This window comes from Triticum aestivum, chromosome 2A, assembly GCF_018294505.1.
Source record: "Triticum aestivum cultivar Chinese Spring chromosome 2A, IWGSC CS RefSeq v2.1, whole genome shotgun sequence".
Lineage (NCBI taxonomy): Eukaryota > Viridiplantae > Streptophyta > Magnoliopsida > Poales > Poaceae > Triticum > Triticum aestivum.
In genome coordinates, this window is record NC_057797.1 from 663,334,497 (window position 1) to 663,406,585 (window position 72,089).

Here is a 72,089-nt window from a genome sequence, read left to right on the forward strand (position 1 = left end):
TTGTATTAACCGGAAACATAATACATGTGTGAATACATAGACAAACATAGTGTCATTAGTATGCCTCTACTTGACTAGCTCGTTGATCAAAGATGGTTATGTTTCCTAACCATAGACATGTGTTGTCATTTGATTAACGGGATCACATCATTAGGAGAATGATGTGATTGACATGACCCATTCCATTAGCTTAGCACCCGATCGTTTAGTATGTTGCTATTGCTTTCTTCATGACTTATACATGTTCCTATGACTATGAGATTATGCAACTCCCGTTTGCCAGAGGAACACTTTGTGTGCTACCAAATGTCACAACGTAACTGGGTGATTATAAAGGTGCTCTACAGGTGTCTCCAAAGGTACATGTTGGGTTGGCGTATTTCAATATTAGGATTTGTCACTCCGATTGTCGGAGAGGTATCTCTGGGCCCTCTCGGTAATGCACATCACCTAAGCCTTGCAAGCAATGCAACTAATGAGTTAGTTGCGAGATGATGTATTACGAAACGAGTAAAGAGACTTGCCGGTAACGAGATTGAACTAGGTATTGAGATACCGACGATCGAATCTCGGGCAAGTAACATACCGATGACAAAGGGAACAATGTATGTTGTTATGCGGTCTGACCGATAAAGATCTTCGTAGAATATGTGGGAGCCAATATGAGCATCCAGGTTCCGCTATTGGTTATTGACCGGAGACATGTCTCGGTCATGTCTACATTGTTCTCGAACCCGTAGGGTCCGCACGCTTAAGGTTTCGATGACAGTTATATTATGAGTTTATGAGTTTTGATGTACCGAAGGAGTTCGGAGTCCCGGATGAGATCGGGGACATGACGAGGAGTCTCAAAATGGTTGAGACGTAAAGATCGATATATTGGATGACTATATTCGGACATCGGAAAGGTTCCGACTGATTCGGGTATTTTCGGAGGTACCCGGGAGTTACGGGAATACGAGGAAGAAACAATGGGCCTTAATGGGCCTTAGTGAGAAGGACCAGGAGGTGGCTCGCGCCCCTCCCAAGCCCAGTCCGAATTGGACAAGGGGTTTGGGGCGCGGCCCCTCTCTCCCTTCCTTCCCCTCTTCCCTCCTTTCCCCCTTCTCCTAGTTTGACTAGGAAAGGAGGAAACCTACTCCAACTAGGAGTAGGAATCCTACTCCCTGGCGCGCCCCTCCTAGGGCCGGCCTCCTCCCCCTTGCTCCTTTATATACGGGGGTAGGGGGGCACCTCTAGACACACAAGTTGATCCTCGTGATCGTTTTCTTAGCCGTGTGCGGTGCCCCCTTCCACCATACTCCTCGATAATATTGTAGCGGTGCTTAGGCGAAGCCCTGCGATGGTAGAACATCAAGATCGTCACCACGCCATCGTGCTGACAGAACTCTTCCCTGACACTTTGCTGGATCGGAGTCCGGGGATCGTCATCGAGCTGAACGTGTGCTAAAACTCGGAGGTGCCGTAGTTTTGGTGCTTGATCGGTCGGGCCGTGAAGATGTACGACTACATCAACCGCGTTGTCATAACGCTTCCGCTATCGGTCTATGAGGGTACGTAGACAACACTCTCCCCTCTCGTTGCTATGCATCACCATGATCTTGCGTGTGCATAGGAAATTTTTGAAGTTACTACGTTCCCCAACATTCATATGTCTCACATCCCTGATAAACAAAATCATGCAATCCGACATTACCACAAAGCATATTAAAACCATTAGTAATACCTATCTTAGCGAGTGTTGACTCGCATGCCCACTTGGTTGCTTTAATCTTCCTTGTTCTAAGCTTCTGAAATTTCTTCCTTGCTTCACGGTTGGTGAAGACGATCTTCTGAGTGAAAACTTGCTGTCGTTGTGCAGTGGACAAACTTGAAGCACCATGTACGCGAGTGGATCTTGTAGACATCTAGAAAACATTTTTTCCAGTCCAATACAATTAAACAATATTGATCATACAGTAGTAACAACATCATACTCCTCTAAAAACATCAATCCAAGCCAAACTCAAATTTGGATAAATAATAAGAATTTCCTAGATATGGCAATGCTAGGCATGTAGAACATGGATTTGCGGAAAATAAATTGGGGATCGGATGAGAAACGTACCGTAGATCGATCACACAGAAGGATTTGAACTAAAATCGAACGAGTAGAGAGATTGGGCAAAGTTTTGGTAGGGTTTGGAGAGGTTTGGAGGAGGAAGAAGAAAAGAGCTAACCTTGGGTTATCGAACCCGCGGGAGGAAGGTTCCCTTGAAGTGATGGTCTCTAACAAGCTTTTGTCAAAGAAATAATTCCAGCTTTTGATCGGATAAATCAAGCTAATTGTGATGAAACACTTATAAAAAATAGGTACGGGTATGAGGTCTTTACAATCATGTATTTGTGTTGGGACCAAATATAATCTTAATTTGTGTGTTGGAAGTCACTCATCAAGATGTGCTTGTTATGAATCGAAGTGGGGGATGTGTCCAAATAACATCTTGACCAACGCGAGTCCTGCATCAAGAATCAGTTGTCCAACTGAAGGCCCTATCCGCCACGCGGGGTTGCCTAGATAATTAAGATTATAATAATCAGACAAGAGCTTTGGGTGTTTAATGACTACACCTCATGAATCCCCAAGGATTAGATCCCTGTTACCGTACTAAACCTTTCTTTCACTGGTGTTTAGAATAACACTTTACATTGTCCCTTCCCTTAGCCTCTCTGTGGCTCGTTCTCCATGATCCTGAATACCTACAGTTATAAAGAACATGGATGAGACATGAGACATCTAAAGAACAATTTTATTTCACACACAGGGGACATTAATTCAATGCACTTCCATTGATCCCCATAGCAAATACAGAGGGTTGCAAGGCCTATGCCTCAACCCATACCTTACTAAACTACTCACATGTGGAGATCAAATCGCGTGAAGAACACATCTTGAAGATCATTTGATTGATAATATGTCTTATAATGGATGCCTTGTGTGATGCAAAATTACAATTATGATCTAGAGAGGAAGCACTCCGGTGGTGATGGTGGCTATGGAGATGGAAATGGTGGCGGCTAGGGTTGATGAGAGGGGATGAAGATGGCTCTGTTCTGGCTTCGCTCGCAGATGTTCTGTTGACATTTCGACGTGGTCCCCTTTATAAAATTTGTTCAGGTGGACGAGGAGCCTCGGAATCCAAGCCATATGACTGTTCATACGAGCGCTCATGGTCATATGGAACACCGTCTTTTGTGTTGCCTTCTCTGATGCACCTCCTCCTGATTTCTTCTATCTCCTTTCCACTCCTTTTCCATGTTCACACGTGATTTCTTCCCCTTTTAGCCCATTTCATGTGGAAACACATCAAAGAGAGGATTTGTGGAATTCTTTGCATTCATTAGTCACTGGTAGCAATATCAGAGCAAATATCTTGGTTTAAACAAAGGATGAATGAGTGTAAAAATATCAATCATCGACATGTAGGCTTCCTCATGTCTATGAGAGTATACTGGGTCTTATCGTCCCATATCAATTTGGCTTCTTCTCAGAGTGGTAGGCGGCCACTAGTTCATTGTTGATTTGTGTGTGCATGGCTATTTCATTATTTGTTGTGTTAGCCCCCTCAGTGGATGAGAGCAGACTTTTTTTGGAATACACATAATTCATATATTAAAGGGGAAGAGGCCAAGACACTGATGTGGAGGTTCCCATAGACATTGATACGTCCATTTTGCATCATGTTTTCCTACTGTTATTTTATAGTTATTTTAATCAATATAACACTTTGTGGAGCAATTCTAATGCCTTTTCTCTCTTAATATGCAAGATTTACATGAAGAGGGAGATTGCCAGTAGCTGGAATTCTGGACCTGAAAAAGCTATGTCAGAGATACCTATTATGCACATCTCCAAATGAGCTAAAATTTCATGGAGATTTATTTTGGAATAAATAAAAAATTGGAGAAAAGAAGTACCAGAGGGGGCCACCCAGGTACCCACGAGGCACCAGGGCGTGCCTTGGTGGCTTGTGGGCCCCCTGGCCAGTCTCAGGTGCCCATCTTCTGGTATATAAGCTCATTTTCCCTAGAAAAATAGTGAGAGGACTTTTGAGACGAAACACTGCCATCTCGAGGTGGAACTTGGACAGGAGCACTTTTGCTCTCCGGTGGAGCGATTTCGCCGGGGATACTTCCCTCTGGGAGGGGTAAATCGAAGCCATCGCCATCATCAAAAACCCTCTCATCATGGGAGGATCAATCTTCATCAACATTTTCACCAACACCATCTCATGTCAAACCCTGGTTCATCTCTTGTATTCAATCTTTGTATCGAAACCTCAGATTGGTACGTGTGGGTTGCTAGTAGTGTTGATTACACCTTGTAGATGATGCTAGTTGGTTTCAACTAGTCCTTTGCTACAAAAAGGATTGGGCTACCTTACTGCATTTTTGTTACCGTTATTATTAAATATTAATTACTCGCTACAAATTATCTTGCTACCAAACTATCTGTTACCGATAGTTTCAGTGCTTGCAGAAAATACCTTCTGAAAACTGCTTGTCATGTCCTTCTGCTCCTCATTGGGTTCGGCACTCCTACTTATCGAAAGGAGCATGATTGATCCCCTATACTTGTGGGTCATCGGACATCACCATGAACTCTTCATCAACACCAGAAGCCCCAAGTGGACCGATGACAATAGCTCGCGCACATGCCATCAAAATTGAGGTGGCATCATTTTTTTCTTTTCATTCTCTATGTACACATGCGAGACGTGGTTACTACCTCATTCCAAGACCTTGTGCATGCTCAATGTATGAAGGCATTAAGCATGGATAAGCAAGGATGGATGGCAAAGGCTTGGAAGGGAAGTAGAGGAGGAAAGGCGGCTATTGATAGTTTGTCGGACTGTCCAGCAAATTGCTTGGCTACCCAAGCAATCCGGCCAATGCCCGACGGTTCATCTGGGGTCATTTTTTGGACACTCGAGAGCAAAAACCCCAAGACAGAGAAAGCCCTAGACGTTTGACACTTTGTCTGGCAACTTTGTTGGATTGTACGACCCTTAAATGACGTCCACAGACCCACTCCTGCACCAGCCCGAAGCCAAGCCAACATTAGCTGCTAGACTATTCGACCAGATTCGGCTGGATTGTCCGGCCAACTTCCTGCTTGGAGATTTGGCTATAAAGGTCGTGTATCTCTTTCCCTCACCGACCCTTTCATACCTAGACTATATAAATTGTACCTCTAGCACTTTTTAGGGTTAGCAAAGCATAAACTAAGAACTTGAGAGAGGTTTTATCAATCTATCTCCACCTAGAGGATCAAGATCTCATAATTAGAGAAGAATCCTCTTGGATTTCAAGGCCTCCGTCTCTCTTTGAGATTCGGGGAAGAATATCTCTCAATACCTCCATATCTCCTAGATATGGGGGGGGGCTACCATTGTTTCCTTCATTCTCCTTGTTGTTCTTGAATCTAAGATGGAACTCTTGCACCAACCTTGGATTTGAGAGTAATTGGTGTGAATTTTATCCTATTGAGTGTTTTCCTCTTATCCCCCCCTTGATTTGTACTTGTTCCTTGTTTTCTTCTCAATCCACCTTCAATTCATGAAGATTGGGCCACACTTGTGGTTTGCCCCATATCATTTGGTATAATGAGCCAGATTGGAACGAATTAAAGCCCCCATTTTCTAGCCTTGTTTTGATTATTTTTCTTACCTCATTTAGAAATCCTCATCAAAAATAGCCTCACCCAATCTCTTATAATTTGTTGAATTTCATGATATTTTGTTGGTTTTGCTCCATGGATTCGATGTGTTACTGGTAGATCTGGCCTCACTTTTCATTGCATTATCCCAATTTTGTCAAATTTCCCCCTTTTTTTTTCTTCCCGTAATTTTTTTAGTGTCAGATTTTTCCGGAGTAGGCGTTTGGCCTGCTAGAACTGCTCGGCACGAAATTTGTCAAACTGTTTCGCCAAGCCCTTTTTGAAGGAAATATGCCCTAGAGGCAATAATAAAGTTATTATTTATTTCCTTATATCATGATAAATGTTTATTATTCATGCTAGAATTGTATTAACCGGAAACAGAATACATGTGTGAATACATAGACAAATAGAGTGTCACTAGTATGCCCCTACTTGACTACCTCGTTGATCAAAGATGGTTAAGTTTCCTAACCATTGACATGGGTTGTCATTTGATTAACGGGATCACATCATTAGGAGAATGGTGTGATTGACTTGACCCATTCCGTTAGCTTAGCACTTGATCGTTTAGTTTGTTGCTATTGCTTTCTTCATGACTTATACATGTTCCTATGACTATGAGATTATGCAACTCACGTTTATCGGAGGAACACTTTGTGTGCTACCAAACGTCGCAACATAACTGGGTGATTATAAAGGTGCTCTACAGGTGTCTCCAAAGGTACTTGTTGGGTTGGCGTATTTCAAGATTAGGATTTGTCACCCCGATTGTCGGAGAGGTATCTCTGGGCCCTCTCGGTAATGCACATCACTTAAGCCTTGCAAGCATTGCAACTAATGAGTTAGTTGCGGGATGATGTATTACGGAACGAGTAAAGAGACTTGCCTGTAACGAGATTGAACTAGGTATTGAGATACCGACGATCGAATCTCGGGCAAGTAACATACCGATGACAAAGGGAACAACATATGTTGTTATGCGGTTTGACCGATAAAGATCTTCGTAGAATATGTAGGAGCCAATATGAGCATCCAGGTTCCGCTATTGGTTATTGACCGGAGATGTGTCTCGGTCATGTCTACATAGTTCTCAAACCCGTAGGGTCCGCACGCTTAACGTTACGATGACAGTTATATTATGTGTTTATATGTTTTGATGTACCGAAGGTTGTTCGGAGTCCCGAGTGTGATCAAGGACATGACGAGGAGTCTCGAAATGGTCGAGACATAAAGATTGATATATTGGAAGCCTATATTTGGAGGTCGGAAGTGTTCCGGGTGAAATCGGGATTTTACCGGAGTACCGGAAGGTTACCGGAACCCCCCGGGGGCTTAATGGGCCTACATGGGCCTTAGTGGAAATAGAGGGCAGCAAGGGAAGTGTGGGGTGCGCCCCCCAAGGCCCAAACTGAATTGGTTTAGGGCAAAGGGGGCCGGCCCCCTCTTTCCTTCTTCCCCTCTTTCTTTCCTTCTCCAGAATCCTATTCCGACTAGGAAAGGGGGGGGGGAGTCCTACTCCCGGTGGGAGTAGGACTCCTCCTGGCGCACCCTCTCCCTGGCCGGCCGTACCCCGCTTGCTCCTTTATATATAGGGGCAAGGGGGCACCCCATAGACACAACAATTGATCTCTTAGCCGTGTGCGGTGCCCCCCTCCACCATAGTCCACCTCGATAATACTGTAGCGGTGCTTAGGCGAAGCCCTGCATCGATAGAACATCAGCATCATCACCATGCTGTCGTGCTGATGAAACTTTCCCTCAACACTCGACTGGATCAGAGTTCGAGGGACGTCATCGGGCTGAATGTGTGCTGAACTCGGAGGTGCCGTACGTTCGGTACTTGATTGGTCGGATTGTGAAGACGTGCAACTACATCAACCGCGTTGTGCTAACGCTTCCGCTTTCGGTCTACGAGGGTACGTAGACAACACTCTCCCCTCTCGTTGCTATGCATCACCATGATCTTGTGTGTGCGTAGGATTTTTTTGAAATTAGTATGTTCCCCAACAGTGACATCCGAGCCAGGTTTTATGCGTAGATGTCATATGCATGAGTAGAACACAAGTGAGTTGTGGGCGATATAAGTCATACTGCTTACCAGCATGTCATACTTTGGTTCGGCGGTATTGTTGGATGAAGCGGCCTGGACCGACATTACGCGTATGCTTACGCGAGACTGGTTCTACTGACGTGCTTTGCACACAGGTGGCTGGTGGGTGTCAGTTTCTCCAACTTTAGTTGAACCAAGTGTGGCTACGCCCGGTCCTTGCGAAGGTTAAAATGGCACCAACTTGACAAACTATCATTGTGGTTTTGATGCGTAGGTAAAAATGGTTCTTGCTAAGCCCGTAGCAGCCACGTAAAACTTGCAACAACAAAGTAGAGGACGTCTAACTTGTTTTTGCAGGGCATGTTGTGATGTGATATGGTCAAGACATGATGCTAAATTTTATTGTATGAGATGATCATGTTTTGTAACTGAGTTATCAGCAACTGGCAGGAGCCATATGGTTGTCGCTTTATTGTATGCAATGCAATCGCCCTGTAATGCTTTACTTTATCACTAAGCAGTAGCGATAGTCGTAGAAGCATAAGTTGGCGAGATGACAACGATGCTACGATGGAGATCAAGGTGTCGCACCGGTGATGATGGTGATCATGATGGTGCTTCGGAGATGGAGATCACAAGCACAAGATGATGATGGCCATATCATATCACTTATATTGATTGCATGTGATGCTTATCTTTTATGCATCTTATCTTGCTTTGATTGACGATAGCATTATAAGATGATCTCTCACTAAATTATCAAGGTACAAGTGTTCTCCCTGAGTATGCACCCGTTGCGATAGTTCTTCGTGCTGAGACACCACGTGATGATCGGGTGTGATAGGCTCTACGTTCAAATACAACGGGTGCAAAACAGTTGCACACGCGGAATACTCAGGTTACACTTGACGAGCCTAGCATATAACAGATATGGCCTCGGAACACGGAGACCGAAAGGTCGAGCATGCATCATATAGTAGATATGATCAACATAGTGATGTTCACCATTGAAACTACTCCATCTCACGTGATGATCGGACATGGTTTAGTTGATTTGGATCATGTGATCACTTAGAGGATTAGAGGGATGTCTATCTAAGTGGGAGTTCTTAGGTAATATGATTAATTGAACTTAAATTTATCATGAACTTAGTACCTGATAGTATCTTGCTTGTCTATGTTGATTGTAGATAGATGGCCCGTGTTGTTGTTCCGTTGAATTTTAATGCATTCCTTGAGAAAGCAAAGTTGAAAGATGATGGTAGCAATTACACGGACTGGGTCCGTAACTTGAGGATTATCCTCATTGCTGCACAGAAGAATTATGTCCTGGAAGCACCGCTAAGTGCCAAGCCTGCTGCAGGAGCAACACTAGATGTTATGAACGTCTGGCAGAGCAAAGCTGATGACTACTCGATAGTTCAGTGTGCCATGCTTTACGGCTTAGAACCGGGTCTTCAACGACATTTTGAACGTCATGGAGCATATGAGATGTTCCAGAAGTTGAAGTTAATATTTCAAGCAAATGCCCGGATTGAGAGATATGAAGTCTCCAATAAGTTCTATAGTTGCAAGATGGAGGAGAATAGTTCTGTCAGTGAACATATACTCAAAATGTCTGGGTATCATATCACTTGACTCAACTGGGAGTTAATCTTCCTGTTGATAGTGTCATTGACAGAGTTCTTCAATCACTGCCACCAAGCTACAAAAGCTTTGTGATGAACTATAACATGCAAGGGATGAATAAGACTATTCCCGAGCTCTTCACGATGCTAAAGGCCGCGGAGGTAGAAATCAAGAAGGAGCATCAAGTGTTGATGGTCAATAAGACCACCAGTTTCAAGAAAAAGGGCAAAGGGAAGAAGAATGAGAACTTCAAGAAGAACAGCAAACAAGTTGCTGCTCAGGAGAAGAAACCCAAGTCTGGACCTAAGCATGAGACTGAGTGCTTCTATTGCAAGCAGACTGGTCACTGGAAGCGGAACTGCCCCAAGTATTTGGCGGATAAGAAGGATGGCAAAGTGAACAAAGGTATATGTGATATACATGTTATTGATGTGTACCTTACTAATGCTCGCAGTAGCACCTGGGTATTTGATACTGGTTATGTTGCTAACATTTGCAGCTCGAAACAGGGACTACGGATTAAGCGAAGATTGGCTAAGGACGAGGTGACGATGCGCGTAGGAAATGGTTCCAAAGTCGATGTGATCGCGGTCTTAGACCTAAATAATTGTTATTTGGTGCCGGCGTTGAGCATGAACATTATATCTGGATCTTGTTTGATGCGAGACGGTTATTCATTTAAATCGGAGAATAATGGTTGTTCTATTTATATGATTAATATCTTTTATGGTCATGCACCCTTGAAGAATGATCTATTTTTTGAATCTCGATAGTAGTGATACACATATTCATAATATTGAAACCAAAAGATGTAGAGTTGATAATGCTAGTGCAACTTATTTGTGGCACTGCCGTTTAGGTCATGTCGGTGTAAAGCGCATGAAGAAACTCCATACCGATGGACTTTTGAAACCACTTGATTATGAATCACTTGGTACTTGCGAACCGTGCCTCATAGGCAAGATGACTAAAACGCCGTTCTCCGGTACTACGGAGAGAGCAACAGATTTGTTGGAAATCATACATACAGATGTATGTGGTCCGATGAATATTGAGGCTCGTGGCGGATATCGTTATTTTCTCACCTTCACAGATGATTTAAGCAGATATGGGCATATCTACTTCATGAAACATAAGTCTGAAACATTTGAAAAGTTCAAAGAATTTCAGAGTGAAGTAGAAAATCATCGTAACAAGAAAATAAAGTTTCTATGATCAGATCGTGGAGGAGAATATTTGAGTTATGAGTTTGGTCTTCATTTGAAACAATGTGGAATAGTTTCGCAACTCATGCCACCCGGAACACCACAGTGTAATGGTGTGTCCGAACGTCGTAATCGTACTTTACTAGATATGTTGCAATCTATGATGTCTCTTACCGATTTACCGCTATCGTTTAGGGGTTATGCTTTAGAGACGGCCGCATTCACATTAAATAGGGCACCATCAAAATCCGTTGAGACGACGCCTTATGAACTGTGGTTTGGCAAGAAACCAAAGTTGTCGTTTCTTAAAGTTTGGGGTTGCGATGCTTATGTGAAAAAGCTTCAACCTGATAAGCTCAAACCCAAATTGGAGAAATGTGTCTTCATAGGGTACCCAAAGGAGACTATTGGGTACACCTTCTATCACAGATCCGAAGGCAAGACTTTTGTTGCTAAATTCGGAACATTTCTGGAGAAGGAGTTTCTCTCGAAAGAAGTGAGTGGGAGGAAAGTAGAACTTGATGAGGTAACCATACCTGCTCCCTTATTGGAAAGTAGTTCATCGCAGAAAATGGTTTCTACGACACCTACACCAATTAGTGAGGAAGATAATGATGATGATCATGAAACTTCAGACCAAGTTGTTACTGAACCTCGTAGATCAACTAGAGTAAGATCCACACCAGAGTGGTTCGGTAATCCTGTTCTGGAAGTCATGCTACTAGATCATGATGAACCTACAAACTATGAAGAAGCGATGGTGAGCCCAGATTCCGCAAAATGGCTTGAGGCCATGAAATCTGAGATGGGATCCATGTATGAGAACAAAGTATGGACTTTGGTTGACTTGCCCGATGATCGGCAAGCAATTGAGAATAAATGGATCTTCAAGAAGAAGACTGACGCTGACGGTAATGTTACTATCTACAAAGCTCGACTTGTTGCGAAAGGTTTTCGACAAGTTCAAGGGATTGACTATGATGAGACTTTGTCACCCGTAGCGATGCTTAAGTCTGTCCGAATCATGTTAGCAATTGCCGCATTTTATGATTATGAGATTTGGCAAATGGATGTCAAAACTGCATTCCTGAATGGATTTTCTGGAAGAAGTATTGTATATGATGCAACCGAAAGGTTTTGTCGATCCAAAGGGAGCTAACAAAGTGTGCAAGCTCCAGCGATTCATTTATGGACTGGTGCAAGCCTCTCGGAGTTGGAATAAACGCTTTGATAGTGTGATCAAAGCATTTGGTTTTATACAGACTTTTGGAGAAGCCTGTATTTACAAGAAAGTGAGTGGGAACTCTGTAGCATTTCTGATATTATATGTGGATGACATATTATTGATTGGAAATGATATAGAATTTCTGGATAGCATAAAGGGATACTTGAATAATAGTTTTTCAATGAAAGACCTCGGTGAAGCTGCTTACATATTGGGCATCAAGATCTATAGAGATAGATCAAGACACTTAATTGGACTTTCACAAAGCACATACCTTGACAAAGTTTTGAAGAAGTTCAAAATGGATCAAGCAAAGAAAGGGTTCTTGCCTGTGTTACAAGGTGTGAAGTTGAGTAAGACTCAATGCCCGACCACTGCAGAAGATAGAGAGAAAATGAAAGATATTCCCTATGCTTCAGCCATAGGCTCTATCATGTATGCAATGTTGTGTACCAGACCTGATGTGTGCCTTGCTATAAGTCTAGCAGGGAGGTACCAAAGTAATCCAGGAGTGGATCACTGGACAACGGTCAAGAACATCCTGAAATACCTGAAAAGGACTAAGGATATGTTTCTCGTTTATGGAGGTGACAAAGAACTCATCGTAAATGGTTACGTTGATGCAAGCTTTGACACTGATTCGGACTATTCTAAATCGCAAACCGGATACGTGTTTACATTGAACGGTGGAGCTGTCAGTTGGTGCAGTTCTAAACAAAACATTGTGGCGGGATCTACATGTGAAGCGGAGTACATAGCTACTTCGGAAGCAACAAATGAAGGAGTCTGGATGAAGGAGTTCATATCCGATCTAGGTGTCATACCTAGTGCATCGGGTCCAATGAAAATCTTTTGTGACAATACTGGAGCTATTGCCTTGGCGAAGGAATCCAGATTTCACAAGAGAACCAAGCACATCAAGAGACGCTTCAATTCCATCCGGGATTTAGTCCAGGTGGGAGACATAGAAATTTGCAAGATACATATGGATCTAAATGTTGCAGACCCGTTGACTAAGCCTCTTCCACGAGCAAAACATGATCAGCACCAAGGCTCCATGGGTGTTAGAATCATTATTGTGTAATCTAGATTATTGACTCTAGTGCAAGTGGGAGACTGAAGGAAATATGCCCTAGAGGCAATAATAAAGTTATTATTTATTTCCTTATATCATGATAAATGTTTATTATTCATGCTAGAATTGTATTAACCGGAAACAGAATACATGTGTGAATACATAGACAAACAGAGTGTCACTAGTATGCCTCTACTTCACTTGCTTGTTGATCAAACATGGTTAAGTTTCCTAACCATTGACATGGGTTGTCATTTGATTAACGAGATCACATCATTAGGAGAATGATGTGATTGACTTCACCCATTCCGTTAGCTTAGCACTTGATCGTTTAGTTTGTTGCTATTGCTTTCTTCATGACTTATACATGTTCCTATGACTATGAGATTGTGCAACTCCCGTTTACCGGAGGAACACTTTGTGTGCTACCAAACGTTACAACGTAACTGGGTGATTATAAAGGTGCTCTACAGGTGTCTCCAAAGGTACTTGTTGGGTTGGCGTATTTCGAGATTAGGATTTGTCACTCCGATTGTCGAAGAGGTATCTCTGGGACCTCTCAGTAATGCACATCACTTAAGCCTTGCAAGCATTGCAACTAATGAGTTAGTTGCGGGATGATGTATTACGGAACGATTAAAGAGACTTGCCGGTAACGAGATTGAACTAGGTATTGAGATATCGACGATCGAATCTCGGGCAAGTAACATACCGATGACAAAGGGAACAACGTATGTTGTTATGCGGTTTGACCGATAAAGATCTTCGTACAATATGTAGGAGCCAATATGAGCATCTAGGTTCCGCTATTGGTTATTGACCGAAGATGTGTCTCGGTCATGTCTACATAATTCTCGAACCCGTAGGGTCCGCACGCTTAACGTTACGATGATAGTTATATTATGAGTTTATATGTTTTGATGTACCAAAGGTTGTTCGGAGTCCCGGATGTGATCAAGGACATGACGACGAGTCTCGAAATGGTCGAGACATAAAGATTGATATATTGAAAGCCTATATTTGGATGTCGAAAGTGTTCCGGGTGAAATCGAGATTTTACCGGAGTACTGGGAGGTTACCGGAACCCCCCGGGAGCTTAATGGGCCTACATGGGCCTTAGTGGAAATAGAGGGCAGCAAGGGAAGTGTGGGGCGCGCCCCCCCAAGGCCCAAACCGAATTGGTTTAGGGCAAAGGGGGCCGCCCCCCTCTTTCCTTCTTCCCCTCTTTCTTTCCTTCTCCTGAATCCTATTCCCACTAGGAAAGGGGGGAGTCCTACTCCCGGTGGGAGTAGGACTCATCCTGGCGCGCCCTCTCCTTGGCCGGCCGCACCCCCTTGCTCCTTTATATACGGGGGCAAGGGGGCACCCCATAGACACAACAATTGATCTCTTAATCTCTTAGGCGTGTGCGGTACCCCCCTCCACCATAGTCCACCTCGATAATACTGTAGCGGTGCTTAGGCGAAGCCCTGCGCCAGTAGAACATCAACATCGTCACCACGCCGTCGTGCTGACGAAACTTTCCCTCAACACTCGGCTGGATCGGAGTTCGAGGGACGTCATCGGGCTGAACGTGTGCTGAACTCAGAGGTGTCGTACGTTCGGTACTTGATCGGTCGGATCATGAAGACGTACGACTACATCAACCGCGTTGTGCTAACGCTTCTGCTTTCGGTCCACGAGGGTACGTAGACAACACTCTCCCCTCTCGTTGCTATGCATCACCATGATCTTGTGTGTGCGTAGGATTTTTTTTTGAAATTACTACGTTCCCCAACACTTTTCATCTGGTTGGCTCTTTTATTGTGCATCTTCGTTATCCCATCACTACATTGGGTCCCCGTCGGAGCAGACGACATGGGTACTCCCTTGGGTAACTCTACAATGACTCCACCAGCAATGACTTCGTAAATGACAACAACAACTCCCTCATTTGACACCTTCACCGGAAGCAAGGCCGGTCCATCTAACTTCATTAAGGGTAAAGGTGACATGAGGTATCCATTATGCCAAACACTTATCTTTCCTTTGTCATTGCACTTGATAGCCATTAGACCATTTGTGATTACCTTTGCTCCTGATAGGACTTGCTATTCGAGAATTGCCGGGCCTGTCAACTTGTGCGCCATTGTGATAGCTTCGCTTCCTATCGTGTGCTATAGTTACCCCGTGCATATCTTATATACTTGTATTGCATATTTGGTCAAGGCTTAAAGAAAGTGGTGAAAGGAATAGGAAGTTCAAGGGAGAGAGAGAGAGTACAACAAGAAAGATACATGTCACAAGGATACTTCAGGTAGTGACTTGTTACGCTTGTTCTTGTAGGTTGGTGAGCAAGCTGCGAATATACACCTCAAGAGCAACCGTGCTAGCGTCGCTCCTTGCCTCTGCGTGAGCATTGGTCTTCATTGGCTCATTCCTTTGGTTGCACTAGCCCCGTTATCTTTTTGTGTGTGTTTCTCCGCCGTTGTTTCTCTAATTTGTGATCTACTTGTATCTCATTTGGATCTTACCCAACATTTTCAACAACTTGATCCACTTGTTGCATGATATTGTGCCACTAATTAGTACCAAGCTACATTGCCTTTGCGTGTAGGTGTGAGGTTGTACAAGGTTCATTACCAATTGCACTCAATTTTCATTATCAAACGTTCAGTCTCTTGATCATTCACCAGCATTGGAAAGAGATAACTTTGGTATTGTTTTTCATCTCTACTTGCATCTTGCTCAAGTGTCATTATGGACAAAGAAGGTACATCTCATCCGGTCTTTGACGAACAAGAGGACGTGCATGACTTTGTCGCCAAGTCTCGTCACTTCAGCCTCCAACGAGCCATGAATGACACCAACACCATCTTGAATGAGCACATGGATAACCTCGCCGCCGACATGCGTCAAGCCAAAGCTCGCACAAGGCTGGTTGCATTTCTCCTTGGCCATGAGGGTAGAGGGGGGAGGGTGACAGGATATCTTGGCGTTGTTGTGACTTCGACAGTGGCGGCTCCCTGGTCAAGATCCGGAGGTCTCGTGTTGGCGGCAGTGGTCCTTCCCTTGGGTCATGTCGGTGGTCTTTCTACCTCGGGGGGGGGGGGGGGGCACGGTTGAGGTTCCGAGCAAAAGCTCCGGGGGCACCGACAATAGTGATGCATGCGGGTGTTGCTTCCCTCTCGGGGGCATCACTGTGGGTCCCTTCTCCGTGTCAGGGTTCAAGGTGAAAACCCTAGCCCGTCGTTTTGGGTTCAGCAGTGGCGGCGCATTGCGCCGTTAGCCTCTTGGGGGGCAGCGTCGGGGACCTTAGGTGCCTACTGGTTGCAGTGTGTCGGCGTCTTCGGGTTTGCTTTGATCCTGGCGTGAAGCTTCTTCAACTTAGGCATGTAGTTGATTCGTGGGTCTCCAACCTTTTAAATGTGTCCTTTTTGTCACCATCCCCGGCCCTCGCTATCCACTGGCGAGAGGGCATGTGACCCTCTCCGGTGATATCTTGGTGTGTTCGGTGCAATGGGGTCCAGTGGTTTCCCAAGGCAGCATGGTTTCATTCCTATCGGTAGTCTAGGTCGCCACCTTTTTTCATGCTCGGCTTTTAGTTGGTGGTGTTCTCGCTTACCGCTCGGATGTCTTTTTCTCTTTTGACATGCGTGTATGAGGATTTCAACCGATTTTTATCTATTCAGCCGTTTGTGTTTTATATATAAAATATTAAAATTGTGCTGCTTTATATATATAATGGTGCGATGGCCTGGTTTGCGAGTTTTCGGCTGAAGGATGAGGACGAACCTGCTGATGTATTGCTTGATATGATGCTCTTGGATGTAATATGAATAGAGTTCTCTCTCTGTAGTTTCTGTTCAGTTTGTCCAAAAAAAATTGAGAAATGCTACTAAAGCTTTCGTTTTCAAGGGGTCTTCACCAACAGCTGTGTCATCAGTTTCATTTTGAATGAAATGAAATTGGGAGCTCTCCTCCTTAATTCGAAAAAGAAGAACAAAACATGGGGGTACAGTGGACTTCAAAGACTTTGAGATTGCAATGCATCGGTTTCTGCTTTCTGAGTCACAACCACCGGTATCATACAATCGTGTCTAACACCCTCAGTTTCCCTGTGCAAACACTCACACCCACTATATGTTCCTTGCGTCTTGCTATTGTGCCATCTCCATTTCAAACTGTACTACATTCTCATTCCACAAGCTGCTGGCCAAGGACTTCTCGTAGAAAGTTACCTCACCATCCAGTTTCACCCCAATGGCAGCCATGCTTCGTGTCCCGTATCTTGCCTGAAAAAGCAGATAGAAATTTCAGCATCTCCTTGCACAATACAATTGCCAAAGCAAGAAAGTCAATCTGTTACATGGCAGGCATTTGTGCGAGCAATCTGCACCATCCATGTGAAGCGCTGTTTGCGCGAAACAACATCTTGATACGATTTACCTGTCCCTTTTTCGTGTCGATGAATATAGAGCTCAACTCGTATTCCCAGTCAGGATCCACGCCAGTGTCAGGCACCACAGATCTGTCAGCTTTGACCGTATCTGTCATCAGTTCTTCAACCATCTGCTTCAAAGAGACTTCTGCGTCATCATGTGCTGCAAGAAATCCGTTGAAGCTCTGTCCCAAGCGCAACACCTGCAGGATGAGAAAAGAAGACGATGCGTGAAACTAGTACACAACTCTAGCTCGGGAAAAATTAGAATTGAAGCAATCAGAAGCTCCGGGTTTCCTCAGAATTTGTCCGTTTGTATATTTATCCTATCGGTGAAATGGTGCATAAAACCTGCTTATCACAAGACAGTGCACTTATAGTGTTTAGAAACATGTATCATGTATGCATTCTAAAACTATAAAAGAGAACCCACTAAATACAGGTGCGAATTTTAATTGACCACAGTATTCGCTCAATTAGATTCAGTTTCTCTTCAAGATAAAGGGCAAAGGCAAACTCTTGTTTACGTGTTCTCTAAGAAAACAAAATGAACTTCAGTGGAAGCAAAGATAAATATCTAGACCAGTTGCCCAACTGCACAAGAATTTCAGATTGTACAGAATAGAACGGACTTGGAATATGTGAAGGTCAATTGCACACAAAAAAACAAGTTCATTTCCAATACCCAGCAACAATTAATATGGATAGGAGAGAGTGGTAGTTTTCTGGATTATCATAAATTCAAATTAACCAGCAAAAATATGAACTCTTAACATACCAGACCAGTTTGTTAGTATCTATGGACAAAGTAACCAAAATTTAGTGGATTTTTTTGTTCAACTTTAGCAATAGACCAACAAATCTGGTCCAGAAAGCATGTCATCACAAATTGAGAAATGAATGGAAGATTCACATAAACGACAGATGGAGCATTAAACTGGGCTATTGCAATTTTAAGTTTTAAGCCAGACAAGTTTGGTCACATGAAACTTCCACGAGGTGCCTGAATCTCAAGCATCTTGACTTCCTTTTTTTTTTGCAGAACAATAACTTGAGCGTAGTAGCAGCAAAGAACTATCCAGAAAAACATACAAAATCACACTCCAGTCATGAGTACAGTTGTTGCATGTACCTTTGGCCAAGGGGAATCAATAGCAGCATTAGAAAGCACATGACACCCAGGAGAAACTGTTTGAACCACAGGAGCGTCACCTGGCTTATTAGAGATGTACACCATGGTTCCTGAACGCACATCAGCCAATACAAGATTAAAACCATTGTACTGATCTGCTTCCTTTGCAATTTCAGTTGCATACTCCAATGGACCCTGCCTGCCCTATATCAAAAATATCACAGCAACACAAACATAGTCAAGAACACAGCATGGATTCCTTAAACAATAGTCAATGAGGTTGAAAGGTATGATGGAGGGAGACTGCAGAAAATGCAGTGACCTCCCATATGTAAGGAAAGTCAAATGGGCTGGTCACTTGCAAATTGAAGAGGTCATTCAACAGAGGCAAACCTCCTATTTTGAATTTGAAAGATGAAGTTGAATCAGCATCATATGCCAGGATAACATTCGACACAACTATGGCATGCTGTATAATAGAATTATCTTTGTATACACATACAAATTATGGTACACTAACTTTGCTTTTGGAGTTGTGGGCGCACAAAAGAAGGGCTTATTCCATTGGAGCATATGCAGAGCAGGATCACACATTACTCAAAATCTTAGTAGGATACATCATGCAAGAATCTGTTTTGAGTTCAACTACCGAAGGTACGGAGAAAACAGAGCAAATTTGAGAAGGTCGCACCTGGAGAAACCTGACGGGAAGCTCCCCTCTGGACCTCGCCCCAACCCGGGGGCTGGGCTCCCGGACGTTCGTCAGGAAGGCCAACTTCCCTCCCTTAGTGCACCCCAGCCACGTGCCCCCGCCTAGCTCGTCCTTGCCCCCGAGGATCTCCTCGCCCTCCCCCGCGGCGGCCCACCACTGCGCTGGCCGCGTCGGCCTTCACATAATTCGCGCGCGCACGGTCAGAAGGATAGAGAGATTGGAACACGAAGTGGGGGCGGATCTGGGCTACGAGGGGGGCGGCGCACCTGGAGTGGAACTCGTCGCGGTTGAAGAGGAGGAGCAGGCCGTACGCCGGGTGAGCCTGCCATGTCCACGCCGCGATGCACATGGCCGTCGGCGTCGGGGGCTCGGTTCGGTGGAGAAGGCGAAGGGTTCGGGAGGTAGTCGGAACACGTGTGTGCTCGCGTGCTCGCTGACCGCGGCGCCCGTCGTTGGGTAGAGCACGACGAGGACGGCCGACGGTGACCGGCGAGATGGTGTAATTACGGAAAGGTACCTACAGAAGCGCGAATATATGTCCCTGGTTGGAAGACGGGGCACCGGCTTGCACAGGTTCTCCTAACCGTCGATGGCCTAACCAGTGGTCCAAATCATTATCACCCTTGCACTTGGCCGGAGCTAGAGGTTAAGAGCATCTGCAAAACGTCAGTGCCAGACCGGAGAAAAGCCATCCAACTGGACGTCTCATAGCCGCCCACACAATCGGACTGACCGACACTCCCCATACCCGGCCAATATTTAGGGCGGATATGGGATGCTCGCGATTGGACGCGGGGGCCACATCGAATCGACCCACTAGGCCCGCGCCACCCTGCCGATGCACCACAAATACCTCACCCCGTCAGACGATCCCTAGTCAAATCCTCACTTTCTCAGTCCACTCGTTTTCTCCGTTGCTCGTCCCACCGCTTCCTCTCAAATTCATCCCCGCCCCTCGGCCATGGCCAAGTCTGTGAAGGACTCCGGCAGCGAGTCCGATCCTATGGACTGGGATGACCTCGTGAAGGAGGAGGACATCGGCTCCGGCAGCGACGTGCCAGATGATGAGGAGCTCCGCCGCCAACTCCTTCGGGTCCCGCCGACGGAATGCTTGTCGCGCCCGCCCGCCCCGCTCCACATCCGAAGCAGAGCGGGTGTCAACCCTTCTCCTCCGGCACCATCCTTGCCCGAGCAGCATTGGGTGCTATAAGGATATATTTATCCCTAAGTGGTTTTGGTGATTGATAACAATGCATTTGCGGACTAATCGTATGCATTGAGCATTTCAGATATCTCATGTCTAGGCACAACACGATTTGGTGCCCCTCGGAGCCTATCGAAGACGGCGTTTCTCTATGTCTCTTTTCGGTGGATTTGAGTCATAGAAAAGCCGTACTATTAAGAGAGGGTCCGCTTTGGAAAGGTTAGGATGAAATCATCACGTACACATCTATTTCTTTGCACCACCTTTCCTTGCTTCTTTGGAGCACCGGTTGTTCCCCTTGTAGCTGCGAAGATGAAGGCATCGTAGTGCTAATGATTTGCGGCATGCGGTAGTACTGCTTAAGGAAGCAGTAGTACCGCAGCTGGCCACGGTAGTACCGCCCTGAGGTAGCGGTAGTACCGCAAGTGTGTGGCATGAGCGGATGTAGGGACGAAAGTAATTTTTTACTTCTGCACCCTACGCGGTAGTACCACTCCCTGTGAGCTGTAGTACCGTGTTGGATTTTTGCACTGACCAAAACTCAGCGGAAGTAGTCACAGATGTAATTTTATTAGTTCGTGCCTTCCCAGCCCAGGATGTGCTTTGCCTTGCGGTAGTACCGTGATACGTCTCCGCCGTATCTACTTTTTCAAACACTTTTGTCCTTGTTTTGGACTCTAACTTGCATGATTTGAATGGAACTAACCTGGACTGACGCTGTTTTCAGCAGAATTGTCATGGTGTTATTTTTGTGCAGAAATAAAAGTTCTCGGAATGACCTGAAAATAAATGGAGATTATATAAAAAATACTGGAAGAAGAATCCACGTCAGGGGCCCAACACCCTGTCCACGAGGGTGGGGGGCGCGCCTACCCCCTGGGCGCGCCCCCCTGCCTCGTGGGCCCCCTGACGCTCCATCGACCTCAACTCCAACTCCATATTTTCACTTTCGGGGAGGAAAAAATCGAAGAGAAGGATTCATCGCGTTTTACGATACGGAGCCGCCGCCAAGCCCTAAACTCTCTCGGGAGGGCTGATCTGGAGTCCGTTCGGGGCTCCGGAGAGAGGAATCCGTCGCCATCGTCATCATCAACCTTCCTCCATCACCAATTTCATGATGCTCACCTCCGTGCATGAGTAATCCCATCATAGGCTTGCTGGACGGTGATGGGTTGGATGAGATTTATCATGTAATCGAGTTAGTTTTGTTAGTGTTTGATCCCTAGTATCCACTATGTTCTGAGATTGATGTTGCTATGACTTTGCTATGCTTAATGCTTGTCACTAGGGCCCGAGTGCCATGATTTCAGATCTAAACCTATTATGTTTTCATGAATATATGTGAGTTCTTGATTCGATCTTGCAAGTCTATAGTCACCTATTATGTGTTATGATCTGTTAACCCCGAAGTGACAATAATCGGGACCATTATCGGTGATGACCGTAGTTTGAGGAGTTCATGTATTTAGTATGTGTTAATGCTTTGGTCTGATACTCTATTAAAAGGAGGCCTTAATATCCCTTAGTTTCCAATAGGACCCCGCTGCCACGGGAGGGTAGGACAAAAGATGTCATGCAAGTTCTTTTCCATAAGCACGTATGACTATATTCGGAATACATGCCTATATTACATTGATGAACTGGAGCTAGTTCTGTGTCACCCTATGTTATAACTATTGCATGATTGATTACATCCGACATAATTATCCATCACTGATCCATTGCCTACGAGCTCTTCATATATTGTTCTTCGCTTATTCACTTTTCCATTGCTACTGTTACAATCACTATAAAACCAAAAATATTACTTTTGCTACCGTTACCACCATTATCATATTACTTTGCTACTAAATACTTTGCTGCGGATATTAAGTTTCCAGGTGTGGTTGAATTCACAACTTAGCTGCTAATACTTGAGAATATTATTTGGCTCCCCTTGTGTCGAATCAATAAATTTGGGTTGAATACTCTACCCTCGAAAACTGTTGCGATCCCCTATACTTGTGGGTTATCAAGACTATTTTCTGGCGCCGTTGCCGGGGAGCATAGCTCTATTCTTTGAATCACTTGGGATTTATATCTGCTGGTCACTATGAAGAACTTGAAAGATCAAAGAACCAAGATTTTTTCCTCAACTACGAGGGAAGGTAAGGAATTGCCATCTAGCTCTGCACTTGATTCACCTTCTGTTTTGAGTAAACTTGCTACACCTACACATGCTATTGATTCTGATAGGCCGCATGTTATTGATGATGCCACTTCTGCTTTGCATGATATTTATGATGAAACTACTTCTATGCTTGATACTACTGTGCCACTAGGTGAATTTCTCGATGAACAACTTGCTAGGGCTGGAGAGAATGAAATTATTGAAACTAATAATATTGATGAAAGTGATGATGAAGATTCTCCCCCTAAATATGAATTGCCTGTTGTGCTTGAGGGTTATGTTATGGATGAAGAAACTGCTAGAGACTTCTTAGCTTGCAATGATAGATCTGATCTTAAGAAATTATTAGCTAAGCTTAAAGAAAAGTCTTTGAATGCTAGAATAAAATATGACCCTGCTTTTGCTACTTCACCTATCTTTATTACTGATAAGGATTATGATTTCTCTGTCGATCCTGAGATAATTACTTTGGTTGAATCTGATCCTTTCTACGGCTATGAATCTGAAACTGTTGTGGCACATCTTACTAAATTAAATGATATAGCCACCCTGTTTACTCATGATGAGAAAACTCACTATTACTTTATCCTTAAGTTGTTTCCGCTCTCATTAAAGGGTGATGCTAAAACATGGTTTAATTCTCTTGACCCTGGTTGTGTGCGTAATCCACAGGATACGATTTATTACTTCAGTGCTAAATATCTCAAAAGAAACAAGCTGCCTTAAGGGAAATATATAATTTTGTGCAAATTGAAGAAAAGAGTCTCCCACAAGCTTGGGGGAGGCTTCTACGATTACTTAATTCTTTGCCTGGTCATCCTCTCAAGAAAAATGAAATACTTGATATCTTTTATAATGGACTAACCGATACTTCCAGAGACCAACTGGATAGTTGTGCTGGTTGTGTTTTCAGGGAAAGAACTGTTGATCAAGCTGAATTGCTATTGAATAATATGTTGACTAATGAAAATAATTGGACACTTCCTGAACCAACTCGTAAGCCAACTTCGAAGAAAAGGGGTATTCTATTTCTAAGTCCTGAAGATATGCAAGAGGCAAAGAAATCTATGAAAGAAAAGGTATTAAAGCTGAAGATGTTAAGAATTTACCACCTATTGAAGAAATACATGGTCTTGATAACCCGACACAGGTAGTAAAGGTAAATTCTCTCTATAGATTTGATAAATGTGAAATCCCATTTACTAAGTTTGCTAGCCAATGCTTGGATGAGTTTGATGCCTTTATGGTTAAACAAGAAAACTTCAATGCTTATGTTGGTAGACAATTGAAACATAATGCTCATATGCTTGAACACTTGAGTGATTATATGTCTAGAGTCAAAGGTGAACTTAAACTTATTAGTAAACATGCTTCTATGGTTACCACTCAAGTAGAACAAGTACTTAAGGCTCAGAATGATTTGCTCAATGAACTAAATAGTAAGAAAAATGATAATGCTGTTAGAGTTATGACTAGAGGTGGTAAAATGACTCAGGAACCTTTGTATCCTGAGGGCCATCCTAAGAGAATTGAGCAAGATTCTCAAAGAACTAATGTTGATGCACCTAGTCCTTCTAAAAGGAAGAAAACAAAAAATGATAGGACTTTGCATGCTTCTAGTGAACCGGTTGTAGACACACCTGAGAATCCCAACGATATTTCTATTTCTGATGTTGAAACACAATCTGGTAATGAACATGAACCTAGTGATAATGTTAATGATGATGTTCATGTTGATGCTCAACCTAGCAATGACAATGATGTAGAGATTGAACCTGCTGTTGATCTTGATAGCCCACAATCAAAGAATCAACGTTATGATAAGAGAGACTTTGTTGCTAGGAACCACAGTAAAGAAAGAGAACCATGGGTTCAGAAACCCATGCATTTCCTCCTAAACCATCCAAGAAAAAGGATGATGAGGATTTTGAGCGCTTTGCTGAAATGATTAGACCTATCTTTTTGCGTATGCGTTTGACTGATATGCTTAAAATGAACCCTTATGCTAAGTATATGAAAGATATTGTTACAAATAAAAGAAAGATACCGGAAGCTAAAATTTCCACCATGCTTGCTAATTATACTTTTAAGGGTGGAATACCAAAGAAACTTGGAGATCCAGGAGTACCGACTATACCATGCTCCATTAAAAGAAACTATGTTAAAACTGCTTTATGTGATCTTGGAGCCGGTGTTAGTGTTATGCCTCTCTCTTTATATCATAGACTTGATTTGAATAAGTTGACACCTACTGAAATATCTTTGCAAATGGCTGATAAATCAACTGCATACCTATCGGTATTTGTGAGGATGTGCATGTTGTGCTTGCAAACGTTACTATTTTAACGGACATTGTTATTCTTGATATTCCCGAGGACGATAGTATGTCGATTATCCTTGGTAGACCCTTTTTGAATACTGCAGAGGCTATTATTGATTGCAACAAAGGCAATGTCACTTTTCATGTTAATGGTAATGAGCATACGGTACACTTTCCAAGGAAACAACCTCAGGTCCACAATATCAATTCTATTGGAAAAATTTCAACAATCACTATTGGAGGTTTTGAATTTCCTCTTCCTACTGTCAAGAAGAAATATGATATTCTTATTGTTGGGGATGTGCATATCCCCGTAGAGGTAACCTAGTGTTATTTGAAATTTCTCCGGTTTCATGTTATTCGAAATGAGTTTGTTAACAAGACCTAATCAACCTTATTAGTGGATTTCTTTTGAGGAGCATGAGATGGATGAAGTTAGAAAACACAACCTTTTGTACCCTTTTTTACTTTCTGTTATTTATGTTAAATAAAGCAATAATAGTATTTTTTGTCTGTTTTCTGGATTATCCATGCAATAAAAAATACCCCAAAAATAAAAGTTCTCCAAATGCCCTGAAAATTAGATATGATTTTTTCTAGAATATTTGAGAATATCTCGCACTGAGAACACATCAGGGGGAGCCAGCACCTGGCCACGAGGGTCCAGGGCGCGCCCACCCCCTGGGCGCGCCCCTGCCTCTTGGGCCCCTGGTGGCCCCCTCCACTTATTCCAGCCACCACACACTCCTTCTTCCTCCCAAAAAAATCACTAGCCAGCTCAAACCCGAGTTATTGCAGATCTTGCTGCCATTTTCGATCTCCTTGCTCAAAGCTCCGTTCACAAAACTGCTTTGGGGGATTGTTCTTTGGTATGTGACTCCTCCAATGGTCCAATTAGTTTTTGTTCTAGTGATTTATTTATTGCAAATTTTTGCTGCTTAGGTGACCCTTTTCTTGAGCTTGCATGTCAAATTTATATGGTCAAAAGTAGTTCTAATGCATGATATTGCCTCTAGGAACTTGTAGGAGTAGTTACTATCAATCTTGTTGAGTTTGGTTCACTTTTATTTTTGAGTTACTAAAAATTTCAGAAATTTTTCAGAGGAAGAAATATGTTTAGGAAAATGTACCAAGGTGGTTCCTCAAGGAAACAAGGACCCAGGCCCGCAATACGTGAGCCGGACAATGAACTACCAAGGGAGGCTCAAGTGTGGCCTTGTGAATGGCCGTCAGAGGACTTCATGGTTCAAGGAGGAATCAAGGAGGATTTTGACGCATATGTGTGTAACGTTGGTCTTGAGATCTTCGAGGCAGATAAGTGCCGTCAGTACTACTACCTCACTGATTCGTTTGTGAGAAGGTTTGAATTTACATCATCACGCAATTCTCAAACTGTCCTGTTTGATCTTTATGATAAATCTTATACCATGGACTTAGAAGATTTTAATACTGCTTGTAAACTCCCACAGTGGGGTAATGTTAGTGAACCTCGTAAATCTGAATATAATGATTTTCTTGCTAGTATCACTGTGGGGGGATCAAGGGAAATCACGCAAGCTACCATAGGGAGCATTCATTTTCCTGCTATACATTATTTTGCTCTCTTCATAGGTAGATGCATAAATGGTAAGGATGAGGCATGTCACATGTGTGTGCCAGATCTTAGTGTTCTCAAGAGTGCTGTGTTAGGAGATAGACAATATAACTTGGGGGCCATTGTTGCACGTAGGTTGCATAATAACAAAATTAATGGATATTTCTTTGATGGAATTTATGCAGCCCGTTTAGCTGATTTTCTTGAGATACCCATTCGTGGATATGATATTGAGTTGCCTCCTGCTTATTTAGATTATGATGCTATGGTTCGTCATTAGTTCGTTGAGAGGAACAATCAGTCCCTCCAGTACCGACTAATCTTTGACAGACGACGCACCTATCACGTTGCTCTCCCTGCTCCTGCTTTCTTTGACTTTCAGGCAAAAAGGAGATATGTTATAACCAGGGAGGAGGCAGACGAGTATGAGAGGAGGACGGAGGTAGCCCGCCTCCAACCTACAGCTCTTCAGGTAGTACCTGGTGCATTTCAGTACGACCCCAGCTTCAACTTCGGATATCCACCAGGCCATCCATGGGCATATACCAACTTAGGCCAAAAGCCTAAGCTTGGGGGAGTACGTATTTCTCACCGATGTTACATTCATGTTCTCACACTCATGCCAGTTGTCGGTGCTCATACTTTTTCATTGTATCATCCATACTAGTTTATTTTCTTTTTAAGCTTTCTTCTTGTGTGTTTGAAAGACCTTAAGAAAAACAAAAAAAATAGTTGTAGCTTTTAACTAGTTTACTTTCCATGCCTGTAGTAGTAGTTGAAAACCCCAAAAGATTTCCCGTTCTTCTTTTGCTTGTTGGGAGCTTTCCCGTGTAAATAGTATTGTTTTATTTCTTTCCTTTGGGGGTCGAGAGGAGAAGACCATAATAAAAATGTTGAGTGGCTATTATATGCATTATTGTTGATCTAATAAAGAGCCATATTACCTTGCCTTCTCTCTTGAATTGAATGCTTGCAGATTCCAACTTAGTCTAATGCACGTGCACTATTATTATTATCCACACTATTCGGTCGTGCAAGTGAAAGGCAATAATGATGATATATGATGAACTGATTGAGATGAGAAAAGCTGGTATGAACTCGACCGTTCTTGTTTTTGTAAATATGATTAGTTCATCATTCCTGATTCAGCCTATTATGAAAGAAACATGTTTACAATGACAATTAGAGATTGTAGTTGCTTATGCCATGGTTAATTAGCTAGGAGTTTATAATGGTTTACCTTGCGTGCTAACATGCTATTAAAATGGTTGTGATGTGGTATGATAGGGTGGTGTCCTCCTTTGAATGATTCGAGTGGCTTGACTTAGCACATGTTCACGCATGTAGTTGAAACAAAATCAACATAGCCTCTACGATATTTATGTTCATGGTGCATTATATCCTACTCATGCTTGCATTCGGTGTTGATTAATTTTAATGCATGTTCATGACTGTTGTCGCTCTCTAGCTGGTCGCTTCCCAGTCTTTTTCTAGCCTTCACTTGTACTAAGCGGGAATACTGCTTGTGCATCCAATTCCATAAACCCAAAAGTTATTCCATATGAGTCCACCATACCTTCCTATATACGGTATCTACCTGCCGTTCCAAGTAAATTTGTATGTGCCAAACTCTAAACCTTCAAATAAACATTCTGTTTTGTATGCTCGAATAGCTCATGTATCAACTAGGGCTGTCTGTATCCTCCATGCTAGGCGGGTTATTCTCAAGAGGAGTGGACTCCGCTCCTCATTCACGAGAAAATGGCTGGTCACCGGGATGCCCAGTCCCATGCTCAAATCAAATCAAAATAATTGCAAACAAAACTCCCCCAGGATTGTTGTTAGTTGGAGGCACCCGTTGTTTCGGGCAAGCCATGGATTGATGCTTGTTGGTGGTGGGGGAGTATAAACTTTACCATTCTGCTTGGGAACCGCCTATAATGTGTGTAGCATGGAAGATATCGAGATCTCTCGGTTGTTATGTTGACAATGAAAGTATACCGCTCAAAATATTATTCATCTCTATTTCAAAACCGAGCTCTGGCACCTCTACAAATCCCTGCTTCCCTCTGCGAAGGGCTTATCCATTTACTTTTATGTTGAGTCATCATCCTCTTATTAAAAAGCACCAGTTAGAGAGCACCTCTGTCATTTGCATCCATTACTGTTAGTTTACATTGAGTATGACTGTGACTGGATCTCTTTTACCATGAATTACAATGTCTAGTCAGTCCTTGATCTTTAAAGGTGCTCTGCATTTATGTTTTGCGGTCTCAGAAAGGGCTAGCGAGATACCATCTTGTTATATCATATTATGATTGTTTTGAGAAAGTGTTGTCATCCGAGATTTATTATTATTGCTCGCTAGTTGATTATGCCATTGATATGAGTAAACATGATACCTAAATGTTATTGTGAATATGGTTAGTTCATAATCTTTGCTGAAAACCTGAATGCTGGCTTTACATATTTACAACAACAAGAGCAAACAGAGTTTGTAAAAGTTTTTCTTTATCACTTTCAGTTTATCAACTGAATTGCTTGAGGACAAGCAAAGGTATAAGCTTGGGGGAGTTGATACGTCTCCGTCGTATCTACTTTTCCAAACACTTTTGCCCTTGTTTTGGACTCTAACTTGCATGATTTGAATGGAACTAACCCGGACTGACGCTGTTTTCAGCAGAATTGTCATGGTGTTATTTTATGCAGAAATAAAAGTTCTTGGAATGACCTGAAAATCAATGGAGATTATTTTTGGAATGTATAAAAAATATTGGAAGAAGAATCCACGTCAGGGGGCCCACACCCTGTCCACGAGGGTGGGGGCGCGCCTACCCCCCTAGGCGCGCCCCCTGCCTCGTGGGCCCCCTAGCGCTCCACCGACCTCAACTCCAACTCCATATATTCACTTTCGGGGAGAAAAAAATCGGAGAGAAGGATTCATCATGTTTTACGATACGGAGCCGCCGCCAAGCCCTAAACTCTCTCGGGAGGGCTGATCTGGAGTCCGTTCGGGGCTCCGGAGAGGGGAATCCTTCGCCATCGTCATCATCAACCTTCCTCCATCACCAATTTCATGATGCTCACCGCCATGCATGAGTAATTCCATCGTAGGCTTGTTGGACGGTGATGGGTTGGATGAGATTTATCATGTAATCGATTTAGATTTGTTAGGGTTTGATCCCTAGTATCCAGTATGTTCTGAGATTGATGTTGCTATGACTTTGCTATGCTTAATGCTTGTCACTAGGGCTCGAGTGCCATGATTTCATATCAGAACCTATTATGTTTTCATGAATATATGTGAGTTCTTGATTCTATCTTGCAAGTCTATAGTCACCTATTATGTGTTATGATTTGTTAACCCCGAAGTGACAATAATCGGGACCATTACCGATGATGGCCGTAGTTTGAGGAGTTCATGTATTCACTATGTGTTAATGATTTGGTCCGGTACTCTATTAAAAGGAGGCCTTAACATCCCTTAGTTTCCAATAGGACCCCGCTGCCACGGGAGGGTAGGACAAAAGATGTCATGCAAGTTCTTTTCCATAAGCATGTATGACTATATTCAGAATACATGCCTACATTACATTGATGAACTGGAGCTAGTTCTGTGTCACCCTATGTTATAACTGTTGCATGATTGATTGCATCCGACATAATTATCCATCACTGATCCATTGCCTACGAGCTCTTCATATATTGTTCTTCGCTTATTTACTTTTCTGTTGCTACTGTTACAATCACTATAAAACCAAAAATATTACTTTTTCTACCGTTACCACTATTATCATATTACTTTCCTACTAAATACTTTGCTGCAGATATTAAGTTTCCAGGTGTGGTTGAATTGGCAACTCAGCTGCTAATACTTGATAATATTCTTTGGCTCCCCTTATGTCGAATCTATAAATTTGGGTTGAATACTCTACCCTCGAAAACTGTTGCGACCCCCTATACTTGTGGGTTATCATACCGCAAGGGCGCGCGGTAGTACCGCTCTGGCGGTTCTACCGCTCGTTGCCTTGTGCAACAGAGCCTCACTTGGCTCCTGCCGCGCGAGCGGTAGTACCGCACCTCCCAGCGGTAGTACCGCAAGCCAGTGCGGTAGTACCGCATGTCACGGGCTGAGTAGGTGGGTAACAGTTGGATTTGTCTTCTCACTATATAAGGGGGTCTTCTTCCCAAGTTGACTACCTCTTCCTCCTTGAAGCTCCATTGTTGCTCAAAGCTCCATTTTCGCCCGATCTCTCTCCCTAGCCAATCAAACTTGTTGATTTTGTAGGGATTGGTTAAGAAGGTCCCGATCTACACTTCCACCAGGAGAAATTTGATTCCCCCGACTAATTCCTTGCGGATCTTGTTACTCTTGGGTGTTTGAGCACCCTAGACGACTGAGGTCACCGTGGAGCCATATTCCATTATGGTGAAGCTTCATGGTGTCGTTGGGAGCCTCCAATTAAGTTGTGGAGATTGCCCCAACCTTATTCGTAAAGGTTCGGTCACCGCCTCCAATGGCACCAATAATGTAATCACGGCATCTCGCATTGTGTGAGGGCGCGAGGAGAATATGGTGGCCCTAGTGGCTTCTTGGGGAGCATTATGCCTCCACACCGCTCCAACGGAGACATACTTCCCCTCAAAGGGAAGGAACTTTGGTAACACATCCTTGTCTCCACCGACTCCACTCTTGGTTATTTCTTACCTTTACTTGTGCAAGCCTATATTGTGTTGTATCCCTTGCTTGCTTGTGTGCTTTTTGTTGCTGCACCATATAGGTTGCTCACCTAGTTGCATATCTAGACAACCTACTTTGATGCAAAGTTTAAATTGGTAAAGAAAAGCTAAAAATTGTTAGTTTCCTATTCACACCCCCCTCTAGTCAACTATATCGATCCTTACAATTGGTATCAGAGCCTCGTCTCTTTATTAAGGACTTTGTCATCCAAAGAGTATGGTTGACACCGTAGATGGTGAGGAGGAGCACCCCGATGTGATTCCGTCCTCGTCTACGGCCGATGGGGGAACCTCGGTCTCACGTGAGGAGTTCAATGTGGCCTTAGACACATTGAAAACCTCCATGACGATCGAGGTCAAAGGCATGCTTAAGAACTTTCTTGATGGTCTTAAATTATCCACCGCAGCGTTGGAAGTGGTCGATCCCACTAACAAGGTGACGAATGCTAACTCCGACAAGGGGGAAGCTACTAGTGATAAAGTTCCTTTGTTTAGTGGTAAAAGTGGAAACGGCGTCTTTGCCCATGTTGAACCACCTCTTACTTATGGAGGACCGGTTCCTTCCACTCATTTGAATCATGTTGGCCCTCCTCCTAATCTTGTGAAAAATGAGGATTTTGCCTCTTGGGTCTATCGCTTTAAACGTCACTTAAATCATAGTTCTACTAACCTTTGGAGAATTATTGAGCAAGGTTTCTACCCGCATGACCCAAGCAACTTCACGCCTAGAGAAGCTGCGGATCATCAATTCAACGAGTCCGCTCTTTGTATTCTCCAAGAGGCCACCCCCTGAAGATATTGCACATCTCCGACCTTTCACCGTGGCCAAGGAAGCATGCACTACAAAAAAATACACTTCCATGATGATACGTGTTTGTCACAGTAGGTCACGTTTTTCTGTCATGCATGTACATCCTTGACAAATATATGACAGAATCAAGATAGTCATACATGTGCTGTCGTAGAAGTGTTCCATGACATTACCAAAATTATCATCATGGAAGTGTCCACTTCCATGACGATAAATCGCGTGTCACAGAAGTGCTTTCGTCAAGGGTGACCGACACGTGGCATCCACCATAACGGGACGCGGTTAAGCTATCGGGTCCGGTTTTCGATCCGATAACCCGTTAACAGCCCGGACCAATGGGAAATTTCCACGTGTAAAATTCTGATTGGACGGAGGAAACACATGTCAGCTCGTCACTGGGTCAGATAGGCACCTATGATATATCGACACGTGTGAAGGCCCACCACTAGCCCATTTAGCTTACAAAGGCCAGCCCGTTTGACTTGGTCAAAAGATAGCGGGCTGGCCCATGAAAAGCCTGTTAACGGTCTCTTCGCAAATAGCCCATTTTATGGCCTGGTAACTCACGGCCCGTCAGGGCCTACACGAAATCGGCCCAACAACGTCATGTGGGCCGTCGAATATAACACCAGCCCGTTTCACTTTCGACCCATGTATGGCCCACGACGTCTTTTGGCCCATATGAGGCCTTCGTATCATTAGGCCCTTTAAAGGCCCACGGTGACTCTAGCCCATAATGAACAGTAAATTTCTTTGTACCCGTTAACGGCCCATGATTCACATGGGCCATTTCCATCCCATGTTAGCTTTCGGCCTACCGACGGCCCATACGTTCTTGGGCTCCTTTCCGGCCCTTGATTACTTTCGGCCCGTTACTGGCATGTTCCCCTAATGGGCCAAATTCGGCCCGTGGCAAGAGTCGGCCCGTTTCTGGCCTGTTAACCCGTTGCGCCATTTCCAGCCCGTCCTATATTCTGGCCCATTAACGATCTGTTATGCCTGTGACAGAATTAAGCCTTTGCTGTCCTCCAGCCTGTTAACGACCCATTACCGTACTGGGCCGATACCAATTATGCCCGTTTACGGCCCATGTAGACCCATTTATACGACGACCCGAGGCCCACCGATTCTACTGCTGTGTTGGAGGCCCATTTAAAGACGACCCGTAGGACGCCCTCCTATGGCCCGTAGCAGGGTCAAGGTTACCACGGTCCGTATATGGCCCATGGTTGTTGCGGCCACTAGCAAACCAGGGAAAAAGAAGACTAGGAAATAATTAAGCCCGAAACTAACGCTAGGCTATTAAGGCATCAAAGATCGCCACCAGTGCAAATATAGGGAACACCCTACACTATACAAAAATGGCTTGCTGTTTTCTTCAGCCGGTGGCTGGACGTTAAGAACAAATTTTATATCGCAACAAAACAAATTACAACTATAAAACAAAAGGAAGGTTGGCATAAAAGTTAATAGTCTGGCAGATAAATGCACCACCAGAAGTTTAGAAGCTGAGTTCATTTGACCTGACTGTTATGTTTTCATGTTGTATTGTCCGATGGAGCACCATAACCTCCGCCTTCATTTCTCCTAGGCTTCTGAACAACATAGCAAATGTCTGATAGTCTAGTTTCAAAACCATGCATATCTTGACGACATGGAACAATGTTTGTCCTTATTTCACAAAGGGTCCCTGTTAGGGAAGGACTTGTGTCTGGAGCGCAGATATAACATTGTTTTGAGCTTGCATATCTTGATCATGAGGCAGTTTGGACGAGATTGCCTTAACAACCAACCCAGTTGTCGGTGTCAAAACCGCCGGATCTCGGGTAGGGGGTCCCGAACTGTGCGTCTAAGGCAGATGGTAACAGGAGGCAGGGGACACGATGCTTTACCCAGGTTCGAGCCCTCTTGATGGAGGTAAAACCCTACATCCTGCTTGATTAATATTGATGATATGGGTAGTACAAGAGTAGATCTACCACGAGATCAGAGAGGCTAAACCCTAGAAGCTAGCCTATGGTATGATTGTATGTTGTCCTACGGACTAAAACCCTCCGGTTTATATAGACACCGGAGAGGGTTAGGGTTACACAAGGTCGGTTACAAAGGAGGAGATGCACATATCCGTATTGCCTAGATTGCCTTCCACGCTAAGTAGAGTCCCATCCGGACACGAGACGAAGTCTTCAATCTTGTATCTTTATAGTCTAACAGTCCGGCCAATGGATATAGTCCGGCTGCCCGGAGACCCCCTAATCCAGGACTCCCTCAGTAGCCCCTGAACCAGGCTTTCAATGATGATGAGTCCGGCGCGCAGTATTGTCTTCGGCATTGCAAGGCGGGTTCCTCCTCCGAATACACCACGGAAGAATTTGAATACAAGGATAGTGTCTGACCCTGCAAAATAAGTTCCACATACCACTGTAGAGAGAATAATATTTCCACAAATCCAATTTGCTGACTTGTTTTGGCAATACGACATTATGTCACGGCCCGGTGATTATTCAAATTGTTCCTTTTAACTAGCCCCGCACATAACGCAAGGCAGTTTTTTGACACGTCTCGTCAAAGCAAAGATCGTGTCCCCTTATCACGGGATTCTCATCAATACGGGCGTGGGTAACCCAACCGCATCTAGGACTCCTAGATTATAGGCAAGCCCCAAACGGCCATGGAGAGGACGCTTGCTATTCACCCTTTTTATAAAGGGCCAAGGCTTTTACTCTTTTCTCTCCCATGCTCAATCGAATCCTTCCCCCAGGTCAGGTGCTCTGGACCTTTAATCATGTCCGGATCCAGCCTTCAAGGCCGATGGATGCCCTCCTCCATTACGGAAGAAGATATCAAGAAGTTGAGGGAGGCCAGATACCTGACCGCCGAGGTTTCGCATCGGCTGCCTGTCTGAGGGCAGGTCGTCCCTACTCCCGAACCCAACGAAGACGTCGTGTTCATCTCCCACTTCCTCCGAGGTCTAGGCCTCGCTCTGGATCCCTTCGTAAGGGGTTTGATGTTCTATTACGGGCTAGACTTCCATGATCTAGCCCCGGACTCCTTTCTCCACATCTCAGCATTTATTGTCGTGTGTGAGGCCTTCCTCCGCATTACCCCTCACTTCGGCCAGTGGCTCAAGACCTTTGATGTGAAGCCGAAGACAATCGAGGGACAACACGCAGCGTGCGGAGGAGCATTAATAAGCAAGATTGCAGGAGCTCCGTGGCCAAAAGGTTTCTTTCCAGAGGTGTCCGGATTATGGCAACGGGGGTGGTTTTACATCACAGCCCCCAGAAGTGCCAAGTGGGTGGCCGCCCCCGCTTCCCGCTCGGGCCCCCCACCACAACTGATGTCATGGATTAGCAGAGGGCTGAGCTGGGGTCCAGCCAAGGACGTGCCTATACTGCAAAGCCGTATTCAAGATCTCTTCGAGGGAGATTTTAATTTGGTTATGGTAATGCAAGTCATGCTGGTTCGTCGAGTCCAGCCTTGCAAACGTCGGCCCCTTCGCTTGTGGGAATTCAACCCAAAAGGACCGCGCGCTATTCAAAGTTTCCTCGGCCTGACGCACAAGGAGATGTACAAGTCATTCTCCGGACCTCAAGCAGAGTGTCCGGATACTACCGAGGACGTGGGCCTGACTAGCAACCGTGCCGCCGACCAAGTAAGTAATCCTCTAGCCGAACACACCATCTTTTATTTACCATGACGTCATTTCTAAGAAATCACCATTTGACCAGGACTGGCTAACAAAGGCGAAGATGATTCGGTGTTCGGCCCCCCTCCCTGAGGGTTTGGAAAATCTGGTACTGGAAAAGATGCTCGAGCTCGCACCTTGCTCGGAGCCCTCGAAGGAAGATACAGGGGGGAATAATGTGGGCGAAAGCGGGCCCCCATCGCTGCCAGTTCCAACCGAGGGAATGAGCGTCTACATAAGGGAGGATAACCAAGGAGAAGACTCTGAACTTCTCTCGCTACGGGGGAGGAAGAGGACTGCCTCTGAGGATCCGGAAGGGTCCTACCTCGGGGGGTGCTCTTGCCGCACAAAGTCCGCGCGGGGATCAGCCCTCGAGCCGTAAGTGATCAAAAATACTTTAATAGTGAAGATATACTACCTTTCCTCTAAGGAAAATAACCGAAGCATATATCTTGTAGTTCGGATCTTAGCCCTTCTCAGCTGAGCTCGTCTTCGGGGGATCTTCTTTCGGAGATGATGGAGAGCGAAACGCCTCCCCCGGACTCCCCCGCTCAAGAAGCGGGCGACCTTGAAGTGTCTTCACGGAGGGCCTCTCTGGATCCGGTGAGGCAAGAAGATAATCCCATAGTCACCCGAAGTCCCCAGCGTCCGGCTCTCGAAGAGAGAAAACAAAAGAGTCTGGCACCGTCTAGTATGCGGTCGGATGTTCTAAGGGAGTTGTTGGAGCGAGCGGCCATCTCAAAAGAACACCGTACGTTGATGGGTATGGTGATGGAAAGAATTTCGTCCACCGAAAGTGGATTACATGAAGCCTTTATGAGTCTACTGATGGGCTTTGAGGTACGTGAAATGATATACTTTTTGATAGTACCGCACATGTTAGGTGTGCCCTGTGTAGATAGTAGCCCCTGAGACTCTGGTTGTCGTCGAGAACGGCTGCGAACAGAGGATCATAGTCCCAGGTAATAACCAGACTGCCTTTATGTGTAGGTGGTGGAAGCTCCGGTGGCTAGCCGGACTAATGAGTTTGCCGAACTAAAGCGGCAGCTGGATGCGGCAGACGCCGACATCGAGCTTGTTAACAAGCGGCTTGACGAGTCATAGGGTAAGTAATGTTTTCTGGTGAATGTCACATAATAAGAGCAGCATGATGCCAGTATCTTTAATATGTTGTGACTGCAGACGGAGCTGCCACCATGGAGACCCTTCGGGCGGAACTTGCCCGAGCCAAGGAACAAGCAAGAGTTAGTAATGCGGCTGCTTTGAAGGTGGCCGAAGAGTTAAGAGCCGAGAAGGCTGCGCATTGCGAAAGCAGAGAGAAGATGGCTAAGATGGCCGTAAAATTAAAAGACATTGCCAACCGTTGCCAGTTCCTTGAAGAAGAGAACTGAGTGAAGGCAGCAGACCTTGAAAAGGCCACGATGGCGACCAAAGACACCCGCTCTGCTATGAGGGCGAAGAAGGAGGAGCTGCGTGAAGCCGGGGATATTGCGGCTGGGAAGCCCTTTCTGCTGCAGAGGAAGTTCGGAGATCCGCGGTATGCCTCTTTGGATCGGTTGTGGAGTTCGGCAGACGCATATATGGACTTGGCAGCAAGCGATGTTGATGCGGTTGAATACTTCCAAGAGCGGACAAATCGTGAAGTGGACAAGCTATTCTGGTCGCAATTTAACGTTCCAGAGCGTCCGCTTCCCTTGACTGATGAGCTAGCCAAATGGGCCGAACTTAATAGATTGTCCGGAATTGCCATGAGGTCTGTCGTAGATCATCTGTGGCCGGAGAAGCCGAAGCCGAACAACTATTTCAGCTTAGTGCAACAGTTCCTTGGTGCGGTGCCGCGCATCAATGCGATGAAGAGGTCGGCGTGCATAGAAGGCTCGCGGATGGCCTTTGCCCGTGTCAAAGCATACTGGGCGGAGATGGATGCTACCACTGTTGCGGCGCAGGGTTCGACCATAGGCCGAGTGGCTGTCGAGCACTATTTTGAAGAAGTTCTTGAGGGTGCTCGTTTAATAGAGGCCCAGTGCTCGAAGAATATTATGTTTGAGTGACATGTATTCCCATTGTAAACACAATGTTTTTATGAAATATAGTAAGGTTGTATTTATACTTTTGTCGGAAAGTAATATGATGCCTCCTGTGCGGCCGTTTATGTATATATGTATATAACCTGAAAGATTGCAGTCGTCAGCTTCAACCCCCATGCATATAATGCGGAGGTGCTCGCAGAAAACATGTGTTCACACTTAACCCAACGTCTTGGTCCTACTAAGGAGGTGATAGCGCAGCGAACGAGGCAACCGGACTATGATGCTTTAACACTTTCACTTAGCCATAGGAGTTTGACGGTGGGGCTACTATATAGCCCCTGGTGGCTCCGCACTCTCCTGAACTCGGGGTGCGTATATGCCTGGCCGGGAAACGACCCTTCGTTTAAGCGGAGGAATTCTAACATTCCGACAGGTCATCGAGTGGTTGACCAGTCTCGTGCTATATCATGATAGTCAGATTTCAGCTTTCTCTACTGAGGTGCTCGTCCGGATGAACCAGGGCACAATCGCAGTAGTTCTCCTGGTGCTGCCTTAGCCGATAGAACGGAACTTAAGGCACCAAAACACAGGAGCCGGGCAAACCCAACATTTGACCAAAGACATGATTCAGAGCTGATGCATATAAGGCCAAACTCGCGACGCCGAACACTCCCTAAGGTATTCGGTCTTTATGGTATAAACCGGGCCTGAATAGTGCTCTTTGTAAGAAGCCCCTTATGTCCAGGTACGTGCGTTATTCTGGCGTGGCCACATGCCAAGACGTCAGCATCCTTCTCAATTGTACTAAGAATCCGAGGGATGTGTATCAACAAGAGACAGTAAAAAAGGTTTACGCAAGGTCTTAATCTAAAAAGAATCCTTGGAGCGGGTCCCTGCTGCACGTCTGCGCCTGTGTCTCCGTTGTGCCGTATCCTGGACGGGTGTAGCACGATGGTCATCTGTAAAAGAGAGGAACTTAGGTGAAAAAGTTGTCGTGCAAAAGGTAGTTTTTAAAGAAACCATGTATAACTCAAGATGAGTAAAAATTGCCACTTGTCTGCGCGCGTTGAGCCCCTTGTATTTGTAATAGGGGTGTGGCCATCAATCCGGTGTGAATTACATATAGCTGCGCCAGACTCGTCTAACTGTGTCCGTGGTCTTGATGATCTACCAAATGCTTTGGTTGGTGAGGCCTTTTTTAGTGTGCGACTGCCAAGGCAGTCGCGTTCTCTTCGGCGCGCAAAGATCGCTCAACATTTCCATTCACTGTAATGGTGCCACGTGGACCGGGCATCTTGAGCGTGAGTGAAGCGTAATGCGATATTGCATTAAAGCGAGCGGAAGCTTCGCATCCAAGTAGTGATTGATAGCCACTTTGGAACGGAGCAATGTGGAAGGTTAAATGTTCGCTACGGAAGTTATCGGGGAAGCCGAATATAACCTTTAGTAGCAGGGAGCCCGTGCCCGTGCAATGAGCCCCTGGGCCAGGCATTACACCTTTAAAGGTAGTATTGCTATGACAAATTTTCGTTGGGTCTATCCCCATTTCGCGGATTGTATCCTGGTATATCAGGTTTAAACTGCTGCCACCGTCCATCTGGACTCGTGTGAAGTGGTATCCGTCAATTATTGGGTCTAATACCAGGGCAGCCCATCCTGCACGCCGGATACTTGCTGAGTAATGATGATGGTCGAAAGTGATCGGTTGAGACGACCAGTGGCAGGACTCCATGGTGATAGGCCATTGGGCATATTTTTCTGGGAGTGCCACTTTGTTTCTCCCCTTGATCACGTGTAGCACGTTTACTGTTTTGACTTCTGGTGGAAATTTCTTTTGTTCCCCAGTGTCTTGCTTGAGAGGCTCATCCTCGTCTTCGCTTGGTGTATTCTCCCCCTTGTGTACGGCGTTTAGCTTGTCGGACTGCTTGAAGACCCAACATTCTCTGTGGGTATGATTAGCGGTTTTACCAGGGGTGCTATGGATCTGACATACTTGGTCCAGAATTTTTTTAGGATGGACAGTTCGTCTCTGGCGCCTTTAGAGGGCGGCTTTTGCTGACCTAGCTGAGAGCTTTTGAATCCGGCGTTTACTGCCGTGCTCTTCGTGATGTCTTCTTTATTCCGGCGTTTGTTATTGTTGTTGCGCCGTGATTTCCCGTTTCCATCTCTAACTTCAGATGTACTGGGGTTGCTGATGCTGCATCTGGCTAGCCAGCTATCCTCACCCGCGCAAAAGCGGGTCATGAGGCTTGTTAATGCCACCATTGTTCTTAGATTTTCTTGGCCGAGGTGTCTGGCAAGCCATTCGTCATGGACGCTATGCTTAAAAGCTGCTGTCGTGGTATTCTCACGGGGGGCTTGCGAGTCGACAAATGCCACAAGGGCTTAGTGTGTGGGTAAGACTGCTGCTGATAGGCCCGGGAGTGGGTATGCGAGTAGCACGTGGTGGTTTACCCAGCTTCGGAGCTCTCCGTAGAGATAATACTCCTACCGCTGCATGTCTGAGTGTATCTGGTATATCTGGTACAGAGCTGCTCCTGGAGCTGTATCTGAGGTCAGTGCCATAGGCATCTGGCCTCGTATATATGCGGGTGGCCAGATGAGCATGCAAGCTCTAGTGGCCGAATGGCACTTGGCCGTGGGTGTGTGCGTGAGAGTGTCCATCATCCTGGATAGATGGATGGATGCCCATATATATAGGCATGGCTAGCTTAGAGAGTAAGCTATGTAGGCATGGTGGGGTGTCATGCTTGTCCCCTAGGTCACTTCATAAATAGTGCCAGGGGACAAGTGACACTATACATGATGGCATCGAGGTACAGCCGTCTCGTCCGCGGTATGGCCGCCACGTCGGGGTCTTGTCGGTGTCGGGTTGGGCTGCAGTCGGCAGCCGGCTGGTTGGCGGAGTCGGCAGCCGACTGGTTGGCCTAGTCGGCAGCCGGCCGGGTAGAGCAGTCGGACGGGGAGCCGGCAGGAGCAGCTGGGCAGTCGGACTGAGGGGCTTTGCTAGCCCCGATGTCTTGAAATATCGTCTTGCCGTCCTCGGGGTACCCGTGGTCGATTACTCCGACAGTAGCCCCCAAGCCTCCGGGCAACTTGGCAAAGTTGGGAGGAGGTTTTTTGGCGAGTGTTCATGGAAATGATCATGAAAAAGACAAAGTTAGTCCATGTGGATATATCAAATGTTTGCTTTTAGCATTGCAAGTTTTATGCGGAGGGTGCCGACTCGGTTTCGTCCGAGCCCCCTTAATCTTTTTCGTGTTCCCTCCGCTTTTTGGCTTGTGCTCTTGCTTGCCGGACAGCCGCTCTGCGGTCTGTGGCTAAGAGTGGGCCGCGAAGTGGAGTGTACAGTACTCAGAGTCTAGGTGCAGATTCAACCGAGTAGATACTTGTAAAGGAAAACGGCCGGGTCGCCCGAACCGTTTTTCTTCCCGGACGTTTTTCGCGTGGGTGGCCTCCAGTGTTCACCCTTGCTAGCCGGACAGCCGCTCTGCAGTCTGTGACTAAGAGTGAGCCTTTGGTACTGCGCACGCTACTAAGCCGTCTGCGGGAACAAAACATCTTAGGCCAAGCGGCCAGCCCCCGGGCCAACTCTGGCTGGCACCGGGGCGAACAGTGATGCAACTGTAACTAAAATGCGGAGATAGACCCCGAGCATCACTCGGGGTTATCCGTGCTTGCGCGATGCAAAAATATGCGGGCGAGGAGCTCACATTGATTTTCGTGTAGTCGCGGTCGTCGAAGACAGCCGGCGCGACTCGGCGCTCGCGGAGCGCGTCGGCGCACCCGCTGGGTGTAGCCCTCGAGCCCTCGGATGCTCGAAGGGGGTCCCGGCCGGTCAGGCTCGACCGGCCAGGAGGCGAGGCGTCTTGCAACGCCCTTTTTCTTCTTTTTCTCTTCTACCGGCTGGTGGCATCCAGACAAAACTTTTCTCTTGTCTGCAATCTTCGCGGGGGCGCGCCAGCGCACCCGCTGGGTGTAGCCCCCGAGATTCGGGACGACTGCTGAGCAGTCGGGCCGGGTCTTCCGGCAACTACTTTGTCTTCTCTCTCGCGCGAGGGCGCGTCAGCGCACCCGCTGGGTGTAGCCCCCGAGATTCGGGCTGACTGCTGAGCAGTCGGGCCGGATCTCCCGACGACTACTTTGTCTTCTTCCTCGCGGGGGCGCGTCAGCGCACCCGCTAGGTGTAGCCCCCGATATTCGGGCCGACTGCTGAGCAGTCGGGCCGGATCTCCCGGCAACTACTTTGTCTTCTCTCTTGCGGGGGCGCGTCAGCGCACCCGCTAGGTGTAGCCCCTGAGATTCGCCGACTGTTGAGCAGTCGGGCCGGATCTCCCGGCAACTACTTTGTCTTCTCTCTCGCGCGAGGGCGCGTCAGCGCACCCGCTGGGTGTAGCCCCTGAGATTCGGGCCGACTGCTGAGCAGTCGGGCCGGATCTCCCGACGACTTGTCTTCTTCCTCGAGGGGGTGCGTCGGCGCACCCGCTGGGTGTAGCCCCCGAGATTCGGGCCGACTGCTGAGCAGTCGGGCCGGATCTCCCGGCAACTACTTTGTCTTCTCTCTCGCGGGGGCGCGTCAGCGCACCCGCTAGGTGTAGCCCCCGAGATTCGGGTCGACTGCTGAGCAGTCGGGCCGGATCTCCCGGCAACTACTTTGTCTTCTCTCTCGCGGGGGCGCGTCAGCGCACCCGCTAGGTTTAGCCCCCGAGATCTGGGCCGACTGCTGAGCAGTCGGGCCGGATCTCCCGGCAACTACTTTGTCTTCTTTCTCCTTCTCTTTGTCCAGCTGCGGGCAGCCGGACGCATATTTCTTTTCCATCCGGCTGGGTAGTCGGACTTCTGGAAACGAGCAGCCGGCTCGCATCCTACCTCTCTCTCTTCTTCTTTTTTTTGTTGCAGCTAGACCCATATTCAGCCGGCATCTCTTTTGGACGGGATGGGGAGCCGGCTCTTTTGACTTTTCAGTCAGACCCCCCCTCCCTTTCTTCTTTGTGCAGCCTGCAGAAGAGCCCACTGGGAGCAGCCGGCAGGCGCGAGGCGACGCGAGCGCGCTCGCAGGAGGGGTGGCGATGGCCGAGCCCAGGAAGGTGCTCGCGAAGGCCGGCCAGTGCAGGGGGCGGTTGGGAGCTAGCCCAGTCAGCCGAGGCGACGAGCCAGCAGCCGGATTTGGCAGCCGGATGGGTGCGGGGAGGAGGCGGACCCGACGCGCGAAGCCGGCCGCTGGCTGGAGCGGCAAGCCGGCGGGAGCAGAGGCCGGACGCGACTGAAGCACGGTGGAGCCGGCGAGAGGAGCATGGCAGGCGGAGCAACGCAGCACGCGGGCGCGGGAGTCAACCCTGGTGGCCCGCTGAAGCGGAGCAGGCGGCCAAGCCGGCCTGGTGACCCGGCGGACATGGCGTAGGCGGCCGGGGGTGAGGCTTGGAGGTGGGGCCGAGGAAGTGTCCGCCGCGGGCGAAAGCGGAGCCAGTCGGCCAGGGGTGGCCCACGGAGGCGGGGGCGAGAGGCGCGCGGGTCAGGAGCCGGCCCGGAGTAGCGGCCGACTGGAGGCGGAGGCGCGGGGCGGAGACGGAGAGGAGCCGGCTGAGCGCGAGCCGGCTGGCGACGCCGGCGACCCGGAGCCGGCCGCAGGGCGGGCAGCACATGGCCAGAACGCGCGCGGACGTCGGGGGCGCTCGGGCGCGGCCGTATCATAGGACGGCGGAGGGAGCACGGTGGAGCCGGCACTGGAGCAGCCGGCGAGGGCGTGAGCCGGCCCGGTGCTGAGGTGGAGCAAGCGGCCAACGTACGACCAGGAGGAGGCCCGACACGGGAGGCGCTCTGGGGAGGCCGGAACCACGGGCGGTGCGGGAGGAGGCCAGACCCGGCGAGCGAGCCGGCCAGCCGTCTTGTGGGAGGCCGGGTAGGCGAGGCGGCGGCCCGGTCGTGCCGAGTTGGTGAGTGGGCGGAGCCGGCGGGCGCGGCGGGAGGTGGCGCAGAAGCCGGCGACTCAGACACTGGGAGCGGGACGAGGCCAGACGGCGCGGGAGGCTAGGCCGGCCTGTAGGAGGCGGGAGGCCGCGTAGTCACGGGGCCGGCTGAGACTGCAGTCGGCGCGGGCCGCGTGCCGACGGGCGGGTGCCAGGCGGTGTGACCGGCGGGCGGAGCCAACGCGCGCACAGTGCGGTGGCTCGGGAGACGAGCGGCGCACACGGCGTGCGCCGCAGCCGGCGGAGGCTGTGGGCGCGTAGGGAGCCGGACGGCCGGGGCAGACGGCCTGCGGGCGGCAGGCCAGGCGGATGCCGAACGCGCATGAAGCTGGACCGGGGCGAGGCAGCGGTTGGCCGAAGGGTCGTAACCACAGCCAACTCGGACAGCGCGGGGAAGACCGACGAGACGCGGAGGCCGGACCCGGCGGGCCATGAGCAGCCGGCGCAGGAGGCATAGCGGGCGATGGGTCGCGGCCGCAGCCGGCGTCTGGCGGGGACAGACGAGGCAATCCGGGGTCGGCCAGGGCGGAGCCGCAGGCGCGCAGGGGAAGCTGGACCTGGATCCGGCGCTGTGGGAGGCGGCCGTCTAGCGGAGAAGCGGGGCAGAGTGGAGGCCAGCGCGGGCACGGGTGCCGGCACGGGCGGAGGCGCGCGGACGGAGCAGTGTGGCCGCGGCTGGGCGTGCGCGTGGGCGAAGCGGGACGCAGGCGAGCAAGCATCTCGGAGGCTCAGAGGAAACTTAGCATCTGACTAATGTATGGCTAGCATCTGAATGGTGTACGGATAGTGTTTGACCACGTTTGACTAGCATCTACCTAGCTTGTATAGGCGAAATGTGGAGGAGCGACAACACGTTCCAGCCAGAGCAAGGCGCAGCGAGGAGGGGAGCAGATGCAAGCGGCGCGCGAATGGCCACGGCCGACCGAAACAAAACCCCGTGCGCAGCGCGCGTGCGAACGGACGGTCGGCGTTGCGGTGGTGGTGAAGAAGGCAAGGCCAACGGCGAGGACGCAATGCCCCTCACGGCCATTCCGGGGGCATGTCGATGTCGAGCCCCCGACCGCTAACGGAGGGACGGCGTGACACCATAGTGGTAAGGACGAAGAGGATGACGGCGAGGGCGCGCCGTCCCACGCGGCCGCTCCGGTGGCGGGTTGAAGTCGAGCCCCCGAGCGCTACCGGAGAGACGGCGCGACAGCCGCGGCGGAGATGACGAAGATGGTCCCGCCCGGACTACGAAACCAGCAGCAGCGTGGTAGCAAAGTACCGCCCCACGGTGGGCGCCAACTGTCGTGGTATTATCACGGGGGGCTTGCGAGTCGACAGATGCCACAAGGGCTTAGTGTGTGGGTAAGACTGCTGCTGATAGGCCCGAGAGCGGGTATGCGAGTAGCACGCGGTGGTTTACCCAGCTTTGGAGCTCTCCTAGAGATAATACTCCTACTGCTGCATGTCTAAGTGTATCTGGTATATCTGGTACAGAGCTGCTCCTGGAGCTGTATCTGAGGTCAGTGCCATAGGCATCTGGCCTCGTATATATGCGGGTGACCAGATGAGCATGCAAGCTCTAGTGACCGAATGGCACTTGGCCGTGGGTGTGTGCGTGAGAGTGTCCATCATCCTGGATGGATGGATGGATGCCCATATATATAGGCATGGCTAGCTTAGAGAGTAAGCTATGTAGGCATGGTGGGGTGTCATGCTTGTCCCCTGGGTCACTTCATAAATAGTGCCAAGGGACAAGTGACACTATACATGATGGCATCGAGGTACAACCGTCTCATCCGCGGTATGGCCGCCATGTCGGGGTCTTGTCGGTGTCGGGTTGGGCTGCAGTCGGCAGCCGGCTGGTTGGCGGAGTCGGCAGCCGGCTGGTTGGCGTAGTCGGCAGCCGGCCGGGTAGAGCAGTCGAACGGGGAGCCGGCAGGAGCAGCCGGGCAGTCGGACTGAGGGGCTTTGCTAGCCCCGATGTCTTGAAATATCGTCTTGCTGTCCTCGGGGTACCCGTGGTCGATTACTCCGACAGCTGCCAAGGCTTCGGCGTCCGGACAGTCGACTATTTGGTTCTTTTTAGTAAGAAACCTGTTCCAAAGCTTTCGGGCTGACTCTCCGGGCTGTTGAGTTATGTGACTCAAATCGTCCGTGTCCAGAGGTCGGACATAAGTCCCTTGAAAATTTGCCCGAAAAGCGTCTTCGAACTCTTCCCAGCTTCCAATGGAGCTTTTGGGGAGGCTCTTAAGCCAGTGCCGACCTGGCCCTTTGAGTTTGAGGGGTAAATACTTAATGGCGTGGATATCATCTCCTCGAGCCATATGGATATGGAGGATATAGTCCTCAATCCAGACCCCAGGGTCTGTTGTTCCGTCGTATGCCTCTATATTTACGGGTTTGAATACCTCTGGAAATTCATGGTCCAGCACCTCATCGGTGAAACATAGGGGGTGTGCGGCACCCCTGTATCTGGGTGTACCGCATTGTTCGGATGTTTATTGTGTTGCATTGTATGCTGGAGCATGCTTACGTGGTCCATAGATGGATCTGGTTGCACCGTCCTTTTGATGCGAGTCCTCGCGTGGATCGCGTATTGGCTTATGTGCGGCGTTATTTGCCGCTCTATGTTGGCCGTGAGGTCGCCTATCCGGCCAGATGGCTGTTTTGATTTTTGGTTGTGGGGGATCTAAGGCCTCCTCATCAAATTCAGGTAGCAACTTCCGCTTCGGGTAGCTCTTGGTGGGGCGATTACCACCGTACTTCGCTGCTATGTTGAGTACTTTGCTCCATCTGATTTGGAGTGTGTCTTGCGCAGCCTTGAGCCTTTGCTTCTGCTTTTTTAGACTCCTCGTGGTGGAAACGAGCCTTTGATGGGCATTCTGTTGCTCTGGGTGTCTGTCCGGTGTGACGTCATCTGGACTACGATCTTTGACAGAGTCGGGTTGTTCGGCTTGATTCTCCGTGTTGCCGTGGTCCGGCAATGGTTCCCCCTGCTCTAACGCTGGGTCTGTATGATCGTGTTTCTACCGAGGCGGGATTTGGGGCGGCACTTACGCCGCCGTTTTGACTGCTTCTCGAGGGAACAACCATTCGTTGCATCCTTCCGTTTCTCGTCGTCGTTTTCTTTTGGTGTGTCCACCATGTATACGTCATGTGGTGAAGTGGGCGTCCAGTGCCCTGTGGGCAGTGGTTCCTGTTCGTCTCCTGCATCGTCGTCCATACTGTCGATGTCTTCGGAGTCGGAGTCGAGCATGTCGGTTAAGTCATCGATAGTGGCTATTAAGTGGGTGGTGGGTGGGCGGCGAATTTCTTTGTCATCCGCATCCCAATCCTGCCGGGCATAGTTCGGCCAGGATTCTCCTGACAAGGAGAGAGACTTTAATGAATTCAGTATATCGCCGAAGGGCGAGTGCTGAAAGATATCCGCGGAGGTAAACTCCATGATTGGCGCCCAACCGGATCCGATTGGAACGGGTGCAGGCGGTTCGGAGTCCGTGGCCGGAGAAGTATCCGGCAGTTTAACAACACGACTCTCGTGCAAGGTAAAGTCGATGTTTGGCTCGATCGCCGCTGAGGGTAAGGCCTCCGTGGTGGGGTCCATCCACCCGTCCGCGGAAGGCGCAACTTGCTCCGAATTGAGGGTCGGAGCGGCTGCCGGTGCGATCTCCTTAACACTGTCCGATGGTAGAGCTAAATCGTACTTATCGTGACCGCGTGACGCACAAGGCAGAGGCTCGAATCCGTCGAAAATCAAGTCTCCGCGGATATCGGCCATGTAGTTTAAGCTTCCAAACCTGACCTGGTGGCCAGGGGCGTAACTTTCAATCTGCTCCAGATGGCCAAGCGAATTGGCCCGCAGTGCAAAGCCGCCAGACACGAAGATCTGTCCGGGGAGAAAAGTCTCACCTTGGACAGTATCGCCATCGATGATAGTAGGAGCCATCAAGCCTAATGGTGACGACACAGAGGAACTCTCAATGAAATCACCAATGTCGGTGTCAAAACCGGTGGATCTCGGGTAGGGGGTCCCAAACTGTGCGTCTAAGGCGGATGGTAACAGGAGGCAGGGGACACGATGTTTTACCCAGGTTCGGGCCCTCTTGATGGAGGTAAAACCCTACGTCCTGCTTGATTAATATTGATGATATGGGTAGTACAAGAGTAGATCTAGCACGAGATCAGAGAGGCTAAACCCTAGAAGCTAGCCTATGGTATGATTGTATGTTGTCCTATGGACTAAAACCCTCTGGTTTATATAGACACCAGAGAGGGTTAGGGTTACACAAGGTCGGTTACAAAGGAGGAGATGCACATATCCGTATTGCCTAGCTTGCCTTCCACGCCAAGTAGAGTCCCATCCGGACACGAGACGAAGTCTTCAATCTTGTATCTTCATAGTCTAACAGTCCGACCAATGGATATAGTCCGGCTGCCCGGAGACCCCCTAATCCAGGACTCCCTCACCAGTATTACGCAGGAACGTGCTTTTGGCACTGTTAGTGGATAGGTACTGACCCACTGCAGCAAGAGCTGACATTGCGGTTATAGTTGCCTCACCACCTTCAGAAGGTGGCGGTTCCACCATTTTTTCCATAGCTTGCTGGAAAGTTGAGTTTTTACATTAGTAGTACCAGAACATAAGATATTAAGAAGGCAGCAAAACCAAACAAAAGAGGTAAAAGCACCCCAGGTACCCTAACTTGCAGAGAATGTGATGATTTAGTCCCCAACTTGTAAAATGCAATTCTACCATACCCCAACTTGCACTGGATGTGACGATTTGGTCCTGGGCCTATCACAGCGCGACAAGTGGCAGCTAGGTGGGTGGACCGGTCTTCACCCGCACTTTTGCAAAAAACACCCTGCCATCTTGTCTAATTACCCCATGCTACATGGTGAACGATCAGTGTTCGGTGGTGTTGGACTGAAATTTTCAACATCGATCCTTTCGATGGGAGCACGGCTTCAGTAGCACCTCCCATGCAAATTCTAGCAGAAGCCAAGGGAGAGCTGCGCAGGGGGAGTTGCGCAGGAAGCTGAAGGTGCGGGAGACCGAGGCGGACGCGCTGCGGGCGGAGCTGCGCAAGGCCGAGTCGAGCTCGACGAGACGACCAAGGCGGCGGCGGCGCGGGAGGAGCTGTGCAGGAAAATGAAGGCGCGGGAGCGCGACACCGCCGAGGCGGACGCGCTGCGGGCGGAGCTACTCAAGGCCAAGGCCGTGCTCGCCGAGACCAAGGCGGGCGCGGGGATTGCGGCGGCGGCGGCGCGTGCGCTCCAGGAGGAGTTGGATAAGAAAGTTAAAAACCTAGAGAAACAGTACTAGTTTTCTTCCGTGCCTTCAAGCTCCTCGTCGCCGACGAGCGCATGCGCATCCAGATTTAATCTTCCAGGGAGGGCCACTGGGGCCCGTCTGCGCGGCACTCCCTCGCCGTCAGTCCAGGCCGTTCCACGACTCCTACCCCCTGGTCATCGGCCGCACCATCCACTGGCTGTGCAGCACTACAACCCGGAGCCGCTGCCGCCGGGAGGCACCTGTCTAGCCTGGAGCCGTACATCGTCGCTGTGGACGTCGACACCATGGAGGCCACCGTGATTGATCTGCCGCGGGGCTGCACTAGCAGAATGACTGCCTCTATGAGCCACCTGGGCCTCCTCCTGGCCGCTTCGGTGGACGGGAGGCTCAAGGTTGTGGTCTTGGAGACCCAGGTTATATCAATGTGGACCATGTTACCACCCATCGAGGGGGAGCCGAGCTCGCTGCCGAGATGGATCCGACAGGTGCTGATAGACAAGCAGGACTGGGGCGTGCACAGCTCAGTTCAGTTTGAAGGGTTCGGGCTAAGGAGTGGCACTGTCATCTTATATGTCGGTAGAGTTGGCCTCATTCGCCTCAACCTTGCCACAAAAGAGGTGGTTGTCGTCTACCACCGCAGCGATACAGCCTAACATCTCGCAGGTTTGCCTGCACTAGATGGATTTGTCCTCTCTGCTCCAGACCATGAAGCCTCTGAGATAGCTGCTTCTTATAAATCAGTTTGGGAATGTTCTTCATTCAAGTTCTTGTTCTACTCCTTTGTTTGCTTAGAGCAGCTGTTTTAGCTCTAAGCAGTCGTGCTCCTTGGCCAATACTAGTTGTAAAAGGAATTGAGTCACTCCTAAGTTTGTTAAGTCTTGTCGCTTCTCGTTATGTTGTTAGTGTTTGCCGGCAATCTGTGGTTCATCCTGTAAAATAACAGATTGTATGGTTCATTATGTACTTTAGCCAGTTATCAAAGGTGAAATAAAATCCGTTTGCCTTATTGATTCGATGCTCACTTTGCCACTACAGCCTTGACTGCTAGAATTTGCGTGGGGAAGTATATGTGCTACTGAAGCTGATGGTCGAAAGGATCAATGCTGAAATTTCTAGTACGACCCACAAGGCCACAAAGATGGCTGGTTCATCCTAGAAGCAAAAGGTAAGCTACTAAGCTCAATATGTTCTTCCAATCTGATTGTGTTCTCACTGCTGAACTGCCATGGTCTGACAAATCGTGTTTTTCATGCTCTATTTTTATCATCTTTGTTAGTGTACTGATCATTATAGTTTTGCACAAAACAATTCCCATTCCATTCAGTTGAAGTTGTTGTTGAAATTGTCATTTACCTGCTGCATGCAGAAACTAGGGGAAATGATTAATTTACAATTGTGATATTTCCGTGACATTATAGTTTCTGCGTATATCAAATTTATCTATACTGTTAAAAATACAGAATTACATAGCTATGTTTTGAGTTCCAGTTGCAGTTCCAGTTAGTGACACTATTTCTTGAGAACCATTTACTTCTAGTTGCAAGGAAATAAAACAGATCGTGGTGTGCACTTCTTTTTATTTTGTACTGGTATAGCTGAATTAGTTAATCCTACAAATAGTTGAAATGTTAAATACATAAATAATGCAATGTATATTTTTTGGAGAAACTTACATTATATGAGCTCTTTAGGTGCACTGGCTCATCACTTGAATGTTATCATGCACTAGAGATGGTTGAAGTTACAGACACGTGTTTGCTAAATTACGGAGTGAATAGTCCTTGTATAACTCGGAAATCATGCAGCAGGCAGTTAACTCAGGAACCATGAGGAGTACGTTGCCACTTGCAATTACCTGTAGATAAATATATTGGCATGGTGCACACTAAAGCTTTCAGTGCTAATTTTCATCCAGTATTGTTTTGTGCAAACTTTAGTGTTTATAGCAAATTAGCATTTATCCAATTGTTTATAGCATGGGGATCGGCAGTGATGGTACTGTCACCGGCGTCGGCAAGTACCTCAAGGAGAAGAATCCCAATGCGAAGATCTATGGAGTTGAACCTGCCGCCCAAGCAAATATTCTGAATGGTGGCAAGCCAAGTAGCCTATCGGGCTTTCCGTAAATGATGTAGTCTTCTTCTTTTAGTTTCTATATACTCATGCTGCTAACTGAACCAATCTGCAGGGCCTCACCTAATCACTGCAAATGGAGTGGGACTCAAGCCGGACCTTTTGGACATGGGCATAATGGAGAAGGTTCTTGAGGTAAGGAATCAAATCAAACTGGACTTATGTTCTTTTCATAGAATAGATTTTGTAGTTCTTGATGCCCATTTGCACGGGAGGTGCTACTGATGGTGCTCCCATCCAAAGGATCGATGTTGAAAATTTCAGTCCAACCACCAAACACTGATGGTTCACCATGTAGCGCGGGTTAATTAGACAAGATGGCAGGGTGTTTTTGCAAAAGTGCAGGCAAAGACCGGTCCACCCATCTGGCTGCCACTTGTCATGCTGGGATAGGCCCAGGACCAAATCGTCACATCTAATGCAAGTTGGGGTATGGTGAAGTTGCATCTTACAAATTTGGGACTAAATCATCACATTCTCTGCAAGTTAGGGTACCTGGGGTGCTTTTACCTCCAAACAAAATAGCTTTGGTCTATATACAGAACTTATTCTGGTGAATCCATGTAAAATATTAGTTGTATTTTACTGCAAAGTACATAATAAAACCAGGTCCCAAACATATGACCATGTACCATGGCTAATGTGTTGTCCATTTCTTCATATTGTATTGACATCTAAGGATAAAGAGACAAAGTTTATAATACGGTAAGCATAGTATGACATCATTCATATCACAAAACAACTGAGAACAGACAAACAGGCAATTGTAACGTTGTGTGGGCAAGTCTAGCATGGAACTAGATTACAGGTCAAGATCAAAGGAACATCACTTCTCTCTTTTAAACCTTGTAAGGCGCAATGATACGCTAAGACAATTGTGTATAAAATTGAAAAGAGTAATAGGCATTGGCTGCAAACCATGCAGTTCAAGGCACAAGTCAGAGTAAGTAGTAGTTAAAAGGCATGAGGATTAAGGACTTACAACAGCGGCTTTGACTGGTGTAGTCATGCCCTTCGTCTTGTTGGTGTGATAGTCCTTGAAGATTTCCACAACATTTGGTTCAGGTATTTTTTAGTCCTTGCGGGCTTTCCTTTGCATTTGGAACAAGTCAATATAGATCTGATAATATGGTACAGCGAAAAGAGTGAAACAACAACTAATTACAAGAGCCTCGCAGTGTGCAATATAGCTACGAGATCTTGTCATCTCTTGGAATTTCACTTTCGTACGGTTGTCCTTGTTCTTTGAACAGTTCACCTATAAGAAGATAGATTTGTGTGGCACATGCGTAAATAGGACTTCAACATGTGATCCGATAACATATATATAATGTACCTGATACTTCGGATCAGACCAGTGTTTAACGAGGCCTCCCAGTCTTCATCCGATATATTTTCCACTGTAGATGTTTGGGCAAGTTCACTGTTAGCCTTGCCTTCAAAGTGAGTTTTCCTCAAGTTATACCGATACTGTCGCAGAGCAGACTTGAAAACATGGGTGCAAGCTTGTCTGGTTGCATCATCTTTATCCAACTTGAACCTCATCTGTTGAAAATTATGGGAGTCTTATTATCAGGAACCTAGAAAGTATTGGACAGAGCAAGACGATATTACTAGTTTCCATACATACTTACAGATAAATGGTCGAGGAAGGTGTTGAACTGGATTTTCTCTTTGTCATTCCTGTACTGATTCCATGTTGGGAGGATACGTACATGACACCTAACGGCAACCGCTGCCTCTGATACTAACTTGGTTGACTCTGTAGCATCACGTGGCCTTTTTAAACCTTCCTCAAAACGGATCTCCATTCTTCCTCCTCTAGATTTAGTTAACCTATCGAGCATTATCCCTGATGTTTGTTTCCTCCTACACCTAGGTGCTAGTCCAACAACGAACATAGGAAGTGTTAGTGTACATCAAACTAAGAGACTATATATAAAGAAGCATGCAACTGTAACTTGACTCCAGCAACTACCTTCTTGCTGTTGAAGCTCACAAAGTTCATCTGATCTTGCCAACTCATCTTGTGTCAAGAGTGCTTCGGAACTAGTGTCAGGTGGCAAGAGAGCTTGGGAACATGCTGCTAGCTGAGTTGACCAACGAGTAAATCGTGCAGCTGGTGGTACTGTGGAAGATGCTGCAACAACTAGGGTTGTCTCTGCTTGTTTGGTGGCAACTATTTGTTTCTGTTTGGCTTGTTCTGCAGCTCGTGTAGCACGGGATACCTTGTCGGTACAATTTTCCGCTGGACTTTGACCTTCTATTGCACCATCAGTACCAGTAGAATCTGCAGGATTCTCCCGCTCCTCTTTCCCTGTCGTTCTGTGTTGCTTCCTCTTTCTCTGTGCCATGTTAAGTCAAGCCGACAAGAAAAACGAATAACAATTTAGTTCTTCAGAACAAATTGGTGCGTGATACAGAGCTAAACTTTGATGTTAGACAACCACATGATTGGAGGATGTAATATGTATGAAAAATGGGACGGCATGAGATAACCAGAACTGTGATGTGTAAACTAAGCAGAAGACATTTCACTAAATTAGAAGCAATGCAATGGAAGGTAGACACCATATGAAAGATGCTACAAATATCGCTCTGCAAAGTTAACAATATCACACTACCAAGCTAGAGAAAGCACCTCGGATGCCGGTTTCGCCGGAAGATCGTCATCAGTCACTGCCTTATTTTTTTCCTTCCTCTTTCTTAATTGTATTGCCTTGTCAAGTCAAACCCACAAGAAAAGTGAATAAAAATTTGTTTTTCAGAACTCATTGATGCAAGATGCTAACCAGCACTACTTTAATGTAAGGCGGCCGCATGATAGGACGATTGAATGTGTAAGAAAAAAGCACATCTTTGCATATTCACAGCTATGATGTGTAAACTAAGCAGAAGGCATTTCAACAAATTAGAAGCAATGAAAGCTAGACACCATATGAAAGATGCAACGAATATCACTCTACCAAGTTAAAATTGTCTTGTCATAAGTGACATTTCAACAAATTAGAAGTAGTACAAGCTAGAAAAGAATGCAAGATGTAACCTATATCACACTCCCATGTCAAACATGTCTTATGATAAGTGATTGTTGTAGGTTACATAACAGTAGTACTTTGATGTAAGAACATGGTGTGATAGACATATATTGTATGTTCTAGAAATAGGAACACGTGTCTTAGTCACAAGTATAATGTGTAAAGTAAGCAGATGAAATTCAACAAAATTAGAAACAATACAAGCTAGACATTATACATAACATGAAACCACATATAACAGTGCCAAGTTAGAGGGAGCACCTGTGATGGTGCACTAGGGGAGACGTGCTCATCGCCAACACAACTACGTTGAGTGTCTATGCATGTGTTGTCTTGGAAATCATCTTGGAGGGATGGAGGAGTAGAATCTGTAGAGGCCCTCCGTTTGGAAGGAGCACCTTTATCCGCTGCCTTGCTAACTTCCTTCCGCTTTATTGATTTTCAATTGTCAAGTAAAACCGTCAAGAAAAAGCAATAAAATTCACTCTTCAGAACTCATTCGTGCACGATACTGACAATCACTACTTTGATGTAAGGCAAACACATGATTCCAGGATGGAATAATATGAAAAACAGGACGGCATGGCATATTCACAACTGCTTGTGTAAACTAAGCAGAAACCATTTCAACAAATAAGAAGCAATGCAAGCTAGACACCACATGAAAGATGCAACCAATATGACTCTGCCAAGTTAAAAGCGTCCCATCATAAATGGGATTTCAACAAATTAGAAGCAGCGATGCTATAACTCATGTGAAAGATGCAACTAATATCACACTGCATATACTGAAGGTGTCTCGTCATATTGATTTATGCGGGATACAAAAAGACAATAGTTTTATGTAAGGACATGCTTAATAGACATATGTACTATGTACTAAAAACAGGAAGGCATGTCACATTAACAGGTATAATGTATAAACTAAGCAGAATAGCACATGCAATTTAACCAGATTAGAAGAATTACAATCTAGACACCATATGCAACACGCAACCACATATCACACTGCCAAGTTAGAGCAAGCACCTGCGATGCTAGTGTAGGGGAAATGCGGTAATCAACTATAGATCTACATTCACTATCTTCATCTAGCCTTGTTGTTTCTTGAGAATCATGTGGGGAGGCTGACGCTGCATTCATTAAATGACGATCTTTTATCACAGTAGTCCACTGGCCTGACTGCCTCATCATAAGTGATTGATGAGGGATACACAAGAACATTTGTTTGATGTAAGAACATGGTTAATAGACAGATGTACTAGTATGTACCAAAAACAGGAAGGCGTGCCATATTCAAAGGTAGTGTGTAAGCTAAGCAGATGCAATTTAACCAAATTGGAAGCAATACAAGCTAGACATCCGGCTGGAGTGGTGAGCATGATCATCTAGGACCTGAGAGACTGGTGGGAGGCGGGCTGCTTCGCCACCATCATGGATTTTTAGTTGGCTTCCAGGTGATGCATGTTTGTGCTGGGCATGTCACTGGCTTGGCCAGTGCCCTGACTAGCTATTTGTCTTCTGGTGCTCCCGGGATGGTGGTTCATGTAAAAAATATCTTTCCTTATCTTGATAAAGACCGACTTCAGCCTTTCGATCAGAAATGATACAGAATTTCTGATATTATATGTAGATGACATATTACTAATCAGAAATGATACAGAATTTCTGAATAGCATAAAGGGATACTTGAATAAGAGTTTTTCAATGAAAGACCTCGGTGAAGCTGCTTACATATTGGGCATTAAGATCTATAGAGATAGATCAAGACGCTTAATTGGACTTTCACAAAGCACATACCTTGACAAAATTTTGAAGAAGTTCAAAATGGATCAAGCAAAGAAAGGATTCTTGCCTGTGTTACAAGGTGTGAAATTGAGTAAGACTCAATGCCCGACCAATGCAGAAGATAGAGAGAAAATGAAAGATGTTCCCTATGCTTCAGCCATAGGCTCTATCATGTATGCAGTGCTATGTACCAGACCTGATGTGTGTCTTGCTATAAGTCTAGCAGGGAGGTACTAAAGTAATCTAGGAGTGGATCACTGGACAACGGTCAAGAACATCCTGAAATACCTGAAAAGGACTAAGGATATGTTTCTCATATATGGAAGTGACAAAGAGCTCATCGTAAATGGTTACGTTGATGCAAGCTTTGACACTGATTCGGACTATTCTAAATCGCAAACCGGATACGTGTTTACATTAAACGGTGGAGCTGTCAGTTGGTGCAGTTCTAAACAAAGGGTTGTGGCGGGATCTACATGTGAAGCGGAGTACATAGCTGCTTCGGAAGCAGCAAACGAAGGAGTCTGGATGAAGGAGTTCATATCCGATCTAGGTGTCATACCTAGTGCATCGGGACCAATGAAAATCTTTTGTGACAATACTGGTGCAATTGCCTTGGCAAAGGAATCCAGATTTCACAAGAGAACCAAGCACATCAATAGACGCTTCAATTCCATCCGGGATCTAGTCCAGGTGGGATACATAGAGATTTGCAAGATACATACGGATCTGAATGTTGCAGACCCGTTGACTAAGCCTCTTCCACGAGCAAAACATGATCAACACAAAAGCTCCATGGGTGTTAGAACTGTATAATCTAGATTATTGACTCTAGTGCAAGTGGGAGACTGAAGGAAATATGCCCTAGAGGCAATAATAATGTTATTATTTTATTTCCTTATATCGTGATAAATGTTAATTATTCATGCTAGAATTGTATTATCCGGAAACATAATACTTGTGTGAATACATAGACAAACTAAACGTCACTAGTATGCCTCTACTTGACTAGCTCGTTAATCAAAGATGGTTATGTTTCCTACCATAGACATGTGTTGTCATTTGATTAACGGGATGACATTATTATAAGAATGATGTGATTGACATGACCCATTCCATTAGCTTAGCACCCGATCGTTTAGTATGTTGCTATTGCTTTCTTCATGACTTATACATGTTCCTATGACTATGAGATTATGCAACTCCCGTTTGCTGGAGGAACACTTTGTGTGCTACCAAACGTCACAACGTAACTGGGTGATTATAAAGGAGCTCTACAGGTGTCTCCAAAGGTAAATGTTGGTTTGACGTATTTCGAGATTAGGATTTGTCACTTCGATTGTCAGAGAGGTATCTCTGGGCCCTCTCAGTAATGCACATCACATAAGCCTTGCAAGCATTGCAACTAATGAGTTAGTTGCGAGATGATGTATTACAGAACGAGTAAAGAGACTTGCCGGTAATGAGATTGAACTAGGTATTGAGATACCGACGATCAAATCTCGGGCAAGTAACATACCGATGACAAAGGGGAACAACGTATGTTGTTATGCGGTCTGACCGATAAAGATCTTCGTAGAATATGTGGGAGCCAATATGAGCATCCAGGTTCCGCTATTGGTTATTGACCGGAGACATGTCTTGGCCATGTCTACATTGTTCTCGAACCCGTAGGGTCTGCATGCTTAAGGTTTCGATGACAATTATATTATGAGTTTATGAGTTTTGATGTACTGAAGTTAGTTCGGAGTCCTGGATGTGGTCACGGACATAATGAGGAGTCTCGAAATGGTCGAGACATAAAGATTGATATATTGGACGGCTATATTCGGACACCGGAAGTGTTCCGGGTGATTTCGGAGAAAACCGGAGTACCGGAGGGTTACCGGAACCCCCCTGGGAGAAGTAATGGGCCATATGGGCCTTAGTGGAGAGAGAGAAGGGCAGCCAGGGTGGGCCGCGCGCCTCCTCCCCCTTGGTCCGAATTGGACTAGGAGAGGGGGGCGGCTTCCCCCTTTGCTTCTCCCTCCCCACTTCCTTCCCCCTCCTAGTAGGAGTCCTACTCCTACTAGGAGGAGGACTCCTCCTTGGCGCGCCTATAGGGCCGGCCGGCCTCCTCCCCTTGCTCCTTTATATACGGGGGCAGGGGGCACCCCTAGACACACAAGTTGATCCACGTGATCGTTTTCTTAGCCGTGTGCGGTGCCCCCCTTCCACCATAATCCTCGATAATATTGTAGCGGTGCTTAGGCAAAGCCTTGCGGCGGTACAACATCAAGATCGTCACCACACCGTCGTGCTGACGGAACTCTTCCCCGACACTTTGCTGGATCGGAGTCCGGGGATCGTCATCGAGCTGAACGTGTGCTAAAACTCGGAGGTTCTGTAGTTTCAGTGCTTGATCGGTCGGGCCGTGAAGACGTACGACTACATCAACCACGTTGTGCTAATGCTTCCGCTGTCGGTCTACAAGGGTACATAGATCACACTCTCCCCTCTCGTTGCTATGCATCACCATGATCTTGCGTGTGCATAGGATTTTTTGTGAAATTACTACGTTCCCCAACAATGGCATCAGAGCCTAGGTTTTATGTGTTGATGTTATATGCACGAGTAGAACACAAGTGAGTTGTGGGCGATATAAGTCATACTGCTTACCAGCATTTCATACTTTGGTTCGGCGGTATTATTGGACGAAGCGGCCCGGACCGACATTACGCGTACGCTTACGCGAGACCGGTTCTCCCGACGTGCTTTGCACAAAGGTGGCTAGCGGGTGACAGTTTCTCCTACTTTAGTTGAACCGAGTGTGGCTACGCCCGGTCCTTGCGAAGGTTAAAACAGCACCAACTTGACAAACTATCGTTGTGGTTTTGATGTGTAGGTAAGATTGGTTCTTGCTTAAGCCCGTAGCAGCCACGTAAAACTTGCAACAACAAAGTAGAGGACGTCTAACTTGTTTTTGCAGGGCATGTTGTGATGTGATATGGTCAAGACATGATGCTAAATTTTATTGTATGAGATGATCATGTTTTGTAACCGAGTTACCGGCAACTGGCAGGAGCCATATGGTTGTCGCTTTATTGTATGCAATGCAACTGCGTTGTAATGCTTTACTTTATCACTAAGCGGTAGCAATAGTCATGGAAGCATAAGATTGGCGAGACGACAACGATGCTACAATGGTAATCAAGGTGTCGCGCCGGTGACGATGGTGATCACGACGGTGCTTCGAAGATGGAGATCACAAGCACAAGATGATGATGGCCATATCATATCACTTATATTGATTGCATGTGATGTTTATCTTTTATGCATCTTATCTTGCTTTGATTGACGGTAGCATTTTAAGATGATCTCTCACTAATTATCAAGAAGTGTTCTCCCTGAGTATGCACCATTGCGAAAGTTCTTCGTGCTGAGACACCACATGATGATCGGGTGTGATAGGCTCTACGTTCAAATACAATGGGTGCAAAAACAGTTGCACACGCAGAATACTCAGGTTATACTTGACGAGCCAAGCATATACAGATATGGCCTCGGAACACGGAGACCGAAAGGTCGAGCGTGAATCATATAGTAGATATGATCAACATAGTGATGTTCACCAATGAAACTACTCCATCTCACGTGATGATCGGACATGGTTTAGTTAATTTGGATCACGTAATCACTTAGAGGATTAGAGAGATGTCTATCTAAGTGGGAGTTCTTTAGTAATATGATTAATTGAACCTAAATTTATCATGAACTTAGTACCTGATAGTATCTTGCTTGTTTATGTTTGATTGTAGATAGATGGCCCGTGCTGTAGTTCCGTTGAATTTTAATGCGTTCCTTGAGAAAGCAAAGTTGAAAGATGATGGTAGAAATTACACAGACTGGGTCCGTAACTTGAGGATTATCCTCATTGCTTTACAGAATAACTACATCCTGGAAGCACCGCTGGGTGCCAGGCCTGCTGCTGGAGCAACACCAGATGTTATGAACGTCTGGCAGAGCAAAGCTGATGACTACTCGATAGTTCAGTGTGCCATGCTTTACGGCTTAGAATCCGGACTTCAACGACATTTTCTACTGAAGAGAAAGGAAAGGCTCCCCGTGATGATCCGGTGCCTCCTTTACCGAAGAAAAGGTCGATCCATCGCCATGATGAAACGGCGATGCAGGTGGTATTGAGGCCATGGTGCGAGCGGCCTCCTCCGGTGTACCTGCTGCCCTTGTACGCCCGAGCCGAGGGCTCGGGAGGACGAAGTGACGAGCAGCGCCGCCCATGCCGCATCCGGGGTCGCCGTGCCACGGCGACGCGTGCCGTCGCCCCCAGGGTTCACGCCGCAGACTCCTCGCGCGAGTTGGTGCTGTGGGTACTGATGCCTCCAAGCTCCTGGATCCGCTTCCCGCGGTTCTTCTCTGACGTGATGCCGCTGAGGGGGCCTCTTGAGCTCTGGCTGCAGCACACCGACTGCAGCACTTCGGCGACCAGAACGGAGATGGAAGCGGTCCCCACCGGCAAGATCTTCATGACTCGCGGCTGGGGCGAGATCGCGCGGGTCTGCCGTGCGAGGGGCACCCTCGCGATCCACTTTGAGTATGACGGAGTCTCCATGCTCTTCTTCAAGGTCTTTGATGCCGAGGGCCGCCACCTGGAGTGCTACTCCGGAGAGGAGCACGAGGCTGATGCGTGCTCCGCTCGCGACCACTCCAGCAGAAGCAGCCCTTGGGAGTCCAGCAGCTCTCCTGAGCTCTATGAGACTCCGTAGACGAGCGATGACAGCTACGTGCCCCCGAGCTCTCACCGTGCTCGGAGCAGAGCTGCGGCGTCCGGCCGTCGCTGATCTGGATGGGGTTCACGCCGGCCTCCCATGGTCCACTGTTGATGATGGTGTCCACCATGGAAGGATGTAGATAGGATTCCCCTTAGTATCATCTTTTGTTTCCTGCGAAGTATCACGAATTACCCCGTGGGGGCATGTAAGGGTCTGTAACGTCTTTTGCGCTTGTCTTCCATGTTATGAAAATTTGGTGAACGCATGTCCCGTTAAGGCTCGCCCCCCTTTCTTTCCTCGCGATAGCTTGTTGCTTTACGCTGACAGGTCCCGGTCCCCAGGCAGGCTACAGCCGTCGCTGGTATGCCAGGTCGCGTGCCGTGGTCAAGGCCAGGAGGTGTGCGACCCGAGGTCCAGTAAGAGCCCTTGAGGCGCGATGCTCAGGAGGTCCCCCTTAGCGCTCAAGCAGCCATGGTAAGGCGAGAAAGGGAGTTGACGTGGCTGCAACAGGGTTGCGGCAAGGCGTGAGTGACCATTAGGCCCAAACATTTAGCCGATCCGAGTGCGGGACTTATCTTGTTGATCTCGTGGCGACTCCTAACGTTGCACTAGGGCTGTGTGCCTACTTGTGCGGCACAACTAGGCCGGAGAATATGAGTTTCCCTCCCCTCATGCTCTCCTTACTGCTCTACGTCCTCAGGTCCCGGCCCTCGAGCGAGCTCAGCCGCCGCTGGTATGCCCGATCGCGATGTCGTGGTCAAGGCCAGGGGGTGAGGGCTGGAGAGCCAGTAAGAGCTCCTGAGTCGCGATGCTCAGGAGCCCCCCTTTTAACGCGCAAGCGAATTACACGAGAGAAAAAGGAGACTCGCGGTGCCGCCTGCCATCCTCCCTGCGGGGTCCCTGTGAACAGGCACAAGAAGAACATGGTTTGCCATTACAGCCGTCAGCCTGCCGCTGGTTGGTCCGGATGAAGTGAAGGCACTGAGGGCCTGGTGAGGTGACGTGCGCGGGGCATGCCGCGAGCCAGAGCTCGACCGCTCAGATTTGTCGACGTGGCAGGGATGGACCCATGCACTAGCGCCGTGCCTGTGAGGAGGCCCCGTGGGAGGCGATGATCGAGCAGGTGATAACCATAGGCAGGTTAAGCTGGGAAGGCAAATCATGGGTAAATGCAAAAAGATACATGCCACTGGGTCTGGCCCGAGCGGCCTGGGGATGATGCAGCCCGAGGGGCGCCCCCGGCAAGGTAAGCTAAAGACATAAGCGAAAGGGATACATGCCGCAGGGACGGACCCATGCGGCCTGGGAATAATGCAGCCCGAGGGGCGCTCCCAGCTAAACGAGCTTGGAAGATGTCACCTGTTTCTGTAGACAAAGTAGTGTTGGTGCAGCTAAAGGCGCGCGTTGAAGGAATGACCCCTCACGACCAGCCAGAACCCTGAGCCTCGAGAGGCTCTAGGGGCTCGAGAGGTTCCTGGAAGATCGTCTCCATCTCCTCCAGAACGGCGTGGTACCTGGCTAACTGAGCCGATAGGACACGTCGCATGTTGCGCTGATAGGACGATGCCACGCTCAGCAAGCCAAAAGGCATACAAACGTAGCTGTGCGGCGGGCCCTCGCAGCGGCCCACACACAAAGGCCAGAAACGCTCCTGAGATGCGGCCCTGTTGAGCCTTGGGACGTCGATGCAGACATGCAGCCCAGCATCCTCGCCAAGATGCGGAGCTGCGCCTCGTGGGCGGCTGTCACCGCGCATGGCTCTTGCTTCTTGCAGTTCCTGTGTGGTCTTGGTGATGAACTCCTGAGCGGTGGGAACTCCTTGCCCTGTGCTCTCCTGAGGGTCACGTGCCGCGAAGCACGCCTCCAAGTGTTGCCCAAGCGCCTCCCTCATGAGGTTGGGAAGGTCTGAGGCCCTCCAGGAGAGAGCCCCGAGCCCTGCTTGAGGAGGGCGCCGGGCGCGCCTTCCTATGTGATGGAGGGAGGCGCCCCTGGAGCGGGCGCTGGTCTGGACGAGGCTCCTGCCGCGACGCCATCCTCCTGAGGTCCTGCACGACGCGACTTCTTCTTCTTAGGGATGGCGTCCGGAGGGCCTTCATTTCTGCTGTCGGGGTCGTTGATTGCTGCGGCTTGAAAGGCGCACTCGAGGGAGCACACCGCATCCCTCCCTTCACACGGGACCGTGATGATTTCTCCGCTTCCTGGCATCTTGAGAACATTGTAGCCATGATGAGTGACTGCCATGAACTTGGCCAGGGCTGGATACCCGAGGATGGCATTGTATGGCAGGCGGATGTGCGAGACGTCGAAGTCGATGAGCTCGGTGCAGTAGTTCTTGTGCTCCCCGAAGGTGATGGGCAAGCAGACCTGCCCTATCGGTGTGGTGGAGCCGTCGGTCACTCCTGAGAAAGGCTTGGTGGGCTGGAGCTGTTCATAAGGCACTTGGAGGTTGTCGAACGTGTCGACGGACAAGACGTTGAGCCCTGTGCTGCCGTCGATGAGGGTCTTGGTGACCTGCACATTGCTGATGACTGGGGAACACAGCATAGGGAGGGTGCCAGCGATGGCTGCGCACTTGAGCAGATTCGCCGAGTTGAAAGTGATGGCGCATTGGGACCACCTGAGCGGGCGCGTGGCCTCAAGTTTGGGGAGCGCCACGTTCACCTCATGAGCGAACTATTTGAAGGTGCGCTGAGAGGCTAGGGCCTGGGCGCCGCCCAAGATGCAGGCGATCGCACGCGGCTCCTGGAAGCCCCCAACCTCCTCGTCCTGGTGGTGGTCGTCGTTCCTTCTTGGTGGTGGCAGCGGGGGAAGACCGGCGTTGCCCTGGGGGCAATCTTCATGCAGCGGGTCCTCCCAGGCGCCCTCGCGAGGTTGGTCCTGCCAGTGGTCCTCACGAGGCGGGTCGCGCCACTCCTGGCGCGGGCCTCGGTTGTCCCAGCGTCCGCCTCCACATCCTCCTCCGCGGTCGTAGGCCCGATCGTTGCACTCGGGGCGTCGACCGTAGCGTCCTTCTCGTATGGCTCTGAACTCTTGACAGTCGCTGGTGTTGTGGGTGTTCAGGTTGTGGAAGGCACAAAACGGTCGGTCGTTCTTGGATGACTCGGGCTGATCTCTGCCCCGCTTGATGTCGGGCTCCGCTACAAGGACAGCTGCCTCCTTGCGCTTTACGTCCTTGGCCTTGGCCTTCTTCTCCTTCGCGCCCACGGCTGGCAACTCGAGGAGAGAGAGGCGCCCCTCCTTAGCTCTTGCGCACTTGGTCGCCAGGTTGAATAGCTCCTGAGATGTGCAGAGCTCCTCGTGGATGGCGAGCTCTTCCTTCATCTTGACGTCACGGACGCCATCGGAGAATGCGGAGATGATGGCCTTGTCCGTGACCTTGGGGATCTTGAGGCGAGTGTTGTTGAAGCGTTGGATGTACTTCTGGAGGGTCTTTCCTGGTTGCTGCCTGATGCGGCGTAGATCACCCGCGGCCGGTGGGCTGTCGCGAGTGCCCTGGAAGTTGGCGACGAAGCGGTCGCGCATCTCGTCCTAGGAGGAGATCGAGCCGTGCTGCAGGTTCAGGAGCCAAGAGCGAGCTCCATCCTTGAGAGCCATGTGAAACCAGTTCACCATGACCTTTTCGTCGCCGTTGGCCGCTTCGATGCTCGGCTCATAGAGCTGCAGGAACTCCGTGGGGTCGGCGGTACCGTCGTAGCGAGGAGGCAGATCCGGCTTGAACTTGCCCGGCCAGGCGACGCTACGCAACTCGGGGGTGAAGGCACGGCAGCCAACCGTGGTTTCCGGGACCTGCTTCGGAAGTGGAGCTTGGTCTTGATGAGGTCCAGGCTGCACCGTTGCGGGTGGTGCGCGGTCTTGGCAAGGTGGCGCGGGGAGCGCAGGTGCAGCTTCTCGCGGCCGCAGAATCTCTTGGCAGCTTCTCTCTTCGCGCGCGGGCGCCGGGCGCGGCGGATCACGCCGCGGAGCCGCGCGCCTTGGTGCCAAGGCGCGGTCTTGGGGATGAGGTGGTGGAGGCACACCTTGAGCCCCGTCGCCCGCAGCTGGTTGAGGGGGAGGCAGAGAGTGGGACGTCGCCCGGGAGGTCCCCGCGACGCGAACAAGCTCGGCGACGCGGTCGAGCCACTCCTTGTAGAGGTCGTCGACGGGGCGGTAGCGCAGGAGCTCGTTCGCCGCAAGGAGCATGGCACGTGCCTCCATGAGAGCGCGGTGCGCATGAGACGAAGAACCGGCAGGGGTCAGCGATGGAGTGGCGGTGCGGCCATCCTGCCGCACCAAAGGATGCAGCGAGGACGCCAGCTGCTCGTTCCCCGCCGGGCCGGTGGCAGCGTTGGCGGTGGGAGATGGAGAATGGCGATGTGGCCTGCCGACGGGAGCCGTCTGAGTGACGTGGGCGGTCTGGGCAGCCTGATGCTCAGCACGAGCACGGCGAGCGTCTTCCATGGAGACGACGGAGCGATGAACTGATGGAAGGGAAGCTACGATGCACCCCTACCTGGCGCGCCAAATGGCAGATGTGGGGTTCCGGCAAACCCTTAAGGTTCGAACACTGGGGTGCGCGCGAAGTCTTTCCTTCCTACCGATCTAGGCCCTAGCTCGCTAAGATCTCGCGGACGAACTCGACAAACTCGCAACACAGAAAGACATGAGGTTTATACTGGTTCGGGCCACCGTTGTGGTGTAATACCCTACTCCAGTGTGGTGGTGGTGGTGGATTGCCTCTAGGGCTGATGATGAACAGTACAAGGGAAGAACAGCCTCCTGAGGTTGAGGTGTTCTTGTGAGTAGGCTCTTGTCCGGGTTGGATCAAGCTAAGATGAGATGAGATGAGATGCGATCAGATGCGATGCGATCTCATCAGATGCCCCTAATGTGGTGTCTAGCTCTACTTATATAGGCCCTGGTCCTCTTCCCAAATATCGAGCGGGAAGGGAGCCAACAACGGCGGGCAAATTTGAAGGGGGACAACTAGTACAAGCTATCCTCACAAAAGTGGTCTTCGCCTACGAAAAGCTCTGGTGGTGACGCCGTCTTGGGATCCACGATGACCTCCGTCTTGCCGTCCTCCTAGTCTTGGTCTCGTTGCACCAATATAGCAAACCTTTGACTGATGCCTCGGTACTCTTCATCTGCGCTGGCCTGCTTAGCACCAAAGTGGAAATAAGGATGCCTGGTGTCGTGCGTCATGGCTCACATCATGAGGGCCTCGTGAGGTTTGCCCCGCCTTGATATCTCCGCTCCTCGTGAGCCTGCCTGGCTAGGCTTCTCCAGAGGAGGTCTTGCGTCGTCCGCCTCGCGAGGCTTGGACCCTCGCGAGGGTCTTGGATGCTTTGTTGATGAAGATGGGTCGTACAACCTGCTTGCTTAGCCACGCCGCGGGCCGCAGGCAGGCAAGTCTGGGGACCCCCGTTCCCAGAACGCCGACATTATCAATGCAATAAAAATATCCTGAAAATAAAAGTTCTCCAAATGCCCTGAAAATTAAATATGATTTTTTCTAGAATATTTGAGAATATCTGGCACTGCGAACACAGCAGGGGGAGCAAGCACCTGGCCACGAGGGTGTAGGGTGCACCCCCTGCCTCGTGGGCCCATGGTGGCTCCCCTCCACTTATTCCAGCTACCACACACTCCTTCCTCCCACAAAAATCACCAGCTATCTCAAACCCGAGTCCAAGCCCATTTTGCTGGAATTTTCAATCTCCTTGCTCAAAGCTCCATTCAAAAAACTGCTTTGGGGGATTGTTCCTTGGTATGTGACTCCTCCAATGGTCCAATTAGTTTTTGTTCTAGTGCTTTATTCATTGCATATTTTTGCTGCTTAGGTGACCCTGTTCTTGAACTTGCATGTCAAATTTATATGGTCAAAAGTAGGTTTAATGCATGATATATCCTCTAGGCACTTGCGGGAGTGGTTTCTATCAATTTTTTTGAGTTTGGTTCACTTTTATTTTGAATTTACTAAAATTTCAGAAATTTTTTAGAGGAAGAAATATGTTTAGGAAAATGTACCAAGGTGGTCCTTCAAGGAAGCAAGGACCCAGGCTCGCAATACGCGATGCCGATGATGAACCACCGAGGGAAGCTCAAGTGCGGGCTTGGGAATGGCCTTCAGAGGACTTTATGGATCGAGCAGGAATCAAGGAAGAATTTAACGCATATGTGCATAATGCTGATCTTGAGAGCTTCGAGGTAGATAAGTGCCGCCAGTACCACTATCTCACTAATTCCTTTGTGAGAAGGTTTGAATTTTCATCATCACACAATTCTCAAATTGTCATGTTTGATCTTTATGAAAATTCTTATACTATGGACTTAGAGGATTTTAACACTTCTTGCAAACTTCCACAATGGGGTAGTCCTAATGAACCTCGCAAATCTGAATTTAGAGATTTTCTTGCTAGTATAACTGTGGGGGGATCTAGAGACGTAACACAATCTACCATAGGGAGCATTCATTTTCCTGCTATACATTATTTTGCTCTCTTCATAGGTAGGTGCATAAATGGTAAGGATGAAGCATGTCACATGTGTGTCCCTGACCTCAGTGTTCTCAAGAGTGCTGTATTAGGAGATAAACATTACAATTTGGGAGCCATTGTTGCACGTAGGTTGCATAATAATAGATTTAATGGAGATTTCTTCGGTGGAATTTATGCAATCTGTCTAGCTAATTTTCTTGATATACCCATATGTGGGTCTGATATTGAGTTGCCTCCTGTTTATTTAGATTATGAGGCCATGGTTCATCATTAGTTTGTTGAGAGGAACGATCAGTTCCTCCAGTACCGACTAATCTTTGACAGACAACGAACCTATCATGTCACTCTCCCTGCTCCTACTTTCTTTGACTCTCAGGAAAAAGTGAGACATATTATAACCAGGGAGGAGGCGGACGAGTATAAGCGGAGGACAGAGACGGCCCGTCTCTAAGCGGCAGCTCATGAGGCAATAGCTGCTGCATCTCAGTACGACCCCAACTATAACTTTGGATATCCGCCAGGCCAGCCGCGGCCATAGACCAACTTAGGCCAAAAGCCTAAGCTTGGGGGAGTACATATTTCTCACCAACATTACATTCATGTTCACACACTCATTGCTAGTTGTCGGTGCTCATACTTTTTCACTGTAATATCCATGCTAGTATTTTCCCTTTTATGCTTTGTTCTTGTGTGTTTAATAAACCTTAAGAAAAACAAAAAAATAGTTGTAGCTTTTTAGCTAGTTTACTTTTCATGCCTGTAGTAGTAGTAACTAAAAAGAAAACCCAAAAAGATTTCTCGTTCTTCTTTTGCTTGTTGGGAGCTTTCCCGTGTAAACATTTTTATTTCTTTTCTTTCCTTTGGGGGTCGAGAGGAGAAGACCATGATTAAAATGTTAAAGTGGCTCTTATATGCATTATTGTTGATCTGACAAAAGAAACCATATTACCTTGTCTTCTCTCTTGAATTGAATGCTTGCACATTCCAGCTTAGTCCAATGCACGTGCACTATTATTATTTTCCACACTATTCGGTCATGCAAGTGAAAGGAAATAATGATGATTATATGATGAACTTATTGAGATGAGAAAAGCTGGTATGAACTCGACCTCTCTTGTTTTTGTAAATATGATTAGTTCATTGTTCCTGATTCAGCATATTATCAAAGAAACATATTTGTAATGACAATTAGAGATTGTAGTTGCTTATGCCATGCTTAATTAGCTAGGAGCTTATAATGGTTTACCTTGCGTGCCAACATGCTATTAAAATGGTTGTGATGTGCTATGATAGGGTGGTATCCTCTTTTGAATGATTCGAGTGGCTTGACTTGGCACATGTTCACGCACGTAGTTGAAGCAAAATCAACATTGCCTCTACAATATTTATGTTCATGGTGCATTATATCCTACTCATGCTTGCATTCGGTGTTGATTAATTTTAATGCATGTTCATGACTGTTGTCACTCTCTAGCTGGTCGCTTCCCTATCTTTTTCTAGCCTTCACTTGTACTAAGCGGGAATACTGCTTGTGCATCCAATTCCATAAACCCCAAAGTTGTTCCATATGAGTCCACCGTACCTACCTATATACGGTATCTACCTGCCGTTCCAAGTAAATTTGTATGTGCCAAACTCTAAACCTTCAAATAAACATTTTGTTTTGTATGCTCGAATAGCTCATGTATCAACTAGGGTTGTCCGTATCTTCCATGTTAGGCGGGTTATTCTCAAGAGGAGTGGACTCCGCTCCTCACTCACGAGAAAATGGCTGGTCACCGGGATGCCCCGTCCCATGCTTTATGCAAATCAAATCAAAATAATTGCAAACAAAACTCCCCCGGGACTATTGTTAGTTGGAGGCACTCGTTGTTTCGAGCAAGCCATGGATTGATGCTTGTTGGCGGAGGGGGAGTATAAACTTTACCATTCTGTTTGGGAATCACCTATAATGTGTGTAGCATGGAAGATATCGCCATCTCTCGGTTGTTATGTTGACAATGAAAGTATACCGCTCAAAATATTATTCATATCTGTTTCAAAACCGAGCTCTGGCACCTCTAAAAATCCCTGCTTCCCTCTTCAAAGGGCCTATCTATATACTTTTATGTTGAGTCATCATCCTCTTATTAAAAAGCACCAGTTGGAGAGCACCACTGTTATTTGCATCCATTACTGTTAGTTTACATTGAGTATGACTTGATTGGATCTCTTTTACCATGAATTACAATGTCTAGTCAGTCCTTGATCTTTAAAGGTGCTCTGCATTTATGTTTTGCGGTCTCAGAAAGGGCTAGCGAGATACCATCTTGTTATATCATATCAGGATTGTTTTGAGAAAATGTTGTCATCCGAGATTTATTATTATTGCTCTCTAGTTGATTATGCCATTGATATGAGTAAACATGAGACCTAAGTGTTATTGTGAATATGGTTAGTTCATAATATTTGTTGAAAACTTGAATGCTGGCTTTACATATTTACAACAACAAGAGTAAACAGAGTTTGTAAAAGTTTTTCTTTATCACTTTCAGTTTATCACCTAAATTGCTTGAGGACAAGCAAAGGTTTAAGCTTGGGGGAGTTGATACGTCTCCGTCGTATCTACTTTTCCAAACACTTTTGCCCTTGTTTTGGACTCTAACTTGCATGATTTGAATGGAACTAACCCGGACTGACGCTGTTTTCAGCAGAATTGCCATGGTGTTATTTTTGTGCACAAATAAAAGTTCTCAGAGTGACCTGAAAATCAACGGAGAATAATTTTGGAATATATAAAAAATACTGGAAGGAAGATCCACGTCAGGGGGGCCTCCACCTGTCCACGAGGGTGGGGGCGCGCCCTACCCCCCTGGGCGCGCCCCCTGCCTCGTGGGCCCCCTGACGCTCCACTGACCTCAACCTTGACTCCATATATTCACTTTTAGGGAGAAAAAACCAGGGAGAAGGATTCATCGTGTTTTACGATACGGAGCCGTCGCCAAGCCCTAAACTCTCTCGGGAGGGCTGATCTAGAGTCCGTTCGGGGCTCCGGAGAGGGGAATCCGTCGCCATCCTCATCATCAACCATCCTCCATCACCAATTTCATGATGCTCACTTCCGTGCGTGAGTAATTCCATCATAGGCTGGCTGGACGGTGATGGGTTGGATGAGATTTATCATGTAATCGAGTTAGTTTTGTTAGGGTTTGATCCCTAGTATCCACTATGTTCTGAGATTGATGTTGCTATGACTTTGCTATGCTTAATGCTTGTCACTAGGGCCCGAGTGCCATGATTTCAGATCTGAACCTATTATGTTTTCATCAATATATGAGAGTTCTTGATCCTATCTTGCAAGTCTATAGTCACCTTCTATGTGTTATGATCCGGCAACCCCGAAGTGATAATAATCGGGACCACTCCCGGTGATGACCGTAGTTTGAGGAGTTCATGTATTCACTATGTGTTAATGCTTTGGTCCGGTACTCTATTAAAAGGAGGCCTTAATATCCCTTAGTTTCCGCTAGGACCCCGCTGCCATGGGAGGGTAGGACAAAAGATGTTATGCAAGTTCTTTTCCATAAGCACGTATGACTATATTCGGAATACATGCCTACATTACATTGATGAATTGGAGCTAGTTCTGTGTCACCTATGTTATAACTGTTGCATGAATAATCGCATCTGCCATAATTCTCCATCACCGATCCAATGCCTACAAGCTTTCCATATATTGTTCTTCGCTTATTTACTTTTCCCTTGCTATTGTTACAATCACTACAAAACACAAAAAATATTACTTTTGCTATCGTTACCACTACTATCATATTACTTTGCTACTAAATACCTTGCTGCAGATATTAAGTTTCCATGTGTGGTTGAATTGACAACCCATCTGCTAATACTTGAGAATATTCTTTGGCTCCCCTTGTGACGAATCAATAAATTTGGGTTGAATACTCTACCCTCGAAAACTGTTGCGATCCCCTATACTTGTGAGTTATCAATTGTCATAGTTTCCTTCCTATCAGTTAGATATATGTCGGACGGCCTATGTTGCAGGATGACAGGAACACCATCATCACCAACTCTGCTTTTTATTGAACCAAGACAAAGCTAACATGCGAAGTAAAATAAACACATAGTCTACATACATAATTTATCTTAGGCACTCCAATAGTACGTCCACTACACATTCACGCATTTCACATCTTTCTACATCTACGGGAACCTACAAAAGGGTTAACGTAAATTGCCTCTCTCTCTCCTCCTTGATTTTCATGCGGTGGGCCCCTCCCTCCCCCAATCTACAATCAACATCTCATACGTTTCACATTATGTTAATTACGTAACTGGTATTATGTAGGTGTAGCATTACTCATCCTAAAAAACAAAACTAAGCCAACCTCCCAGCATATCGCGCGGGAAAAGACCCAGCCACGCTGTTTTAGTCGGGATTACCAGATTACTAGTAGTAGTATCGATGGATCATGCGAAGCACCAAGTTTTTTTTCTTTAGGGGGTGAAGCACCTAGTTTATAAGGAAAAAAGGCGATACACTCACAGCACCCCTGTCGCGATTGTGTTACACCACACACACGTTCAGTCCTGCACACGGCTCACACAAACGGAACGCGCTTTGGCTTGCCTCTTCACTGACACGTGGGACTGCACTTGGAGAAACCGACCGTGCGCCAAACTCCCCTCGCCCACCGCGCGGTTCGTCGAGGGGACGCACGGCGATCCTCTCACTCCCACAATACGCTCTCATAGACTGTCGTCCTCTAGCCGCACCGCCATCGGTGGCGACGTTCTTGTGGAGGCGCACGACGGTCAGCGCCGCCACCGCTGGCGATGTTCATGTGGAGACACACGGCGGTCAGCTTCTCCCACGGTACACGCATTCTAGACTGAGGCCCCGTGCATGTCGGTGTAGCACTGAATGTT

General features: G+C 47.5%; 1 protein-coding gene and 1 pseudogene across 1 annotated transcript; one reads left to right on the forward strand and one right to left on the reverse strand.

Annotated features, from left to right (window-relative positions):
• Nucleotides 1-16,822: 16,822 nt before the first annotated feature.
• On the reverse strand, nt 16,823-19,707 carry LOC123190055 (transport and Golgi organization 2 homolog). The gene is made up of 5 exons (XM_044602618.1): nt 19,416-19,707; nt 19,129-19,324; nt 18,438-18,641; nt 17,314-17,508; nt 16,823-17,159 (listed from the first exon to the last, which is right to left on the reverse strand). Exons 1-5 carry the CDS (start codon nt 19,496-19,498, stop codon nt 17,025-17,027), a joined length of 813 nt encoding a protein of 270 aa, XP_044458553.1. The 5' UTR covers nt 19,499-19,707; the 3' UTR covers nt 16,823-17,024.
• A 29,105-nt stretch (nt 19,708-48,812) lies between these two features.
• On the forward strand, nt 48,813-49,679 carry LOC123191815 (uncharacterized; annotated as a pseudogene).
• The last annotated feature ends 22,410 nt before the right edge of the window (nt 49,680-72,089 follow it).

Bases quoted from the DNA above. Each gene is read 5' to 3' on its own strand.
- LOC123190055 (XM_044602618.1), bottom strand. From the start codon at position 19,498: ATGTGCATCGCGGCGTGGACATGGCAGGCTCACCCGGCGTACGGCCTG. The intron at 19,325-19,415 runs GTGCGCCGCCCC...AATTATGTGAAG, and splicing joins CGCGACGAGTTCCACTCCAG to GCCGACGCGGCCAGCGCAGT. The intron at 18,642-19,128 runs GTGCGACCTTCT...TTTTTGATATAG, and splicing joins TTCCCGTCAGGTTTCTCCAG to GGCAGGCAGGGTCCATTGGA.